The 60,948-nt window shown below is 39.0% G+C and overlaps 5 protein-coding genes across 9 annotated transcripts; 4 read left to right on the forward strand and 1 right to left on the reverse strand.

Annotated features, from left to right (window-relative positions):
- Positions 1-3,165: 3,165 nt before the first annotated feature.
- Positions 3,166-16,597, forward strand: susd5 (sushi domain containing 5). Its single transcript, XM_053493183.1, has 5 exons — positions 3,166-3,324; positions 9,238-9,412; positions 13,206-13,315; positions 13,431-13,619; positions 14,820-16,597. Exons 1-5 carry the CDS (start codon positions 3,237-3,239, stop codon positions 16,379-16,381), a joined length of 2,124 nt encoding a protein of 707 aa, XP_053349158.1. The 5' UTR covers positions 3,166-3,236; the 3' UTR covers positions 16,382-16,597.
- A 4,304-nt stretch (positions 16,598-20,901) lies between these two features.
- crtap (cartilage associated protein) lies at positions 20,902-26,265 on the reverse strand. The gene is made up of 7 exons (XM_053492650.1): positions 25,734-26,265; positions 23,951-24,100; positions 23,503-23,674; positions 22,522-22,650; positions 22,261-22,406; positions 22,054-22,137; positions 20,902-21,189 (listed from the first exon to the last, which is right to left on the reverse strand). Exons 1-7 carry the CDS (start codon positions 26,187-26,189, stop codon positions 21,142-21,144), a joined length of 1,185 nt encoding a protein of 394 aa, XP_053348625.1. The 5' UTR covers positions 26,190-26,265; the 3' UTR covers positions 20,902-21,141.
- Positions 26,266-28,178: 1,913 nt separating this feature from the next.
- Positions 28,179-37,707, forward strand: fkbp9 (FKBP prolyl isomerase 9). Its single transcript, XM_053493361.1, has 10 exons — positions 28,179-28,538; positions 29,220-29,365; positions 30,226-30,415; positions 30,505-30,650; positions 31,942-32,131; positions 32,456-32,601; positions 33,809-33,995; positions 34,164-34,309; positions 34,407-34,570; positions 37,268-37,707. The coding sequence occupies exons 1-10, from the start codon at positions 28,336-28,338 to the stop codon at positions 37,445-37,447; spliced, it is 1,698 nt and encodes a 565-aa protein (XP_053349336.1). The 5' UTR covers positions 28,179-28,335; the 3' UTR covers positions 37,448-37,707.
- A 4,198-nt stretch (positions 37,708-41,905) lies between these two features.
- sytl1 (synaptotagmin-like 1) lies at positions 41,906-51,202 on the forward strand. Of its 5 annotated transcripts, XM_053491421.1 has the most exons (15): positions 42,001-42,421; positions 44,176-44,436; positions 44,732-44,871; positions 44,981-45,123; positions 45,276-45,426; positions 45,538-45,592; positions 46,145-46,351; positions 46,486-46,575; positions 48,246-48,412; positions 48,495-48,597; positions 48,992-49,153; positions 49,223-49,301; positions 49,425-49,524; positions 49,616-49,809; positions 50,193-51,202. In XM_053491421.1, exons 3-15 carry the CDS (start codon positions 44,756-44,758, stop codon positions 50,327-50,329), a joined length of 1,704 nt encoding a protein of 567 aa, XP_053347396.1. In that variant the 5' UTR covers positions 42,001-42,421; positions 44,176-44,436; positions 44,732-44,755; the 3' UTR covers positions 50,330-51,202. The 5 variants fall into 5 exon arrangements, with proteins under 5 accessions (XP_053347397.1, XP_053347396.1, XP_053347395.1 ...); XM_053491422.1 differs by lacking the exons at positions 42,001-42,421; positions 44,176-44,436 and adding an exon at positions 41,906-41,986; XM_053491420.1 differs by lacking the exon at positions 44,176-44,436.
- Positions 51,203-53,467: 2,265 nt separating this feature from the next.
- LOC128518656 (digestive cysteine proteinase 1-like) lies at positions 53,468-60,107 on the forward strand. Its single transcript, XM_053491876.1, has 11 exons — positions 53,468-53,634; positions 54,449-54,505; positions 54,588-54,680; positions 55,855-56,027; positions 56,229-56,478; positions 56,589-56,784; positions 57,218-57,408; positions 57,475-57,566; positions 57,663-57,824; positions 58,714-58,903; positions 59,669-60,107. Exons 1-11 carry the CDS (start codon positions 53,589-53,591, stop codon positions 59,854-59,856), a joined length of 1,638 nt encoding a protein of 545 aa, XP_053347851.1. The 5' UTR covers positions 53,468-53,588; the 3' UTR covers positions 59,857-60,107.
- Positions 60,108-60,948: the final 841 nt, after the last annotated feature.

A 60,948-nucleotide genomic window follows, 5' to 3' on the forward strand; every position in this document is an offset into this window, starting at 1 on the left:
CAGCTTCACAAAAATGAAAGAAATTCATTAAAAATAATAATAAACAAAAATAATAATAAAAAAAAATAATAATAAAAATAATAATAATAATAAATTGTGTATGTGTGAGAAAAATGTGTCTAGATAATAATGAGATAAATGAATGAAATGTCTTGTGACGGCGGTGACGGCGACAGTGGCAAGGAAAAACTCCCTGAGATGGCAATAGGAAGAAACCTTGAGAGGAACCAGACTCAACAGGGAATCCATCCTCATTTGGGTGATAACAGATAGAGATGATATAACACCATGTGTGTTATGCAGCTGAAAGAACAATATAACAGAAACTAAAATTAACATGAAGTCCAGTTCAGCATAGGGATGAGTCAGTAGGTGCAGAGGGCAGATGGGGTCTGGGTCACTGGGAGCACAGGAGCAGGATGTGTAGCTCCAACCATCATGAAGCAGAATCCAGCTGGAGCTGGTCCTTCTCTGGATGCCTCAGGATCCTCGCAGGTTTGGCCTTTATCTACTGAAGCTGGCACAATCTCCAGATGCCTCAGGATGGGTAGAAAAGTTCAGAACAGATAGAGAGAATTAGCATAGTTGCCATTCAGGATAGGTGTACTGGAGTATGAGGTTATGGGATGAGTTACGTGTATGCCAGATTAAAGAGATTCGTCTTGAGTCTACTTTTAAACTGGGAAACTGTGTCTGAGCCCCGAACCCTGTCTGGAAGGCTAATTCAAAGCTTTGGAGCTAAATATAAAAAAGCCCTACCCCCTTTTGTAGATTTTGAAATTCTGGGAACTACCGGAGTCGGTAATTTTGTGATCTTAAGGAGCGTGGTGGATTGTAGCGTATCAGAAGACTGGTTAGGTATGGTGGAGCTAAACCATTTAAAGCCTTGTATGTAAGTAATTTCGTAATTAATTCTAAACTGAACAGATAGCCAGTGCAGGGAAGATATTATTGGGGTTATATGATCATATTTTCTGGATCTAGTGAGAACCCTGGCGGCTGCACTTTGGACTAACTGAAGCTTGTTTATTGAGGATGCAGGACAACCACCTAGTAATGCATTACAGTAGTCCAGTCTGGAGGTCATGAATGCATAAACTAGCTTTTCTGCATCAGATACGGATAAGATGCTCCTAAGTTTGGCAATATTTCTAAGATGGAAATATCACTGTTTTTGTGATATTGGAAATATGATTTTCAAGGGACAAGTTACTGTCTAATATTACGCCCAGGTCTTTTACTGTTTTGTCTAAGTTTAGTAAAAGAAAGTTATTGGTCATCCAATCTTTTATGTCCTGGACACACTCGGTTAATTTAGACAATTTAGGTATTTCGTCTGGTTTTGTTGAGATATATAATTGGGTATCATCAGCATAACAATGAAAACTAATTCCATGTCTTCTAATGATGTTACCTAAGGGAAGCATGTATATCGAGAACTTAACAGCAGATACAGAGAGCTTTGTAAGCGACATCTGGCACACAGGGTTTGCTGATTGGAAGAGAATAATCTATAATGCCGTCCTACCCACAGACAACACCAGGGGGCAGAAAGAGAGGGCCATTCTACTGTACACCTGCCAAAAGTAATACTGTATCTCTTAATTATGACACTACTGGTATAGCCTTGTTCACCTTAAATTAGATTTGCTAATAATTCCTTATTATTAGTGGTTAATTTGTAATGTCATATAGTGTGTGTGTGTGTGTGAGTGAGTGAGTGAGTGAGTGTGTGTGTGTGTGTGTGTGTGTGTGTTACAGAGGCAGATGAACATACTGTGTGTTTATAGGTAATGAATAGGCTGTAGGACGGTAGGTTTAGCATGTAGACCCAAGTGGCATGACCTGCATGTAAGTAAGTGTCTGTTAGCTTTGATAATATGACAAACCTCTACTTCATTCCAGTGCACACACGCACGCACACAGATCTTTAAGCAAATATTATCTGAAACCATTCAGACAGACCCTACTTGTGTTGGCCTCTCTCCTGCCACTTACTCACTAAAACACATTCTTTGTACTCTCAAGCCTTCCACTACCACCAACACATACTTCTATTTTATCGGAGGTATTTCCTTTAACATGTAAACTACTTGAAATAAATAAATAAATGATACTTAAATTTATAACTAACCTTAACCTCAGCCGTGTCTTACTTTTCAGTCAAAAAAGATCTTCAGACATACAACAAAATTGACAAAATTAAACTCCCTGGCTATAGCGCCGCTTTAACCTGCAGGGTCAGTGACGGGCATGGAACCCATCCCAGGAGAGTTGGGTTGAAAGGAGAGGTCCACCCTGGATGGGGTGCCAATCACCTCCGGACACACACACACACACACACACACACAATATGGGCAATTTGGGACCACAAATTAGCCTAATCTGCATGTCTTTGGACTGTGGGAGGAAACCAAAGTACCCGGAGGAAACCCACCAGGCACAGTGAACGCCATGTATACAGACCAGATGTGGGAATCTGCCACAAGATCAATCTTTGTTGCATAATTCTAGAATCGTGGGTATAACTTCTCCCCACCCCAGCATATATGCAGCCATGCGCATAGTTTTTTTTTTTTAAGAAACACAATTTTTAGACCTTAGGGTAGGTTAGGATAGGTGTATGCATGGGCGTGGGTTAATGCTAGAGTTATAGTATAGACGCTGCAATATTTAGCTACAGGGAAACTAATTTAAAAGGTCTTTGTGTGTAGGATTTGGTGTATTGATGGGAGTGCAACCGCTGTGGGAGAACTGGCATGGTGATGTGCCACATTTTCTCCTGCCACTTTTAGCTGTATAACAACTGGGCATGGGCACAGTTTAGAGTTTAGGCGCGCCCTGGTGCGAGGCAAAGCACCTAAATATGTATGCTAGGGCAAAAACTCACATGCTGACTAAACATGGCCAAAAGGGCTTCAGGTTCCCAGTGCAGCGCACCGGCCCACGGTGTGAGTGAGTGAGTGAGTGAACGAGTTCCCCCCTCCGTCCCTCCCTCTCTCTCTCTTTCTCTCTCTCTCTCAGTGTCTCTGTTATCCTGCGCTCTCACTCATGACGTATTTACTGACAGCACTGTGAGAGTTTTCACACAAGTCCTCCAGCAGCTCGGTAATGCACCTCTGGTCGGATAAACCGCCTTTCCGCCTTACTGCGCATTACCTCCTCTCCTCCTCTCCTCGCCTCCTCTGCTGAGCCTTTCCTTTGCCCTGCTCTAAGGACTAGTGAGAGTCTGCGCTATGGAACAAGTGTGTGTCCGAGGGCTGGTGCTTTGGTCTCTCCTTGCATGCTTGGCTTGGTTGAGTGTTGGCCTCGCTGGCGCAGATGGTGAGTGAGTTTGTCCGCTTTTACGCGCCCAAACAATGTGCGCAGCATGAAGACAATAACTGTGTGCTACTGTATGTCTCTGTGTATAAGTGTGTGTATGTGAAAGAGAGGTGATTATGTCCATTTCAGTAGTCAGATATATAGTTTAACGAACGATTCATAAATTGCAATACAATATACAGTATAATATTGTATATATATATTTTTTTCATTAAATTATTATGTCATTATTTAATTATTAAAAAGTATGTTTCGAATGTAATTATGATCATTTATTTATTTATTCATGTATTCATTTTTCATTACATCTAAGCTACAATAAAATAATAACTAGAGAGCGAAAATTTCTGAAGAACTTTTAAGTGTGCCTATGCGACTGCCAGGTCACTTCCACTGGTAGTATCCACAGCGTGGATATTGTCCAGGGCGTGGTAGAGCCTTCGGTTGCATCATAGTCACAGCCGTGATGTCATAGCAGAGGCCGGGCTCAATGGTCAGTCTATGGCACTTTTTGGGGCGGTTTTTCGGGGATTTATTGTCAAGTTTCGGGTGTCTGGGTTTATGTGGCATGAATGCAGGAGGCAGAGTGGACAATTCAAGATGTTATTTTAATGAAAATCAACACGAAGAAACATAAATAAACTTCTTTTAGAGCACTTTACTTGCAGAAACACCCAAATCGTAACTAAACAACCATAACAAATGCTACACGCCAAACAGAACTAAAACAGGCTATTTATAAGAGTCCAACTAATCAGTCACCTCGGTTGAGGTGAGTGCTCTCTTCACCTGACCGAGGTGCCTTATGGGAAATGAAGTTCACATTCAAACAAACTACAACTTAAATATAAACGTAGTCCTTGGGCGTTAGGCACCCTCTGGGGGTTAACTCTTACATTTAGGGAGAACCGCGCGACGACCCCCACCGAAAGTCATAGCACACCATTCCCAATCAAGCCACACGAAACGGTGCAACATATGTGAGGGTGTGTTTACAACTGCGTGGCGAGAAACGCTGCAAAGTTTTAGGCGGAAGAATAATAAATGGATTTCTGGGGGAAAAGTAATAAGTGCACCTAGGCACGCTTAATAAACCCAGACGAAATTTGAAAAATTTGTTTTTTTGAGAATTTTGGAAAAGCCGTGCCACGGATCCCTACCAAAATTCATAGCACACCAGGCCCGATCGAGGCGCACGAAACGGTGTAACATATGTGGGGGTTGTCTTAAAGCTGTGGGGTGTGGATCGGTCCAACTTGTTTAATAATAAGTGTGCTACTGAATAGACAGACTTAATAATAAGCCTGTGAGATAACAATAGTAGTGCTTCGCTTCGCAAGCACCACTAAAAAGATTTATCTTAAGGAATAAATCTTAATGGTAAAAGTAAGAACTGGCTTATATTCAAACTATCAAATAATATTTAATTTGGAAGCCCAAAACTTGTACTCAGTGTTCTCTGTTGTTCCTCACAAGCATAATTAGGCTTAAATCACTTTTGGAAAAGAAATTAAAATTGCTATAAATTGCAGTGTCCAAAGTGCAATCTTATACAGCCAGTTATAATACCAATATCAATAATCATTTATTAGTGCAAATCAAATCTTTTCCCCTCTTCTCTAGCACAAAATGGCAATTACTGGAGTTTGTAAGATAAATATATAAATATACATAAATAATATTTGACAAACCTTGAAGTACTGAACACTCCTACATTTTGCAAAAATAATAGCTATTCACCGCACACACCTGCTCCTGTTTGGTATGTATTAAACTTTTGTCCGAGTAAAAGGAAAAAACTGGGTTTGAGACATTATGTTTGAGAACGTCTCATATACATAAGGCGAGGCACGTTGGTGCAATTGCAGTGTAGTTAATAAAAGATGAAAAAAAAAACTCAAAAGAAAGTTCCAGTCAAAAATTCCATCTACTTTGCTATGAACAGTCAGAGTCAAATCCCAAAATAACAAGACAATCAGCTTAAAAATGTGAGCAAACAGAAAGAAGAAGAAGAAGAAGAAGAAGAAGAAGAAATAGGCAGACGTCTATTTATAGTGCTGTCAGTGAGTTGAAGGTTAGATCCAACACCACTACAGTCCACCATCTCGTTCCACTACAGAATATCGACTTCCTGTATAGTGAAAGGAGTTTAAGAAGAAGGTTTAGGTGGGAGGTCTGTTCAGGGATTCAGTGATTGTGTTGCAACGGTTGATGACCTGTAAAGTCCTAAATAGTCAGTCTGGCAACAATGGGGTTTCGATTTTGGCGGGACAGGTGTACTTCGACATGTGACAAACACTGGAAAGGTGTGTGAAGCATTAGATTGACACAGGACCATGACTGTAAGAAGAGCTGTTCAGTGGACTCCTGGGGTTGTATGATCTAATTTTGGGAGTTAATAAGGGATCGTGTGTTGTTTTTCCACCCCTGGAGGACAGGTGCCAAAATAATGGGTTCTCTTATTTACCAAGATAGATCATGGTATCTACTTCTCACTTCACTGTTGTGACAATATATAAAAGTGGACACACCGAGCCAGGATTGATAATCCACCTTTCCATTTCTGTATCCTGAACAAGATGACTTGAAGCTAGTTCAAAACTTCATTTGAAGAAATTCTGTATATGTTCCACCTGCCTTGTCATGAGTTCAGCCTATTGTTCATCTTTTCCGTCCAGACAGTTTTGCCATTTCTTGGCTGGGTTGATGGGTAGCAATCCCCCTAGATTGTAATTATGTTCTGTAAGAGTCAATGTTCTTGAGAATAAGGAACTTTTTTTTTGGCCAGCTTACCATGCTGTAAAGACAGGACTGATCCTACTTGTACTTTACTTTTACAATGATAGGTTTAGGATTCTTGGATAGAGGTGCACTTATGGTGAACTTGGGCTCCTTTTTTTTCTATCCTTCCAAGAGACCTTCATGGTCTCACATACAAAATGGGATGTAAGAGGGGCTGCCACTGTACTAAACTCTCATATGAATTCACCTGTATAATATACAGAATATATATTCGTTCTTTACCCATACATCCTTAAGGCCGATATTTCTTTGCCACATTAATAAAACATAATCCGTTAAAGAAAGTTGATAGGACAGGCAGTTTTTTAGATTTTACAAGTCTGTGTAACACTTTTACGTTACATGCCCCTGTAGGGATGTTAAATAAATTACAGTGTCGTCTATGTAGGCTACCAAGCTTGCCAGTTATGCCCCCTGAGAACCTCATTAACGAATGCTTTTAAGACAGGGCATTAGAGAGCCCACGCAGCATGGCCAGATGTGGTGGAAAATTCTGTTTTCCATTTTTCTTTTTCCTTTATACTCACCAGATTGTAGACATTGCATCGATTCAGTCTGGTTAAATAGATACACACAGCTGAAGCAGGGCAGGTGAGAAGTGATTGTCCATATTTTGCAGAAAGATAGAAATGTGTCACAGCTAAAGTTTGGGAATGCTGATGAGTAGAAAGGGTGTGGACTGTTCTGCATTGTACTGTGCTGTTCTGTTCGGGTTCTGTTCTCTTCTTGCATGTCTTTCGTCTTATGTTTGCATCAAGGCAAAAGTAATTCACAATGCACTCCATGACATTAAACAGCGACCACCGTGTCATCCTCTCCAGAAACAGTTCCTCACTCCGAACATACAGTATAATATGGTCACATCAGTGTAACAGACATTAAATCACTGCAGCATTGAACAGCAAAGAAAAACTCATGACGAATCATTTATGGTGTGTCAGCTGAGGATTGCTCAGTGGTGTGATTGTTGGAATTAACCACATGATTGAAATGTTATCATCATCCCCATCATCATCATCATTCTTTCATGTATTTTGCTTATTATGCATATTATTTTGGCCAATCCCCAAATGAATAAATGTCCAAAAAAAGTAAATTTGAAATGAAAAATTTAATTAAGATACTGTTTTGGGGTCGTACTTTTCAGGGCTCTCTACAATGACTGGCCACTACTGTTATTTTAACCCTATGTGTGAAACTGTGACTAAATGTGAAAGTCATATCGAAGTCTAGAGGAAGACATAAAAAGAACTCTACTGCTGAACAGTTTGTCTGTGCATGAGTGTGTGTTTGTGTGTGTGTGTGTGTGTGTGTGTGTGTGTTGATTGGGGTGGGGCTATGGAATGGTGCTGACTGTGGTGTTTGTGTGTATATGTGAATTCATATTTTCACTCTGGAGTCATACATCCTGTTTGGAGCTCAGCTTCGCTCTTCATTTTGTACTTACCTTTTGTTGAGAAGCTCTTTAAGTTAGTGTCCATGTGGCACACCCTATTACTAAAAATAAAACCTAATCCCTCCCAGTCACAAACACAGCTACCCTCGTTTAACCTTAGTTTACCATCATGATGAATCCTTTTTATCTTAGTTAAATATATGTACGTACTTGTGCATGTGTTAAAGTATTGTTGTTTGTGTAAAAAGTATTTCTCTCTCTATCCCAGCATTTCACTAGTGCTTGGATACTATCAAGGTAGAGTGTTTTCTCAGTATACCATAGCCATGATCAGAGCTACATACTTTTACATCTGAACTCCTTAAATGGTCCAAACAAGGTGGAAATCACTTGGACCTACAGTAGGTCAGGAATGTACGCAGTATGTGGCAGCCGAGTTCCTGTAATGTGCAAGTGGTGCAAAATTTCCCAGCACCCACTAACCTCTCAGCTCTAATTACACCACGCACCACACCACGTTCTCTCCGATTCCCCAGCATTGTTTGTCTGGTCCCACCATCTCTCAGGGATCAAGGGGGACATTCATCCAGACTCTTTTCTGTTCTGGCACATACGTGGTGGAATGAACTTCCTCTAGATGTCTGTAGAGCTGAGTCTCTGACTATCTTTAAACGACAACTCAAGACGTATTTGTTTCTCCAGTACTTGGACTAATTCCCCCCAATTAAAGAATTAAAAAATAAAATAAAAAAACCTTTTTCAACTGTGTCTGATTGATGGTACTTAGTTAGTAACCTAGAACCCTGTGTAAGTATCTATTCAATGATGGAAACTTTAATGCACTTTTTGTAAATCGCTCTGGATAAGAGCTTCTAACAAAAGCCTAAATGTACAGTTAATGTGTTCATAAATGATTGTGTGTATAGTTCCTGCAGACAGATGTGTCTCGTCCGCAAGTTGGTGACAAGTCAAGGATGACCAAGGATCAGGGGTTCGGCTCACTGAAAGTTTTATTGAAATTATATGGCCTTACATTTACATTTAGGCATTTGGCAGACGCTCTTATCCGGTTCGACTTCTAAAAAGTGCTTTGAAGTTTCTATTGATAGAGGTTTTATTATTATTATTATTATTATTATTATTAATAATAATAATAATAATAATAATAATAATAATAATAAAATAATTAATTAATTACCCAAATATCCCAGAAGCAGATAGGTCTTTAGTCATTGCTTAAAGGATATACACCCATCTTCAAAAACGTTTGCACCATTCCAGAGTGTCGTCACTGTACTGTGCTTCATTCGCAAGAGATTTCATCACCCAGTATGACTTGACCATGCCTTGTCTTGGGATGTGTACACTCACTCACTCCTTGTCTATACCGCTTTATCCTGTATTCAGGGTCGCGGGGAGCCTATCCCAGGAGCTTAGGGCATGAGGCAGGGTAGACCCTGGACAGGATGCCAATCCATCGCAGGGCACAACCACACACACTACGGGCAATTTAAGAACACCAATTAACTCAACCTACATGTCTTTGGACCGTGGGAGGAAACCAGAGTACTCGAAGGAAAACCCACCAAGCACGGGGAGAATATGCAAACTCCATGCACACAGAGACGGGAATCGAGCCTGGCCGGGAATCGAACCCGGACCCTGGAGGTGCAAGGCGACAGTAAACATTAATTCTCTCTCTCTTTCTTTTTCAGGTCGGGTCTTCCTGCTAGAGTTGAGAAATGGTTCAGATATAGGTTTCCATGCAGCTTCTCGTGCATGTGAGGATCAGGGTGCTCGGATGGCCTCAGCGATGGAGCTTCGTCATGCTGTCGTTGAGTGTGCATTCTCCGCTTGTGCACGTGGTTGGCTTACCGGTCCCAGCATCGGGTATGAGCCCCACTCCACATTTGCACTTTTTTGTCATTATGATATGATTGTTTACAATTAAAAATAGCAATCCACTTTTGGTGGAAGTGTGCTTTTGCACACATTTAGAAGGGACACAATATGTTTTGCAGAAAGTTTCGATTTGCACCTTCACGCATTCGGTCCCCCGAGAGCACTGGAACTGCGGCATTGTCACAAAATACATTAGCACTTTCCTGGTGTTCGCTGTCTGTGCAATTCCACAGTTAATGTATAATGTTCGACATGAAAGCTTAAATCCCAGAGTAATTATCACGTTGTGAATTTAATGCAATGTCTATTTCTTCTTTTGATGCATCACCAAAAAAGGTCAAACATTTGAATCTTTGAATACACAAATCACAAATCCGCAGCTTCTTAATTTCCCAATGTGTGATTTAAACCTTTAAAATAATCTATGGTGTTTAATATTTTGTTTTTCTTACTATTAAAACGGCTATGGAACCACTCTATTACTGTAGAACGAAGAATACAGAATTTAGATTAAAATATATTGTTTATAGAATGCTATAAATAAGCATAAATGTTCAAATATGTAATGGCTCATGGTTGCTAACACTCCCAGTCTTTTCAATTGCAAACTCTGCTATTGCTTGCAAACTGTTGCAGTACTGCATCATTATATGTACAAATAAATGTTAAAATTGCTTCTTTTTTTTTTACCAGGACATACTGTAGTTTTCCAAAATGCAAAAAGTTATATAATGCGCTACCATACAATGATCTTTGGCATCCTTTATATTACATTCGGGCATATCACAGATATCACAGAAAGTATGAGGGGTGTTCATGTTGCAATGGAAAATTGTAAAAGCTTGATACTATGTGCCTTGAACTCTGACTGAGCTTCTTGTTTGTAATGATTATGTTTGTTTTTTTAGTCTATAAACTGAAACTTTAGAGACAAAAAGAGAAAAGGGCACTGCGTGTAATCATTTACCTTATCCCAGTATTTCCCTAGTGCTTGTTTACCATCAAGGTAGAAAGTTTCCTCAGTCCACCAGAGCCATGATCGTATTGCCTGCTTTATGTCTGTAACACTGGCCTCTCAGGAACTCCTGAAATGGTCCAAATATGGGGAAATGCTTTAAAGCGAAGGCCTTCTTTAAAATGTTTGCACAGTTCAAATGTTTTGTGGTGAAGTCACTTGAAGTCTTCTGTAAATGTCAATCGGATTTACACCATTATTCATGGGAACTTTCTCCTGATTTGACTTGAATCCCTCCCCCACCCCCCTTAATTTGGAATATATGACTTTTTTCTTTCGTTTTTTTATATTGTAGCTGCTCCAGATGCTCCTATTGAATTTTTTTAAACATTTTTAATAATGAAAAAAAAATAACACAAACAGGGTTTTAACTAAAAAGACATTTACACAAGTACTCAAAACCTCTGCAATACTTTGTCTTCAGTATAAGCTTATTGAGGGTTGTTTTGTCTATTATTACAAAATCTCCCAAACTCTTCCAGTTTGGATGGGAAATGGTGCTTCGTCATTAATAAATAACTCAACTCTAGGCCCTTTCTGAACCCCCCAAGAATGATCACATACTCGTACTGAAGCCACGTTTGCATTGTCTTGGTTGTTTTTTTTTTTTTTTTTGTGTGTTTTAATTATGAAAAGTGAATCTGGGGCTCTAAGTGCTCTGGTGCAAGTTTTCCTTCAAGGGTTATGTTAATCATCTCCTTAACCCTAACAAATGCTTCAGTCCCTGCTGCTGAAAAACATCATCATCATTCTGCCACTGTAAGAATTAAACTGTCCAGGTGATGAATTATACAGTACATGGTTTTCTAAAGACTTTCTGGCAGTCATGCCATAATGTTCAGTTTAGTTTAATGTAGTGCTACAAAAATACAGTAAATTGCATAAAAATGTTTTTTTACAATATGGACTTGTGCACTTATTTATTCGAAAAAGGTTGCAATTTATTACAGGTAATAAAGGCATAAATGGGAATAAATATATAGAGTTTGTTAATAATTTACTTCCTTTTTTGTTAGTTGATCAATGAATATTGGCAAAGCTAAACATTGTCTTAATTACTTAATTTGTCTAATTATTAGCTGTCAGCTATGGTTGAAAACAAAACAGCACATTTATTAGTAGCTTAAATTGCCATCGCAGTATGTGTCATTTTTCCATTTCTTCCATGTTTCCAATATGTGTCAGGTCTCCATATGTGTGATTTTTTTGATCTGGTCCAGAGAATCTTGTTTCTCATGTGTTTATGCAATCACCAGGTAAGGCATGATGTACCTTTTACTGAGAGGCTTCTATCTGCCCACTCTAGTGTTAAGTCATAATTAGTGGAGTGCTGCAGAGATGCTTGCGCTTCTGGCAGTATCTGACATTTTCACACAGGACCTCCGGAGTTCATCAGAGTGACCTTCAGATTCTTAGTCACTTTCCTGACCGGGAGACGTTCTTAGCGATTTGCTGAGATGACCTGTAAAGCAGATCGCAAATGAGTTTTTGTCGTTCAATCTTCCTGTAAATGTGGAATTTCACTTTTGTTTTTTGTTTTTATTTAACGCTTATCCAGACCCTTTTATATTGAGGATTATCTTTGCATATTTATAAGGAAAAAAATGAGTGTAATCAATTTTATTTCGAGGCTGTAATGTACCTTGGCAGTCCTCGGTTCCAGTTTGGCGATAACCTATAATAAGGGAAATCAGTAATGGGACATTTTCAAGGTAACTTTACACTGTATTAATGTTTTCCCAAAGTAAAATCTTGACACCCCCCCATGCACACCAACACCAAAACACTTCTCTTTCTCTCTCTCTCTCTCTCTTACTCTCTATTTCTGAGTCACATTCTACAAGTGAATGTTACAATGTGGGACAAGGAACCAATTTCTTGTTAAGTTCATGCACTGAGGAAATTTCCAGTAAGAAAGCAGCAGTAAAGGCTACGTTTCATCTATGGTAAATTATCTATAATGATCTATTATTGGTATTATCTACAAAATTTTGACTCTTTTCAATAACACTTCGAAAACAAATTATTATTATTATTATTATTGAGTCATTATTCAATTATTATTGAATATAGTCATATGTTATACCGTAATTATAATAATAATAATTAGTGTTATTATTGAGTCATTTAAAAATTCATTACCTTTCCCCAAATGTGCATTATGTGTTATTTAATAATATGCTACTATGCCCGTGTTTTGCCAAATAATCATTTATCTTATCTTCATTATTTATTTACATTTTCCAACCAACTTCTGGTTTGTGCATTGGTTTATTGGTTTGTCGGTTTCTGCAATGCTTCTAACCTCAGCCACTTCATTACAGGCTCTCTAGCCTCACTTAATTGTAAAGGAAGCAGTGGTTGCAGTGGTTGCCCAAGTGTGGAAACGTTTTTTTCTTGACCCATTGTTGAAGACCAAAATGAAGGACCCAGAAGATAAGAAACAAGACACAATGCTGGTGGTCTGGATGCGTATCTGTTATTCTGTTACAGATACATTTCTGGTTTCAATAAAGGTCTGGTTATAATGCCAGCTCTGTGCCACAACAGGCTTTATGCTGCACAAAAGTTCAGATCACATTCAGATTGTGAGTTTTGAACCAACATTGGTCATTGTGACCACAAGGAAATCGTGACTATACTTCAGACTGAAGACACGGTGCAGAGAATAGAGGAAAAAATTTCAACCGCAGTGTCATTTAATGTCAATTGTGATTCATTTCCACCAATGAGTGGTAAACATTTTTCTCATTTGGTTGCCTACAGGACAACAGTATGCAGGAGCGTCTCTGGAAGCTTACGGGCCGTGGACATGCAGGTGGAGAATGCAACCGAGATGTACGAGCGACTGGCTGTGTTCTGTGTCAAAGACACTGGTCAGTTCAAAATCTTTTTACTTTGAAAATATTCATAGTCAGTAATGTAAGCTTAAAAGTTTAAAAGCAGAAGTTTATTCTTAAACCTATTCCTATTTCTACCTATGTGCATCAGGGGCTCCTTGTGGAAATGCACCTATCTTTCCGAATACACATCTACAGGGACATACAGGCCTGGAGCTGGGTGACGAGCTTCTGTATGCTTGCAACCCAGGATACGTTCTGCCCAATGGAGAGACAGCTTTTAGCCTGTTGTGTGACAGCTGTGGAGAGTGGTATGGTCTGGTGCAGCTCTGCGCAAAAGGTAAGCGGATGTACAGGTCTGAGATTTAAGCAACTGATATAAACACATATAAGTGATAACTGTTGGAGAATATCATGAGAAAATGTTTTGTTTTATTAGTAGGTTGGTGGAATGGTTTATAAACAACAATTATGGTGGCACAGTGGCTTAGAGGTTAGCATCGTTGTCTCCATGTTCTGGGTTTGATTCCTGCCTAAAAGTCCCAGAAGTGGAGTTTCCATGTTCTCCTCTTGCTTGGTGGGATTCCTCCGAGTCCTCCGGTTTCCTTCCACAGTCCAAAGACATGCAGATTAGGTTAATTGGCTTTCCCAAATTGCCCCTAGTGTAAATGCATGTGTGAACGTTGACCAGAGATCCTACCAAAAAATGGGGAAAAAAAAACAATGGTCACTGTACGGTGGAAAACAGTGGAAAGTATAATTGTTGTTCCATCCATCCATCCATCCATCCATCCATTCATCCATCCATCCATCCATCTTGGAACCTCTGTAGTCCAAGGACTGTGGAGGCCAATAGTGACCATTGAAAGCTAACGGTGACTGTTGGCCTCCAATGGTGACTGTTGGTCTCCAATGTTGACTGTTGGTCTCCAATGGTGACTGTTGGCCTCAAATGGTGACTGTTGGCTTTCAGTGATGACTGTTGGCCCCCAATGGTGACTGTTGGCTTTCAATGGTGACTGTTGGCTTACAGTGGTGACTTTTGGCCTCCAATGGTCACCAGTAGCCTACAATGGTCACTATTGGCCTCCACAGTCTTTAGTTGGACTACAGATGCTCCTAGATCAATGGATGGATGGATGGATGGATGGATGGAACCACAATTATACTTTCAATTTAAACAAATGAATCACTGTATGATTAACCAGCATTCAAGTTAAGAGTCTTCAGTCTTATCCACAAAGTGCAGGTGTGGATGTATGCTTTCACTCAAGCCAAACTGGACACATATAATTTCACTTTTTTTAATCGTTCTTAGCTTTCATTCAAATATAAAGTATGCCTCCAATTTGAGCGTAAAAAACACACCCACCTTTGTGGATAAGATTCAGACCCAGTTATTTTGTTACTCCTGCACTTATTGTTTCTTTAAAATTCCTAAGAGTATTAATATTTTCCGATGACTAAAATAAATATAGCTAAATAACTATTGTGAGTTTTAACAAGAATTGTTAGCCTTGGTGAATTTGATGTATTACAGATAAAGACGAGGCCTTCATTGACTATGAGGACAAGCTCCCAGTTGATCACCATCTCTATGACGGTCTGGACGAGGTGCATCATATGAGGATGACCACTAGACCAACTGATCATGGAGAAGAGGAAGAGTCTACACCTGAACCGGACCATTTAGATCCAGTCATGGTAGTTGAAGCAGGGGACAGGATCGAGAAAAACTCTGCAGTATCTGTAACAGAGCCTCCAGTCTCTCAACTCAGTCAGAAACACATGTTCTGGTTCCCCTCAGAGGCCTTCCAGGAAGAGGAGCATAATTTTATGACCACAGGCACACCTGTTGAAGTTCACACCCAAGATGAGGACTATATCTCAGCCAAGACAGGTGAAGAAATGTCAGAGATAACTACAGAGGATAATGACAGTGGGCATACAAGTCAGCGTCCAACTGAAAAGCCTGCCAGTCGTGGTGTAGGCAGCACAGTGGAATCATGGCTTGATGGATATCCCATTGCTCAAGAGGAGGAGAGAGTAGGTGGAGGGTCTACGGGGGAGACAGCAGAGACAGTTCCAGGGCAGGCGGTGGATATGGGAAGGGGGAAAGACACTATAGAGGTAGAGGATATTAAAAGTGTGACTGATGCCCCAGAAGAGGCAGGTCTGGGAGGTGGTGTCCACAGCCACCTGGAGGAAGCATCTGAAGGTGTGTCTGAGGTACCTGAAGAGCAAGAGATTAGTACAGTGACTAATTGTGAAGATCTGGCACGTAAGAATATAACTGAAAGCTCTGGAGAAAAGAGTTATGGAGAAGTCATTTACAACCAAGAGGAGGGGCCCGACAGTGTGACTGACTCGACTCAATCAGAGGTTTCCGATGTAGTATCTGTTATATCAGAAGAAAGACATTATGTTACACAGACTCCAGTATTGAAGGAGATAGAAGGAGGAGCTAAAGGACCAGTGGAGTTGGAACATGAGAAAGTGGATAATGGTTTAAAAGATGGACAGTTTCATGGTGGCGCAAATGATGTTGAGTTGAGCCATCACAGCCAGACTCAGATCACATCTGGAGTAGATGAGACAACTCTGAAAAACACACCCAGCACTTCTCCGGAGAACGTCAGCACCAGTCAAGGGGGCATGGAGTTCAAACGCACTGCCACACCTTCAGGCATGGCGACAACAGAAACCACACCTTCTTCACCAGTCCATGTCATTCGCGATGTGGCTACACCGACAGTGAGTGTCTCCCGGGATTCCGGAGATTTTGGCCATTTTGTGGATCAGAATCCGACTGTTGATGATCGCACAGTTGTAGAAACACATGAAAATCAAAGTGTGATGGAAGGAGATGTGAACCATAGCCTGGATCAACCTGAAGATGATGGCTCTTGCACTGTACGCCCTTGCCACATGGCTGGCCATGGACCAACTTTGGCTGCTATAATTGTCGCCATTGTAGCAGCGATTGTTGGCGTGGCCTTGGGTGCATGGTGTTACAAAAGAAGGCAACAGAAGACCTCTCACTATCAGCTGAATGGAACTAACAGACAAACACAATGCATCGAACTCCAGCAGACTGTGTAACGTAACACGCGGCTTACGTGAACACCATAGATGTTTGAACATTATGAAGTACAGTACATGCACCTAAATACATACTAATATACACAGAAAGTTTTTGTTGTTGTTTTGGTGAGAGGATTGCTCATGTCCGTTAAAGTAACAATCTTGTTATTGAGCAAGGAGAGAATTGATTTTGTGCTTCGTTAAAAACGTATTTTTTTGTTGCTTGTTTTCATATTTGCAGTGCAGTGTGTGTGTGTGTGTGTGTGTGTGTGTGTGTTATTTCTTGTGTTATACCTGCTTAAATATGATGCTTACATTTTTAATTGTGGATTTCCTTTCACTGTATGGAATGCATTTGAAAGGCTATTGATGTTTGCGTTTGAGACGCTAGAGGGTTATTATTAATATTAATATTTGAATTTTACAGGATAGTATTGTTTTTTTTCAAATTGTGAATTTGTGTCAGCCTTAGCAGTGTGAATAAAATGTGACCAGTACAGTGTTTAAACCTTGAATATAAATATGCGGAAAATTGGCTTTTAGAAAAATAGAATCTTAATTTTAGTGTTCAATATTTCAGTACTCGTCAGTGGAGAACATGCTTATTGAGATTATATTATATACAAAGGGCCCAAAAAAATGTATACACACTTCAACATGAAAAATATATGGCCCTCTATTGACGGTCACATGATAGCATTAACGATGGCGGGACTACTGACATCTTTAGAGGAAACATAACAATTACAAAACAAACACATTACAATTCAAGTTTTAAATAAACAGCATAAATAACAACTGCATAAACATGTTGTGTGTATACATTTTTTGGGGCCCCTTTGTATATTATATATTTGATTTTATAATTACATTCACTCTACAGTTCTCATTGTGTAATATAGGTTGATATCACCCCTAGCAAGCATCAATCACATACATGAGAGCAATAACCTCATTATCTCACATAGTACTAATATTATATTATATAAAAACTCAAGAAATAGTAATGATTTAGTAAATATTTAAAATGTTATTATAATGTGCTAAAGTCAGGCAGGTTTTGTCTGAAAAGCATTATTTTCTGATCAGTATTAGAAAAGAGTCACAAAGACACATAGCCAGCGAGTAAGCTGGTTAAGAAATGCTCCATACATTTGCAGTATGTATTGAATCTTAATGATGATGTATTTTTATGGACGCTGCAAATGTGGTGGAGAATAATTTAATAAATAGTGTTTTAGCACTTTTACTGCTCCCAGCAGATGACAAAGACTGATTTCCTCATTCGTTCTTTGTACTCAATCAGATTTAGATATTTTCTAGGAGGGAAGGGAGGACAAAAACGATTCGGTGATGTATTGTGATTCTTTTGTGCCGCGATTCATGTATCGTCACACTGACTCCAAAGTGGATTTCATTTGGAATTTATACTGTATATACTGTATGTTTGCATTTGGGGCTGTGAAATGTTGCAGTTCCTCTATAATCCCACAGGTGGTGCACTCTAAACTATTCACACATTGGTAGGATGGTGTCCCATGTGCTAGGCATGAATTATGTTTTAAGTTTGTTTAAAATTGTAACACCATTAACCAAAAAAAACAAAACAATATTAAACTGGGATGTTTAAAAAAAATTGTGATGGCAATACAGATTGAATCGGCACCTCTTATCACAGGTATATACATGATAATATTGTATCGGTGGTCCAGGGTGATTCCCGTGCCTATTTTCTACAGCTTTTGACATTTTGTGATAATTACTGAAGTTGAAGTGTTTATGTAAGCTAGATGTCTCCTTAATTCTGCTTTTACAAAAGGTCCGATTTTTCAAACTTAAAAATTCTTGTGCATCTATTTAATAAGTAAAAGAAGCCACACATACATTTTCATAGATTTGGTATTAAAAGTATTACGTGATACAAAATGTTATAAGGAATCTATCCAGTGGAGCTGAGGTTAAAAAACAACAAAAACAAACCGTATTGAATACTGTGACTGTAGTGAGTTGGTTGAAGCAGGAAACTAATGTTTCTTTCTATAAAAAAAAAAAGTTTTGATTTTTCTTTGATTTAAAAGCGTAATGCTCAATTTTATTGGCTGGACGGCTATTAACTGCATACTTATGAATTTAAATGTCTTTCATTTTAAAGGGTCTCTATAAAAAGTTTAATTAACCATTGGAATCATTTAACAAATGATTCTACTGCATCCAGAATATCGAATATTCCCATATGTTTTCCTAATAGGTATGATTGTAGGGCAATCTTACTTAATACTCTTTGGTTTACCGTCCCTGTAATTCAGAAGCACATAATGGTTCGCATATTTTAGAGGAAATTTTATTGCAGCATTTTTATGATTGTGGGTAAAACAACTATAAATTCTTATAAATCCTCAAAAATGGATTACCAAAGCCTAAAGTTGGTATGTGTGCGGAATACCAGTATGATCTTCTATAACACATTTTCTTTATTAGGAGAATGATCAGGGTAGGTGCTGTAATTTAACTCATGTGTTAATGATATCATCGTGAACTTGTGAATATCTTCAGTGTTCTGTACAGTACCATTTGTAATGAGGCTCTTTCATTGCACACCAGCTCCACTGATACACTAAGTATCTGCGCACCTGACACTCTCCTGTGAGGGTTCTTTAATTGAGTACATGCGCATGTTATATTCGTCAGAAAGAGATATCATTGTATAAGCCTTTAAACTGAAATTGATAGTCTACAGTTATAACAGGTTTGCCCCAATTTGGTCAATTTCCTGCTGTTTTCATCTTATATATGAAATGATGTGCTGTTTCTTTTAAGGTTTTTGTTATGTACCAAAATATTACACTTTCATAAATGGTTAATGCATCTTCTGAGAGAAGCTCTAAGCTTTATTGTGCCATCTGACTTCTGCACATTTGTGTGAAAAACTAACTCAACAATTACAAATAAAATTCACTTTATTCATTTTAAGTATATTCGTTCTTATTTGAAATGTTTGTGTATACTGTACGTGTGAGTTTGTGTATGCAGCTTGGTAAGAAAATTACATAGGAGAAAAATATCCATAGTTAAAGTCATGCAAACATGGACCCAAAGTAACCAGGAACAGAGGCTCATTTTGAAGTGTTTGAACATGGAGCATCTGTGCAGTTTATCACACCAATGTAAGAAACATTCACAGAGAGAGAGAGAGAGAGAGAGAGAGAGAGAGAGAGAGATAGAAGGAAACGATGGGTCAGCATTTCTGGCAGAAATAAGCTCTTATGTGTGAGTGTATGAGTCTAAGTACACACTCAGGTCTAAAATTTAAAGGATTGAACGTGAGCGTCGGTGTTTAGTCTTTTGCTGTTAAATTTAGTTGAGGTTATTTTAGGATCAGCCCTCTTCATTTTGTGCTGGAGCCTAGGAATTTTGTGCCTTAGTGTGCACTTCCAATTCTGTCACTGGCATTTTCCAACAAGGCAACTTAACAGACATCTACTGATTTTAGCAGTTCTATACTATATACATAGTAAAAGATAAATAAATTGTGCATTGGTCAATTTGTATACAGCCAAAACACAGTATTGGTGCTGATTTAATTATTTTTTATTTTATACATATAAAACAGAAAATGTGTGTGTGTCAAAGATACTACTTCTGTCGTTTATGCAACATGGAAGGGACCAATCTTGCTTATGTAAAATTTCAAGTTGCTCAACTTAAGCTATTTTAGAGAGATTATTGTATATATGGCATAAAAAATTGCCATTTTTCAGCGTTTTACAGTCTCGCTTTAAGCAATAATCATTTAAAAAGCTAATTATTTATATTTCTTTATGAGTATTGATACTAAAATCGGTGTAAGCTTCTACAAGCATATGACCTGTAAAAATTGTTGCTTAAATTGTCTGTAGTGCCCGATACCATGTCAAATTCTTGTTGGCAATATTGTAACAATTTTGCATTTTAGAATAGTACACTTTTTCAGGTTCATGTGTTTTCATGAGAAATCTAAATTGGCCAAGTTTCATCTGAATGACAGTTAAGATCATTGAAAGATTTTAATTAAAAAAAGTTACGGACACTACAAAAAGGGCATAAACATTATTCATTAAGCAGTCGAAAAGTATTAAGCAAAATGTTTCTTTTAATCTGATATAAATATAAATGTGTATGCATATTTACAAAAAACTAAGCATGAATCGGGAGATAAGAACCATCAAGTGTTGTGAAAATATATGATAATATGATAATATCATCATGTCTGAAAATTCACTTTTTCATCTAGGTGGGACACTTTTTAGCACCGACAACAAACAAAAAGTGTAAATGTGTATTCTTTAACTTAATGACAAGTCCCAGATCTTGACTCATAATGTAATATTGCAGTTATAAAAGTAGAGGCCTAGTGTTGTTACCATAATGTGTAGCTGAGAGCTGTGAATTCTGCACTGAATTACACTAAAATATGTACGTTTGTATGCTGTAAAAACAAACAAACAAAAAAACAACAAATAACAGCAACACAAAAAGATTCATTTATATTGATATTTATTTTAAAAAAACAACAACAACAACAACGAAAAGAACTTTATTTATCCTTCTGAATTACAGTAATTGTACTATAAAACATCACAGAACAAATATCAAGTTGTTTATATTAACCACGTGTTTGGTACCGATAGAATACAAAAGAACCCCACTGCCAGAAATAAATACAAACAAATGCTCGAAAAAGATCACTGTTCACAAAACTGTTTTGTTCCTCTTTTCAGTGCATAAAATAATCTGTTATACTACTCTTCGGCATCAAGATACTCGTCTAAATACTCCAGAACTTCTCCCTGGAAAAGAGAAAGAACAAAGCAAAGCAGACTTTAATAGTGGTGGGTTCAAGGTGAGCCACTAGAGGGCAGTGTAAATGAATGTGCTGCTCTTATCCAAACATGACACAAGCTTACACTGCACCCTAATGGCTAAATGGATGTTGTGAATGTAGAGTAGAGCTCTACTAATATCAATTTATGGAAATATAACTTATAGCATATAATAATAATAATAATAATAATAATAATAATTAGTGATGTAATACAGGATTTCAGACTGTAAAGCTTTTTGTATTGTAAAATCTTTTAGACATGTCAGTTTTTAACTGTCCTTTTAGCCGATAAGCATATACGATTACAAAGCTAAAACTTTCAAGGAGTCGCCACCGCAGACCTTCCCATCCGCACACAACTTGGCACAGGTTTTATACCAGATCCCGTTCCTAGTGCAACCCTATTCTCTAACTGGGCTTAGGACTGGTACATGCCCTGCACATGTTCTCATAAGGACAACTTATTTAACTAATCAGCTAATTAACAGCCTTTAATGTACAGGATCCCGGGCTGAATCCCAAAACCCTTTGTAACCTCTAATACAGGCCACACTTGGTGTGTGGGACAAGTGGGTTGTACTCTCTAGCGCACTAACTTTCCAAATATTTAGGATTAGGATTTAGGAACCCTATTTAGGATTTAACCCCAGAAACCCGAAAGTTAATAGAGCTGTTATTCTGAAGTGGAAAAAGTGGAAATACAAATCAGAAACAGATTTACAGGACTTTCCACCGCCTCCATGGTTTATTCATTTATATGAAAGAAACACTTTTATGAAGTATTGATAACTAAATATAATTACAAAACTTTTGATTCTACTCGGCTCACCTCGTCATCCTGAATTAGGTTTTCCTTGGCAAAATTTAACATGTTCAACTGTATTGTTGTCTGATTGTGGTATCGTATTGCCTCCTGTGAACAGCACAGAGAAAATGATGAGATGGAACATTATTCCTGTCAAGTGTTATGCAAATATCATTATTAACATAAAGTTTGTATGCATGCTTTATATTTATACAGATAGCAAACACTGACTGTTCTGGGTAAGAAGTCTTCGTCATCAAGACCCAACTTCTTTTTGTGATATTGGTAATAATCCACATTATTCTTCATCACCTTGTCATCAGGGTCAAAGAGCATGTAGCTTGCAACACATGGTACAGCATTTTTCAAATCTTTCACTGTAGGAAAAAAATGACAAAAAAGCACAAACCTTTTACTGTATACGCCCCATTATAATCACTTTTCCTTCCATTGAATGTTAAGGTATATTGGGTAAATGGCACTTTGTCTTACGTTTATAATAGGCAAACTGAAGATAGTGATACATGGTTGCCACAAACTTCTCCACAACATATCCACCAACAACTGGAGTCAGATCGCTCTCACAACGAACCTTCCGCTCAAGAACCTCAGTGTAGTGATCTAAAAAAAAAAAAGCAAGAGAAAAAGATTACACTGCTGTTACTTAGTCAGATGAAGTAGCTAGATACAGTAAGTCCCCAACATACGAACGAGTTCCAATCCGATAGCTCGTTCGTCAAGTCCAACAAACATTGTCTAGGATACACTAGAATACTAACACAATTGGCTATACACAGTACAAAACTAATACGTTCCATGATCGTGTACTACCATCTTTTGACCTTGCTCCATTCCTTTAATTATTTTCACTTTTATGTGGTTATTGTTTGGCACTTCTTAGCAGTACCAGCTTCATCACTGCTGCTTTTACGCTTGCTTCCGGACATCCTGGAATGAGCGCTGAACGCACCTGTCAATGTACGCTGGACATGTGATCCAACTTCAATCTATATGGCTTTTGCAATTTATCAATTTCAACCCAGCTGAACACCTAATTGAGATCCTAGACTTATATCACACTGGTTCTCAACTCGGTCCTGGAGGACCACCTGCCCTGCACTTTTTAGTGTTTTCTCAGCTCCCAGCAAACCTTATTTAACTAATAAAGTAATTAACAGCCCTTTATTAATTGAAGTGAGTGTGGTAGAATAGGAAAAACACTAAAATATGAAGGGCAGTAGTCCTCCAGGAACAAGGTTGTGAGCCATTGATCTAAAACGTTTCACGTTCCATAACCAAAACACCGACTTGAAGACTTGAAATGCATGATGAGGCATGCAACTGATCTAGCACACCTTACTGTGAAATTTTATGGGGTTTTTTACCTTTAATTTCATTGGTCATAGCCTGTGTGTTTGTACAAGGATTTTTGTCTCTTTGTCCAAACAAGGAGAGAGTGATATGGTAACCAACCTGCAATTGAGGGGTAAAAATCTTTAAAGTCTTTGATTTCCCTGGGACCTTCCGAGGCAGCAATACATTCATCATAAGCCTTGAGGAAGTCTTGGAGTGCCAGCTCCATATCAGACACAGAGGTGCGATAATTATCGCCGTTATATGCCCGCACTGCTCGAACAAACAAAGTCTGCAACAGTGAGAAAAAAACAACAATACACAAAAATTTGTTATATAGTGAAAATCATTAAAAATTTCCTTGAGGAAGTACGCCATGTTGCATCGATTGTCTTCCAATTTAAATGGAATTATTGACATACTTGACATACAGACATGTTGTCTGTCTCATTTTCATACAACACGGCAAAACAGTGCATGTGTAAATGTTTTTTATTTAATAGCGAGAAGAGTAACTGTTCACACTTGTTGAAATGATATAAATACGAAATGTGAGTGTGTGTCTTGCCTCATACGACTTGGTCTCCAGGTCTTTAATGTGCTCATCAGCTCCCGGTATACTCTGGTAGTAGTTCATATTTCTTTGCATCATCTCATCACCTGGATGCTTCACCATAAAGGTGTGCGCAGCGGACACAGCTTTTGCCACGTTGTTGCTCTGAAACACACACAATCACCTCACGCTGATTTCATTCCAAAAAACAGACTTGTTTCTCAAGTCTAATCATCTTCAGTGCATAGAAAGACCTGGCCTTGTGAATTAAATATACATAATTGTGTTTGATTCTGTACCTTTCATCGTAAAGTAACAACTTTGGGTTACTTCTGTTATGGAATTAAACAAGTTATGAAACAGAAAACTACAGTGGCTTCTAAACGTATAAAAATTGTCTTAATGTACTTAAGTGAATAATTGGGTTTCGTTGATAAATTGACTGAGTTATGTGCTTTTTTAAAGCATACAAGACCTTAGTTGCTTAAAATGTGCCCAATAGATGATTATAGATACCATACAACATTATATTCAAATACATATACGTCAATATGGAGTTGGTCCGCCTTTTGCAGCTATAACAGCTTCCACTCCTCTTGAAACGCTGTCCACAAGATTTTGTTTCTGTGGGAATTTGTGCTCATTCATTCTGTAGAGCATTTATGAAGTCAGGCACTGATTAGACAAGAAGACCTGGCTCGCAATCTCCAGTTCCAGTATATCCCAAAGTTGTCCAAAGGCGTTGAGGTCAGGGCTCTGTGTTTGGGCCAGTCAAGTTCTTCCACACCCTGGAACTTATCAAACCATGACTTGCTTTGTGCACTGGGGCACACTCATGTTGGAATAGAAAAGACCATTCCCCAAACTGTTGCCACAAATGTGGAAGCATAGCATTGTCCAAGGTTTCTTGTTATGCTGAATCATTAAGTTTGCTCTTCACTGGGGATTGATTGAAACACATGAATTCACTAATTAACAGGTTTGGCAAAATACTTTTGTCCATATAGTGTATGTTTGTTGGTTTTCTTCAAATCCATTTGCTTTGTTTCTGGAATTTTAAAGGTTCCTACACATGTTCCTGAGGTCTCTTCCTGATATGAACATTGTTTAAGCGCAGTTCAATGGATCCAACTGGATAAAAACTCCATGTTGAATTTTTATATTCCAACATAACTGAAACAAGGTCTATAAAGACACAGTTTGATGAGTTTGATGTGTAAGAACTTGACTGACCCGCACAGAGCCCTGACCTCATCCCACTTTTGGGATAAACTGGAACTGAAGATTGCGAGCCAGGCCATCTCATCCCACATCAGGGGTAGCTCTGTTGTTAAGGCATTGGACTATGTTACAGATAGTTCCAGGTTCAAACCCCACTCTAGGGCCCTTGAGCAAGGCCCTTAACCCTTCAACTGCTTACATGTATAATGAGATATAAATGTAAGTTGCTCTGAATAAGGGTGTCTAAATGTACAAATCCAGGTCTGATTCCATAAATAAGCACAGTTTCTCATAAAAACACTCCCACCTTTTCAGCTTACTTAATTAGGATGTGTCAATAGTTTTGATCCCTAGCTGGCAAAAACCAAAAAGGTCTGTCTTTTGGTTTTGATAGCTGGTTAGACCAAGTGCTATTTTATTATTTTTTTCTTTTAGCATATGTGTGACCCACAGTGATTGGATTAAACACAAGTGGGCTCTTGGTAAACCTGGATCACTTTCCATATAATGATGTGAACTTCAATTATTAAGTTTATTTGGAGTCAGACGACTCATTTGAATCCTGAGTTAGTCTCACCTTAAAGTAAGCAAACTGCAGGTATTTGTAAGGCTCTCGTCTCTCGAACTCGTCCAGGGTTTCTCTGCTGGGAAGAGTCTGTCGGAAGGCTGGGAGGCCCTGCTTGCAGCGCTTGAGGCACTGAGCGCGCTTCATTACGTTCCCGAAAGCGCGCAGCTCGGGGAAGTCGGAGAAGCGCTCCTCCGTGTCCAGGCGCGCCGAGCTGCAGTTCAGGTTACAGAAAGCCTCGCTGTCGCGGAGCAGCCGGTACAGCCGGAGACTCACCTCCATGTACTCCACCGTCTCGGGCCACTTCTCCGTAGTGTACTGGTCCAGTGCGTGTCTGTACGCCGAGTCCAGGGGCATGAGCTCATGACGCGGGAAGCTGCGGAAGCTGTACTTCTCATACTGAGCGCTCACTAACGGGACGAACCCGAAAAACAGGGAGAAGGTTACACACAGGGACAACGAGGCCATTTTTTGGGTCTGATGTGGCCGAAATACGGAACGGGTTTGCGTTTGAGCAAGTTGAGAAAAAGCCCTTGGGTTGTGGTTGCCAGATTGGGTGATGTCGCACGAATCCTGCATCACCCAAATCATCCAGTCTGTCCTACATAAAACCTATAAAACCTAAAAATCCTAATTGGATCCAAAATCATAGTGGGATCCAAAACTAAACCAAAACACTGGAAATGAGGGACACTTTTAAAGATCCCCAATATGTCATTTTAGATACATGGATCGTTCCCTGTATTGTACTGAAAAGTGATAATGTGGTCTTTTGAATTGGAAAGGTAAAGTAGGACATTTAGGCACTCCTGTCCAGAGCCTATATATATTAGGCTTCCGCCAATGGATAGAGAAGGTTTTTTTTTTGTTTTCGTTTTTTGTGAGGGTGGATTTACTGAAGAAACAGATATGTTTTAATTCGTCGTTGAAAGATTGCCAGAGACTCAGCTGTACAGACATCTAGAGAAAGTTCTAGGTGCCAGAACAGAAAAGAACCTAGAGTGCATGTAGGATCCAGATGTTACTCACTCACTCATTATTTATACCGCTTTATTCTGTATAGAGGGTCACAGAGGGCCTGGAGCCTATCGTGGGAGACTTAGGGCACGAGGCAGGGTAAATTGAAAGTAAATTGGATTTCCCAGAGGAAACCCTCTAAGCATGGGGAAAATACACAAACTCGAGGTGGGAATCGAACCCAAACCTAGAGGTGCGAGGCAACACTGTTAACCACTAAGCCACAGTGCCACCCCAGATGTTACTATAAAATAAAAAACCTGAGACAACATTGTACATAGTAATGTAAATCATTTACAAAAAATGACTGCATACATTCCTGTATTGTCTATACATAAACTCTGTCTTTTAAACTGCTTGTGTGAAAAAAAATGCTTCAATCTGGCAACCCAGGGCAAACCTCCCTCTCTCTCTCTCTCTCCACGTCTACACGGACTGGGCTGCACCTCCCCCCTTCACTGTAGGAATTCAGATTGCAGCGCTTTGATTTATTTATTAAAGCGACATCAAACATTATTAAACACTAACAGCTTACAACCTGGCTAAAGTAAATGACATGGGACATCAAAAGTGCATTAGTGCATTATATAGTGATAATAATACTCACTTTAGCTTTGTTGAGAGCTTATCTATCTATCTATCTATCTATCTATCTATCTATCTATCTATCTATCTATTATACCCGGGTTTGAAAGCTCAGAGTGGGTTAAGCAAGTGCACTGATACCAGAAGTGTGCTGAAGTACAGCAAGCTTGCTATAAATCACTGGATCTACATAAATGAGAACTTTTTTTTTAATCCTTTATAATTAAAGCCCCACTACGACCCCCCATTAGAGAAGCGCCCTTGTTGCACCTCCCCACTCTGTGCCACGTTGGAAGCGCTGTACTGTTTACACGTTTCCGCTACACAAACTCAACCCCCATGTAAACTGAGACCAGAGACAGTGGACATTTTGGAAAGCTTCTTTTCAGCGGGCTGGGCGTTAAATCGAGCGAACCGAGTCATTTCGAACAACTATTTTCGACGAATCGACTCACAAAGCGAGCAACGAGGAGATTTTCAAAAAACGTATATTTACCTCAAAAGACACATACACACAATAAATGTACGATCATTTTAATGGCATATGTTTAAATGATTATTTATATATTTAACTAGTTAATTTTTTTTATAGATAAATGCCTTAAAAACATTTACATTTTTCACAAAGGTTTCACGTTATATACTATGTGAGGAAGAAACGTGTCGTTAAAAAGAAAAAGGAAGATGAAGCGCGTGACGCGGCACTACCCAAACACTTTGTTACAATGTTGCAGTAAAACACTTTGATGATGTTGAATCAAACGAATCCAAGCTCGACTCACTTAAAAGGAATCGATTCGCTAAGAAATGACTCGTAAATCCCGCCCGTGTTCTTCCCCCTCTCTCTCTCTGGTCCGAGGGCTGGCCTGCCTTACCACGTCTACAAATCTGCCCTAAGTGCCTCCTCCACGTCCCCTTTATCTATTCCCAATCACACAGACCCACGGTTTTGAGACAGTGGGCCTGTTTGGGGAACAGATTTTGCAACAACAACAAAAAAACGAACAGGAAAATGACCCGCTTCATAGTGAAAATGATTCTCCTCGCGTTTCTGGTTACTTTTGTGGCGTGTAATGCTCCTCCAGTCCCGTTAGACGACATCATCATAGAGAAGACGTTTACCCCCGAGAGCTGCGATCGAACCGTGAAGTCAGACGACTTCGTCCGGTATCATTACAACGGCATGTTTCCCGACGGCAAGAAGTTTGATTCCAGGTCAGTAAACCCTCGGAAACGCTCTGATTGATGCTGCATGTTTAAAGTTTTGGTGAAGCTCAGACACGCACGAGCACATGAGTTTGTTCAAATTGAAGAATGATGTGCATCAACGAAAAGCATATACAGTACAAGACGAGCCGATGAAATAAGTGATAGAATGCATTAAAGAATGAATGACCTAAGCAACCAGTAGTAAGTTTTTCAACACACATCTGATGGATGCAATGTCACAGTCTCCTTCCTCAACTGCAGAAATGATGTTCCTATTTAATTTTCTTTTTACATATGCAGAAAACTAGGACTTTATTCATCCTAAAGGTGATTTTCACATATCCCAGTTAGAAAGCTGGGGTCAGAGCGCAAGGTCAGCTAGCCCCTGGCACAGATAGGGTTAAGGGCCTTGCTCAAGGGCTTAACAGTGGCAACTTGGCGATGCTGGGACTCGGGGCTTAAACCTTCAAGCTCTCAATCAGAAACCCAATAATCTACAGCCTTAACCTTTTTGCCACCACTGCCCCCGCAGTATTGCACTGGTATTGTGTATTGTATGGTTAAGGTTTTGTGTTAGTCTTTTGCAGAAACGGTGCTGAGTGACAGGTTATATCAAGTAATAGCTATAACCCACTTGAACTAATCTACTAAGAAAATCTGTTTGTCTGTATGTTTGTATATTTGCAGTTATGATCGTGGCAGCACTTACAATGTGTATGTTGGCCGAAAGCAGCTGATTGCTGGGATGGACAAAGCCTTGCTGGGCATGTGCGTGAACGAAAGACGCCTGGTTAAAATCCCTCCACAGCTTGCCTACGGGAAAGACGGATACGGTAACTTCATATACCTACTCATGTCCCTGGTCACACTTATAGCTCTTGTGTTGTCTTTGTGTTATAAATCTCTGTCTTTAATATAATAGCATGTCATAGCTTCCATTACCACTTATCTGGTTCAGTCCTACAATACCATGACCATTGCTCATGGAGCGTGTACTGTGTGTGAGAGTGTGTGTAAGAAGGGATGTTCAAAGTGGGAAGGTGTTCTTGTAAACCTGGGAAAAGGACAAATGTTGGGGGTGGGGAAAAGTGAACAGATGGGGTGTGGACTGCTGAAGGTGGTGGCTTTGTGAAGGTATTTTAAAAGACATGTCCACATGTTAGTACAAGTTCTGAAGAAAACAATTTACCATACCTAGATAATCTATTCATGTAGTTGGGTGACGTCTTTATTATGGTGGAAATACGGTGTAATGTGATCTAGAAATGACCGAGAGATGCCAGGGCAGGTGGTAGAGCTGGGCAGAGGATTTTAATCAAAATAACCTGTAATTGAGACAGGATACAATCAAGATGATCGCTCCATGCTAGTTATTGTTCAAAATATATTTTCAAAATGATTGATTTTTAAAATATTTCAAGTATCAGTTGTAAAGTTACATTATTTCTAATAAAGTTCTGATCCACACACCAGAAAACATGGTTGAGATGGCAACATATACACTTCTATACCAAGTTAACTATTTAAAAATCTTGATGTGTATGTTGGAATGGGCATACAGACTTCTTACAGGCTTTTATGGTGCAGCTGCAAACCTGTTACAACTCATTTACTGGCGAGTTACAGTTTCCTGTTGTTAACTAAATGAACGTAACCAAGAATGTGCAGCACTGACTGTATACTTCCTCCCCAGGTGACATCATCCCCCCTGATTCTATCCTGCACTTTGATGTACTTTTACTGGATATCTGGAACACAGAAGACAAAGTGCAGATTAAGACTTACCACACGCCAGAGAAGTGTAGCCGAACCGTGCAGGTCTCTGATTTTGTGCGCTACCACTACAACGGCACGCTGCTGGACGGAACACTTTTCGACTCTAGGTGAGCAAAACAGTCCGATTAGGAGCCTGCTGTGCAGCTATGTTGTGTGCAGAAAAGTGTGCTTAGTATGCTTTATTTTACTGTTATAGTCACACACGCATGAGGACCTATGACACATATGTGGGAATTGGCTGGCTGATTGCTGGTATGGACCAAGGACTTCTGGGAATGTGCGTGGGAGAAAAACGCATCGTCACTATGCCGCCATTCCTCGGTTATGGAGAACATGGAGATGGTAAATATCATTCTGTAAAATGCTGTAAACACATCTTAAAATTTGAAAGAATGACAAATGTCAATAATATAGTGTTGATCAGGAAAAATTAAATTAGAGTATTTAGAGAAAGCACTTCTCCGAGTAGCGCAGTGGTAAAGCGCTCGCCCTATCATCCTGTATTGCTGTAAACACATCTTAAAATTTGAAAGAATGACAAATGTCGATAATATAGTGTTGATCAGGAAAAATTAAATTAGAGTATTTAGAGAAAGCACTTCTCCGAGTAGCGCAGTGGTAAAGCGCTCGCCCTATCATCCTGTATTGCTGTAAACACATCTTAAAATTTAAAAGAATGACAAATGTCGATAATATAGTGTTGATCAGGAAAAATTAAATTAGAGTATTTAGAGAAAGCACTTCTCCGAGTAGCGCAGTGATAAAGCGCTCGCCCTATCATCCGGGGAGCGCTGGTTCGAACCCCGGGTGATGCTGTAACCTCTCACAGCCGGAGGCCCTCAGGGGGGAGGGATGAGAGGTACTTGCGTTCCCATATTAATCACGGCTCTACAGCCAATCAGGGGCGTCTGTGAGCTCGCGCACGCGGAAGGAGCGGCTAGTGCTTTCCTTCAAGTGTGTTACTCTGCCCCTAATGGTGCGTGAGCAAGCAGTTCGAAAAGATGCGTTCGGCTGACGTCACGCAGTTCGGAGGAAACGCGTGATAGTCTTCGGCCCTCCCGGCTGAGTGGTAGTAGTAGCTTAATGTGGGAGCCCCTAGTGATGGGGAGGAATTGGCTATGACTAAATTAGGGGAAAAAAGTGGACTAACTGAAAGCAAATAGGGTCACAACCCAGCAGGAACCCCTTTGCAACACATCCAATCACATTACATTCATGGCCCCTTAAATATGTTTATAGCAGTTCAGAAATCCAAATTAACGAAACTGTTTCCCACTGTATCTTGAATGATTGAGTTGAGTGATGAGTGAATGAAATTGCTTATGATTTACGCATGTCACACTCCTACATGACAGCTACAGTGCAGTATCATATATAAGAAAAAAATCCTATGAAGAAATGTATGGCATAGAAATCTATACTATTTTGGTACTATGTAAATTTTTTGCAGCATATTTGCAACATTTTATTGGAGTAATTTGTTCAACGTTTAGCCAATCATTATGCATTCAAGGTCATTTCATCAAAGTATTTATAAAGCCAACATTCACACTTTTGGCTATGAACATTGTGTTATAGAATAGCCAATGTCACAATAGCAAACAGATCTCTCTCACTCTTAAACACTCTGCAGGAAGTGACATCCCCGGCCAGGCTTCCCTAGTATTCGATGTGGTTCTGTTGGATCTTCATAACCCCAAAGATGAGATTACAGTTGAGGTCGAGAGTACGCCAGAATCATGTCAGCGCAAGAGTAAGGAGGGAGATTTCATGCGCTATCACTATAACGGGACACTGCTGGATGGAACTCCCTTTGACTCAAGGTAATTAAAAAACAATTGAAATTTATATCATGTAAATGCTAATCGATAGCTAATTCAAAATACATCTTCAGAGCATGTATATACACACCATATTTGTATGATTTGCAATGTAAATAATATTGAAGTTTTTTATAATGAACTGTACAGGATTACCTAAAATATTAAATGACAAATATAATAATAATAATTTTAAAAATCTATGAATATTTAATAAAGTTAAACAAATAGAACAAATAAATAAAATAATTCAAATAATTTTAAAATAAATAAATATTAAATAAAAGTGAAAACATTTTATTTCATATTTGTGTGTATGTGTTGCAGCTACTCAAGGAATCACACATATGATACATACATTGGGAAAGGCTACGTGATTACTGGGATGGACCAGGGACTTATGGGTGTGTGTGTCGGAGAGCGCAGAAGGATAATTATCCCACCACATCTGGCATATGGTGAAGAAGGAACAGGTGAGAATTGCTTTACTGTGAATCAGGAGGACATGTTTTTGGGTATTCTGTAGTAAAAATGGCTTCATACAGGGTATAACCTGTATCAGCCATACTCATTTTAGAAGCATAATCATCATCAGGATTTTTATACACTATTAAAATAGTGATATTAAAAGATATTAGAAAAGGTATTAAAAGTCACAGATTGGTTTGTCCTTTGGATCGGATGTCACAGTGCAGCACATTTTCTGTACAGTAAAGTGAAAAAGGTAAATTTCTCTTTAGGTTATTATTTTAAAAGGCACATAATAAATAATATACTGTAATAATAATAAATAATATATAAATAATATACTGTAGATGTGCCTGTAGAGGGCAGTGTCTAACACAGATTGGTCATTCTTCTGCTCCAACACTGCTCATTCAGCTAATCTGTTAATCACTAGGTTGAGTGGGTGTGTTCAGGTTAAGGTGAAATACAAAGACTAACATACAAAGCATTACAATATTCCAAGCTAGAACTAATGAACACATGTATAGACATTTCTAGGTCTGACAAGGACAGGAAAGGATTTACTTTAGCCAACAATCTGAGCTGAAAAAGCTATTCTTGTTCAGAGAATTTATCTGATTCTCAAAGCTTTCAAATAAAACACCCAAGTTCTTTTTCCCAGCTCAAGCATAATTATATTAATATCAGTTGAATCTAAGGAGCCAAAAATAACTACCTCAGCTGTGTTTTTATTTAGGCAAAGTTGACATCAGCCAAGAGTTCATCTTCGCCAAACACTTCAGCAGGACCTAAATAGATAAAATTTAAAAAATCATTAATCGATAAAATCGGTAAAATTTGTAACTCAATGGTATAGCAAAGAAACGAGAGACTGTATTTTTTGTCAAGATTATTTTTAAGAGATAGAAATAAAAGAAAAAAGAGTCGGACCTAAAATAGGTCCCTGAGGCACACCACAAGTAATCTGAGGAGAAGGAGATGAGTATCCATCAAAGTTGAGGTTAAAAAAACATATCAATGTGCGCATGTTTGCTATTTCAGAGGACAGATTTGTTAACATTAGAGTCAAATAAAGGTCACTTACACTTATGAATGTGAATCATTATTACATGCAAATCCGATCTTGAGCAACATGGCTTAAAATGTGAACATGGCCTCACTTTTTCTACCCTTCTCCCTTTCTAAGGATAATTTTTGTTGTCTCTGTGTCAGGCACTAAGATCCCTGGCTCTGCTGTGCTGGTGTTTGACGTCCACATCATTGACTTCCACAACCCATCTGATACAGTGCAGATCACCAGCCAGAAGCCAGAGAATTGCAATTACACCACCAAACGTGGTGACTTTGTAAAATACCACTACAACGCTTCACTTATGGATGGCACTTACATTGATGCTTCGTAAGTAACACGCAATGTGTCAACATGTAGTTTGTTTGAGCTTTAAAGATTTACCCTGCACTCATTGATATTAAATAATACATTCTGAAGCTGGCTTATTAGATGTACCATTGTTTAATTCTTCACATTCATAGATATGTTTGTATGTATGTATGTATGTATGTGTAGTTACAGCTACGGGAAGACGTATGATGTGGTTCTGGGAGCAGGACAGGTGATTCTGGGTATGGAGGAGGCTTTGCTGGAAATGTGTGTAGGGGAGAAACGCAACGTAGTTGTACCTCCTCACCTGGGCTATGGAGAAAGGGGAGTGGGTAAGTGTGTGTGTTTTCTGGTTTTATAAGTAAGAAAAACACAACTATTTGTAAAGGAAGGTACAGTAATGTTGCAACAATCTATCAATGTGTGTAGAAGGAGAAGTCCCTGGCAGTGCTGTGCTGGTGTTTGATATCGAGTTAGTAGGTGTTGAGGAGGGTCTTCCAGAGGGTTATATGTTTATATGGAATGATGAAGTGTCACCCAACCTCTTCAGTGAAATGGACAAAAACAAGGACCTCCAAGTGGACAAAACTGAGGTATTGACTGTGTGTATACAATATATTGTAAACTGTGCCTTTCAGACTTGGGCTTTTAGTGAGCTTTAAAACAGTGAGCTTACTCAAAACAAACCAACCATGCAAGTAAACCACTATTAGACATTAAGTTCTACATTTGCAGTGTATGTAGGCTCTGAAACATATTATTCACAATAACGCATTATTAAGTATTAATTATTAATTGTAATGTTTTTTAAAATGGTAACTAATAAAATTAGGAGGCAGCGAAAACAATGTATTTTTTTCAAATAAAAAAGTAATAGCAATAAAAAACACTATAGGTGTTAAAAGTCCTACGATAACCATACACATGCAACATACACCTATGCACTCTGGTACCAACAAATAACACTACACCGTACACACTGATTATAATCCAAATAACAAAAATATTATTACTGTGCCTGGAGCCTAACCATGGGCAATTTGGAACACCAATTCAAGATTCAAAAAACTTTATTAATCCCAGAGGGAAATTGCTAACTACTAAAACAACTAAAAAAATTATATATATATATATAGTCCTAAAACAGTAAGTACCATATTGCATAGAGTTCTAAAACTATACCATATTTCACACTAAACTTTTGAATATCTTAAATGAATACACTAAATATGCTATATGACATTATTGCACACTAAATATGACCCAAAAGCATTTATTGCATTATTGCACAGTTATTTAATATATGTATGTAATATTTTATTATATATTTTATTGAGATCTAATATTATCAATTATTATATTATTAATACATCTCTCATTGGGAAAAAAAGATCTCCTGTGGCGCTCTGTGGAACACTTTGTGGTGCTCAGTCTCTGGCTGAAATAGCTCCTCTGGTCAGCGAAAACACTGTATATCGGGTAAAAAAAGATTGTTCAAAATGGACTGTACTTTGGACAGAATCCTCCTCTTCGCTACTACATCCACAAAGTCAAGCTCTATGCCTAGCGCAGATCCGGCCTTTTCAATTGCCTTGGCCTGTCTGTTTTTCTATCAGCCACCTTCATGTTACAGCCCCAACAGACCACAGCGTAAAAATGACACTCACCACAACGTTTTTATAAAACATGTGTAGAATGGTGTTACAGACGTTAAAAGACCTGAGCCTTCGAAGAAAGTACAACCGGCTCTGTTCTTTCTTGTAGAGTGCCGTTTTGTTGAGTGACAAGTTGAATTTGTTATCAAGAAGAACTTCCAGATCATGACCATGATCCCAGATCATAATAGAGACCATGTTCACTATATTCCACTTGACAGATATAGGAGCCACAGGGGTCTTGCTTTTCCTTAAGTCTACCACCATCTCCTTTGTTTTTCTGATGTTGAGTTGTAGGTGATTACGCTCACACCAGAAAACGAAGTCGTCCGCTACAGACAGGTACTCATGGTGTGTCACCATCCTTTATACATCCAACAACCACAGAGTCGTCAAAGAACTTCTGCAGATGGCATGACTCTGAGTTATATCTAAAGTCGAATGTATAGAGGGTGAAAAGAAACGGAGACAGTACATCCCCTGGGGAGTGCCGGTGTTGCAGAACACAGTCTCGGACACACAGTTCTGTAGTCGGACATACTGGGGACGGCAGGTCAGATAGTCCATTATCCAGGAAACCCAGCGGGTATCAGTGCTTATGTTAATTAGTTTCTCCCCTAGTACTGCCGGTTGGATGGTGTTAAAGGCACTGGAGAAGCCAAAAAACATCATCCTTATGGTGGTCCCAGACTTGTCGGGGTGAGAGTAGGTTCGATGAAGCAGGTGTATTATAATGGCGTCCTCTATTCCCATGAAAGGCTGATAGGCAAACTGAAGAGGGTCCAGAGAAGACTTCACCAGGGGACCAAGTGTATCCAGGTTCAGTCTCTCGAACACCTTCATAATGTGTGGTGTCAAAGCAACAGGCCATTAGCTTAATCTGCATGTCCTTGGGCTGTGGAAGGGTAATGGAGTCCCCGGAGGAAACCCACCAAGCACGGGGAGAACATGCAAACTCCATGCACAAAGACTCTGAGGTGGGAATCGAAACTGGACCCTGGAGGTGCAAGACGGCAATGCTAACCACAAAGCCACTATGCTGACCAATGGCAAAATAATTACACATTAATTTAAGCAAAGAAACAACAGCACTAAAACAAAGTAAATAAAGTCATTGTTGGTGTTTCCTGAAGGATAAGGGCTCACAACAGTTCATTAACTACAAAACTCCTACATTTCAACTGTAATATCATGATATTTCCAACTAAACATTAAATTATATTATATTTATTGGTAAAAGAATATTCCCACCCACACTAAAATCCGATTAAATAATTAGTTAAGCAATCTCAATTTGTGCCTCCATTGAGTTACATGGCAGGAGCTTACATGGGAAAGCCCCAGAACGCTTCAATGCCTCTATTGTTCGGTAACCACATAGCAACAGCATAGAAAGAAAAAAGTCTAATTGACTAAATTGCTTCTCGCTTCCCTGGATCTTAAAAATAAACATTGCATCTGAATAGAGTTTGTAAGTATAGAAACGGTTGTAAATAATACAAGAATTTATGTTACAAAAATATGTATATTTTTGAGAAATATAATGCCCTCGCTGAAATCCGAGAAAGCCTTACATGTCAAACTTGATATTTGCACATGCCTGTAGTTGTGTCTGAATGTTCTCTATCTCCCTAGTTCTCAGAGTACATTCTGCTTCAAGTGGAAGAAGGCAAAGGTCGCCTGGCTCCTGGCTTCGACTCTCAGCGTATTATTGAGAACATGTATAACAACCAGGATCGCAATAAGGATGGACGGATCACAGAGGAAGAGTTTAAACTGAAGGCAGACGAAGCAGCGGCTCATGATGAGTTATGATATACACATTCAGGGATAAAAGGAATGGGATTGGATTTGTGTCTGTATAGTACAGTAGGGGTATGGGTGGGAGTGGGGTAAATAAAATAATACACTGCACTGGGATTAGTCAGTGCTGTTCAGAATGAGTGTTTGTGTATGTGAGAGATGTTTGAATGGGTGTGACCTTGTGTGATTCTTTTTTTAAAGACAAGTCAGAGTACCAAAAATGTGTGATTTTTTTAAACAACCTCTCTTTAATAAATACATTAAAAACCAAAGTGTTTCTTGGATTTTTTTGGACTCTCTTTCCATTTTTAGTCAGCAGCTCCCTGGTAACAACGTACAGGAGTACCCGATGATAAAAAAGTTGATCATACAGCAGGTGGACTGTACTCCCAAGCTACACCAACACTATGTGATTTAGTTCCTAAATTCCTAGGTATGTTCATGACAATGCTTGAAACCGAGACACATGGCTAGAGCCCCAGATATTTGCAGTACAAGATTTCCCACAAGCCCCTACAGGATATTCCCCATTTAAATTATTGTATGGGTGCATGTACAAGCCTTGCAGCATCCTAAATGTCAATAAGGAAAATTTGAAAGGGGGACTATCTTCTAATACCAATTTAATTCAGTACATTCTTGATCTGTAAGCACAATTCCACACACTACATTTAGGCATTTTGGCAGACGCTCTTATCCAGAGCGACTTACATTTTTATCTCATTTCACATCTGAGCAGTTGAGGGTTAAGAGCCTTGCTCAAGGGCCCAACAGTGGCAACTTGGCGGTTGTGGGGTTTGAACCTGGGATCTTCTGAACCGTAGTCCAATGCCTTAACCACTGAGCTACCCCTGGCCAAATTAAGGGAATTTAGTCCAGGAGAAAATGTACTTGTATTTATACCAAGTTGAGTTCCAAATTACTTACAAGGTGGCAATGGGTTGCAGAAGTCAACTTTAAGGTTAAGTGAACAGACAAATTACTACAAATTTACCATTTTTATCTCCTGAAAATATGGATAGACTAGGTGTCTCTAGAGATAGTAGACCAGACCTGGGATTGGAATTTTCTGATGTGTTTTCATTTTCATCATTGCCCGGCCATACTAACCTCATAGAGCACCAAATCAAGACTCCTGGTGCCCAAGTCCAAAGAGTCAGTCTTGTGGACTAGTGAAAAGTCAGTGCAGATGACTTTACATATACAGATACAGATACATATACATACTGTATACATATAATCTGTTGTCTAAGTCATGATGCAGATGACACATCTACAAATCCTTATATTTCTAAAGGAGCTGCTTAATGCAACATTTTTCTCACTTAAATCTGTTCGATCATTGCACTCCCTTTGTGTCTCACAGAACAGCTTCCCCAGCTTCCCCACTTCACCAAAAGTGTATTTATCTGGTCCATCAGGTCAGACTTCCTGCCTTTAGCTGAGCAAAGGATTCTACAGCCCAGCACCCACTTACCTCTCTGCGCTAATTACACCACGCACTGCACCACGTTCCCTCCGATCCTCCAGCACTGCTCGCCTCATCCCACCATCTCTCAGGGATCGAGGGCGGCATTCATCCAGGATCTTTTCTGTTCTGGCACCTAGGTGGTGGAATGAACTTCCTCTAGATGTCCGTACATCAGAGACTTTGACTATCTTTAAACGACGACTCAAGACGCATCTGTTTCTCCAGTACTTGGACTAACTCCCCCCCCCCCCCGGGAAAAAAAAAAAAAAAAAAAACCTCTTCTCAGATGTGTTGGACTAATGGTACTTAGTTATTAACCTAGTTAACCCAGTGTAAGTATGTATCCAATGTTGTAAACATTAAAGCACTTTTTGTAAGTCGCTCTGGATAAGAGCGTCTGCCAAATGCCTAAATGTAAATGTAAATGTACAGCCACCTATTGTTTCTCGTCAGATTCTGCGACAGAGCTGTGAAAGTACAAAGAGTAATGCATAATAGCTTCATTGATTGCTAAACACATTTAGGTGCTTTTAAAAACAAGCAACTTATTAATGAGAAAAGCCTAAAATGTATTGGGGGGAAAATGCAAATTTTCATGAAATTTTGAGTTATTATACACACATACGGACACAGCAGTCATAGTTTTACAAAAAGCAAAGTATACCTTCAGTAACTTGTAGTTGTGCAATAGAGACTTCTCCAACTCAACTCTGTCTGCCTGGAGGATGCAGTTAGTCTCCTACTTATGCTCACACTCCTAAAACACACACATGGGGAAAAATAGATTTAAATTTGTGTGCTGAATGTTTAACTATGCAGTGGGACACTTAAATTCAGGAAAAACAACTTTAAAATATACCTTTCATTTTGTCCTTGTATTACAAAAGAGGCTGCTTTTTTTTTTACTTTAATTTTTTTCATTGTCAAATTGCCATTTGTTTTTTTTTTTTATTGTCATTGACCTATGCTGTGTTGCCGGCACAGATCTGTCCTGCTTGAGTTTTAATTTGGCCTGTGAGGTCAGACTTTTCCTTCCGGCTGATAAATAGACTTCACTGACCTTTTATGCTTCTTAGCACCCGCTAGGGAGACCTAAAATACAACAGTTAGGTTCATTGGCTTCAGCATGTACACACATATTAGATACTTAAAAAAGTCAAATCCTATTTTGCATAATTAATGACGTACTTTTGTCAGATCATGACTCAAAGCTCACAATACTGGATCTGCATTTAGCATCTGGCAGTACAGGCTATTATTATTTTAATTAGACTTAAAAGGTGGGTGGGCATTTTCTTTATATGATTGTACCACCATGGAGAAGTCCAGCGAAGGCCTTAATAAAAATGCGGGTCAAATTCTGATGACAGCTTAAGGTAGCTTTTTTAAAAATGCAAACAAATAAAGCTTTTTTTCTTCAAAATACTCACCAAAAACACACCTCCAAAAAGGCTAAATCTGATTGGTTGAGCGTTGGTAGTTCACACCTGCTGTTGTTTTCTTTTCCTTTTATAGAGACAAGGCCCAACAGATATACTTTTAGATTAAATTTATGGAACAATGCCAGGGAAAAGTGACTTAATCTTGCTGACCACACCTGTAATTAGAAGGTTTAAATCTGTCCAGTCCATTTTAAAGGTGGATATTTTAATGTTAACTTTATTATCTGTAAAATACTGATATTGTAATGAATTGTTTATATAATACCCCATAAACAAATTTATTACAAAATCTATCTATCTACAGTACATACAGTAACGCAAACTATCTTTATACACAGATCTACAAAGATTTATACTAAATCTACTATTGAAAAGTCAAAAATAAATAATAGATAGATTCCTAAACCAGAAAAACATGATGAAATCATGATGAGCAAATTTTCCTGCCAACAAACCTACCTTGCTTGTCTTACCTATTTCATTCTGGAATGACCTAGAAACCTATAAATAATAAACCATATAAACATTTAATAAATGTTGGAAACAAAAGAAAATGAGACAATGACACCATATTAAAATAACTGATCAGCAAACCAAAGGGTTGAAATATTCCTAAAGAATGCATGTATATTATATGGACCCAGGGATTCTAACCCTTTTGTTTTCCTTTCCTGTAAGGTTACTTCTAGTTAGGTTTTACAGTATAATATAACATAATGTAAAGTAATGTAATATAATATAGGCAGGCAGCATGGGGGCTTAATGGATAGCATTGTCGCCTTGCACCTCCAGGGTTAAGGTTTGATTCCCACCTCGAGCCTGTGGGTATAGAGTTCGGATGTTCTCCCTGTATGGGTTTCCTATGGGTACTCTGTTTACCTCCCACAGTCCAAAGACATGCAGAGTATGCTAATTGGCATTCCCGAAATGCCTGTAGTATGTGAATGAGTGTGTGTGTGTGTGTGTGTGTATGCTCTACGATGGATTGGCACCCTGTTCCGGTAGGGATGTACAGGATAAAGCACTATACACGATGAGCGAGTCAGTGAGAGAGATAATAATGTAGGCAGGACAGTGGCTTAGTGGTTAGCACCTCCAGGGTTCGAGTTCAATTCCCACCTCGAGGTCTGTGTGCATGGAGTTTGCATGTTCTCTCCGTGCTGAGTGAGTTTCCTCCAACAGTCTAAAGACATGCAGATCAGGTTAATTGGCGTTCCCAAATTGCTCGTTGTGTGCGTGTATGCATGTGTGCCTGACCTGTGAAAGATTGGTCCAGGGATAGGCTCCAGGCTTCCTGTGACTCTGTATACAGGATAAAGCAGTATAGACAATAAGGATAACATCATACTGTACATTTATTCTGATTACTATGATAATGATGTTGATGATCATTCTTCTTCTTCCTCTTCATCTTATAATTATTTAGGTGGAGAATTTCAGCCATGTAGTGACGCATATACACGCCCACTCAAATGATTGCAAAATGATTGCATGGTTTTTTTTTTTCTGTGTATTTAATGGGTGTACTTAGGCAAGAGTTAGTGTGTATTTTACAGGTGTGGACTAATAGCTCTTGGGACAGCTAGATGACAGCAAGGCCACACAAAACAGCAGCGTCGTGCTAATTTACATCTGCTGGTGAGTGCGTGTGTTAGAGAGCGAGAACAAAAGAGAAAAGATCAAAAACATAGAACCGATTTGATCCCTAAAGTGGGTTCCCGCGCTTTTTCTCCTTCTCATGAATGGGATCCCGTGGTCTCAGAGGCGAGAGAGAGACCGTGGGAGAGATACATGAGGTGAATTGATGAGTGTGTGTGTGTGTGAGAGAGAGAGACTAACTAACTGTGTGTGCACAAGTGCGTGTACGCGCAAGTGCGCGCTCTCGAATCCGGTTCGCGTTTTGCTCGGAGCCTGCAGGGCGGAATCGGACGCGTTCAGGAGACTCATTCCGAACCTGGAGTCTAACTGAGCTTTGATATCAACCCCGAGTTGGAGATTTAAAAGTCTGGATTGTTTGTTCTGCTCGTTTCCGCTCCAGATATCCTGAGCTGAAAGAGAGAGAAACAGAAACAGGTGCGTCGATACACCATCCTCCTCTGTCACACCTGCTACTTGTACTACCTGGTAGACTCGATTAGTTATAATGAGTTTTATCCTATTAGACTGTTTGTTTGTTTTTTAAATGAATGGATTTTTTTTTTTTATTCAAATCTACTTATTCATTTGGAATATTATTCAAATTTCTAACCACTTAGACATCTTCCAGGAATGTCAAAATGGTCTTCAACTAGTTCCAACTGAAATTTTTTTCTTTTTTTTTTTAAGGTCTTTGCTAGTTTTTTTGGGGCTTGTTTTACTGCGCATGCGCACTGATATTTGGCAAGTTCCCCCTCAGCAGCAGCTTATCTCAGGCAATGCTTTACCTGACTGTCTCTCTCTCTCTCTCTCTCTCTCTCTCCGTCTGACATCTGCAGAGGACTACAGTACAACTTCCTCTTCAACGGTTTATTGCCCCATGTTTAACAGTACTATTGACTTTGATTAATGATATTGTGCGACACTTTTTTGGAGCAGTAAGAATATTTTTTGTTGTGTGTAGTGGTCAGCGCTATCGCCTTACACCTCCCGGCTCTGTGTGCATGGAGTTTGCATGTTCTCCCCGTGCTTGATGGGTTTCCTCCGGGTACTCCGGTTTCCTCCCACAGGCCAAAGATATGCAGATTAGGCTAATTGGTGTTCCCAAATTGCCCATAGTGTGTGTATGTGTGTGTCCTGCGATGGATTGGCACCCTGTCCAGGGTGTACCCTGCCTCATGCCCTAATCCTCCTGGGATAGGCTCCAGGTCCCCGCGACCCTGAATACAGGATAAAGCCTGTATAGAAGATGAGATGAGATGAGATGAAGTATCCTAAATACAATGGATTTACATTGTGCCCTAATTAAATATAGGTAATTATATATTTAGGTGGGAAATCTGTGAAATCTAAAACAGTGATACCATAATGTATTTCCTGATTAAAATTGTGCCTAATATTGATTAGGTCGCCCTGTGTTTTGACACCTTTCTATCACAACCAGCTTTAACCTTTTCAGGAATTTGAGCTACACTACACTGGCACATCTATAGGATCAGTCAACACAGGCCATCCATCACTCCCCATGTCTATCGGTAAGTCTTGGCCACCCATGACCCTGTTACCAGTTTATCGGTTTTACTTTCTTGGATCACTTTTGGTATGTTCTGACTTCTGAATCCTTATGCTTTCCCATTTTTTCTGCTTCCAACATCAACTTTCAAATTCCAGTCGCAATTATAACAATTGTAGCTACTGTGAGAAAGGACAAATTGTGATGGCTGGACAACTGGGTACAACAGAGCAACTTCAAAACTGCAGCTCTTGTGGGATGTTTTTAGGCTGCAGCGGTCATGACATACCAAAAATGATCCATGAAATGAAAACTGGTGAACTGAAAACAGGGTCATGGGTGGCCCAGGCTGACTCATGCACATGGGGAGTGAAGGCTGGCCCGTGTACTCTGGTCCAATAGAATGCTGGAATACATTATAATATCACTGCTTTGGATTGATAAATATGTTATTATGGATCCCCCGGTGTGCCTTCTGCACCAGCCTGGGAAAAGCCATCAAATTATGGAAAACATGGCATTACTGCAAACATCTACTATAAACAATGTTTATAGTAGAAAATACTGATTGTAAGTTTAAGCATCAGCATCATACACATCACGCACATTCTGGCTCAACACCTGAGGTAAAAACGATTTATATCACCCAGGCATAACCCAGTCTGGTTCGATCCCACAGAAAATCAAGTGCAGCACAACTCGCCAAAAAGTCAATGCTGGCCACGATAGACAGGCACCGGAACACCGAGTGCACCCTGCCACACACACGGCCCAGCAGGCAAAGAGCTTAATGCCGCTGACCTGGACTCCAGTCTTCCCAGATCCTAATCCGATTGAGGTCCCATTGGAAGTGCCGGACAAACAAGCCCGGTCCATGGAGGGCCCAGTCCGGAACCAAAAGGGGAAATGATCACTGATTAATTCAGTCAACTCTATTGTGGTGATAAAATTTATCTCTTTTTATTAAGTTGTTTAATCATTTAAAACCTTGTTTGCTGTCATCTCTAAGTGCTTCTCTCTGTTTTTGTTGATATTGTCATGATGCAGCACTATTATGGACATTTTGACAGCCAGTGTCTCTTTACAAAACTGATTTTATTAGGCTTCTGCCCATTTTGCTCTGTCATGTAGCCGTTCAAATTTTCAAAAACATTGCCCTAAAATAGCTTTTTACCCAACATGTTCTTGGAAGGCAGACTTCAAGAAAAATTATAAGTAGCCAAATTTTTTTCCAGTTTTTGGCCTGAAGTCAGTCTGCTATGGAGGAAGAAAATCTTTTGGACCTGGGTCATCTGACTGAAGCGGAACAAACCATCATTTTAAATGTGTTGCTGAGAGATAGTGAATTACACAACCTCGACGAGGGCCGAATCAGGTGAGTTAATATGCTGTAATAGATTGAGATAGATGGAGGAAGTAATGCTATTTATTGTGTATTTATGTTATCATGGCTTCTTGTAATGCGTGTGTGTTTGTGTGCCTAGCAAACTCAAACAAGTGGAGTCCGACCCTGCGCGCCTTCACTTCCTCACCGGCGCATGGTTCAGCGAGCAACGATCCAAGCGCTATCATAAACGAGGGGTCGATGTCGTCCAAACATCTATACGCCGCAAAAAGAAGGATAAAGGTCTTTTAATCGCTCATATCATAGAATGTATCGAGACGTGCTCTCGTGTGTATGCCGAACCTTAGTCCTGCATGTGTACATTTGTGTATGCTTTGTTTAACCTTGTCCTTATTTACCATTTGGTCAAATTCACACTATTTGTCATTGTGTAGATTTGCCTGTGATGTCAGTGTTTACAGAACAGAAAGAACAAAAAAATTCAGCCCAGAAGCAGGATAAGACCACGGATGTGAACACTGCAGTCCTGGAGGATGGAGAAGTCGTAGAAAAAGAATCTAAAACAGGGGAAGAGAAAAAAGAGAGGTTATTGAAAGCCTCATTCAATTTTTTTTAAATACTCAAAAAATTTTTTTTTGGAATGTTTTTATTTCAAGCATTCCAGGACCTGAGCTAATATCAAAAAATCTTCCACAGTGCCAACCACAGCAAGGCCCCCGAACCCCGACCAAGGATCAAGCGAAGCACAAAGGTTAGTTTTAGTAAATAAGTGGTGTTTGTGAAAGCCCTTGTTAGTTTTGAAAATAGGTTTGCATATTTGTCTTATTACTGTATGGCCGAAAGTATTTGGACACACATCCAAATGTGGAACTTCACCAAACGTCGGAAGCACACGATTGTATAGGATGAAATGTAACATTATAATTGCTCTTCATTGAAGCCCAAACTTATTTTCCTTTCGGCCATGCCTCTGTCTTCAAAGCACCGTTGTCCATAAGGACATGGTTTACCAAGTCTAGATTGAAAGAACTTGGAGCCTAGGATTGACTTCAACCCCAGTGCAAACTGGGACACCAATTGTGCATCAGGCTTGTGTGTCTGACTTCATTATTGCTCTGTGTTAATGTTTGTGGTTTTTTGAATGATGGACCATGCCTTACAGTATACTATAGACTCCCATTAGGATCCACTTAATGTAGATTGTATTTTTTTTAATGTATTTGAGAATTCGATTGAACATGTTTCTGTAAAGCCTAAACCATCCCTATGCCAGTTTTGCCATTTTTATTTTCCGTCTTTCTAGACGTATACCGAAACGAGAGACGACACTTCAGAAATTGAGCCAAGGGAGGTTACAGAAGGCAAGTCCTTATTTAAACTAAATGACCCAACAGGAAATTGCAGACTTATCTCTGTCCTTTATCTGTCTTTTCTTTATGTTTCAGGAAGTGTTGCAGATTCAGAGGCCCTAGAGGACAGATCACTGCAGAACACAACCTCGTCACTACAGGTATATACTGTACACCGCATGTATCTACAGTATTAAGATGTCTAGCCATAGCGTTTGTACATTACACATCACTGCACAATCATTTCAAATAGTGAAGTCGACAACGGAACTGTTTGTGGTCTGTTTATCCATAGGCTGACTCTGATGGAGATATCGATTCTGGCAGCACTGAACTGGAATACAAAAGATTCGGCTCGGCTAACAACTTGTACTCTAATCATACGGTAGAAGCAAACACTCCTGCACACAGCTATACACTCTACTGCTGAAATACAGCCATTTAACCCCATTTCAGACATCATAGTGCTTCGACACATTGTCATCTGTTCAGTCCTACATCTTTTAGCCAACGACGCAGAACTTGACCTCAATCTAATTCAGTCTGCAATGATGCGTTATGCACTGAGGGGTTGTTTCTTTATTCAGGGATATAGACGTTACGCAGGAGTCTTTATTATGTATTTATTTGCACATTCACCTTGACTTAATCGTAAAATGTTCGCAGAGTACAGACAGCTGGGCACCAGAGTCGGGAAAGTATAAACATTTATCATAAATACTGTATATCAAGGCAACAATAAAAAGGATGCATGCGTAGATGCTTTTAGAATAACCAAAATGGTAGTTTATAAGGTAAACCTATTAAATAAACCTCCTATTTTTATAAAATATTTGAAATATATAAAAAATAAGGACTGGGGCCTCACCATACTAGGGTGCAGGGTCCAAATCTGACCTTGGGCTGCAAGTACTTTTACATGTTCCCCCTATGTTTCTATTGGTTACTCTAGTTTAACTTGTTATATGCGTAGTTAACTGCGCCAGCATTATTACATTTTTGGACTGTTCATGATTAGTTTGCATTTACACCGTAAGAAATGGCATTAAACAGCTGGTAAAAAAAAACATGCATTATGCACAATATCAACTTGGTACTAAACAATCTACTGTACACTGCAAACGCACAATTGTATTTGAAGTAGATGCACAGAATATTGGATATCAAAAAGTGATGTCTAGTGCAGGAAAAGCAAGATGGGCATCAAATTGGAAGATAAATTGGAATAACTATGGTTTACTCAAAAGAATAGCACAAGGTCTATATGGCTTTTATATTTATATGACAGAAAATGATTATAGGTCCCTGTGCCTGTTTCTTTCGGGTACTCTGGTTTCCTCCCACAGACCAAAGACATACAGGTTAGGGTAATCGGCGTTCCCAAACAGCCCGTGGAGTGTGATTTAGCGAATGTGTGCACGCCCTGTGATGAATTGAGTCCCCATCCAGGGTGTACCCTGGCTCATGCCCTAAGTCATCTGGGATGGGCACAAAATTAAAGGTAGTGCGCCGTCTGGTGGCCTCTTGGAGGACTGTCCATAAGAGTCCATAACAGTGAAAATTGAGTAGGTAATATTTAATGCCAATAGAACTGGTATTATCACTAGAAGCATGATGAAAACTCTCTAAACAGACGATAGTAACTAGGATTTTATATTTTGCACGCAATAGTACAAGCTAAGACGCGCAGCACGTTATGAAGTGTGAATTTCCATTGTTCTTGTCTCAGTGAACGACGCAAAAAGAAGTTGATATATAAAGATTTGCTTGCATTTTCCTATGTAATAAAGTATATGTACAATTAGTTTTAATAAATTCGTATTAAAAATATGGACTTTATTACCATTTTTTAATGCCTAGTTCAGTTTCACCCACCCTGTATATTTGCATATACTGTACACTAGGTATATTTGCATATACAGTACGGTACCCTGTGTATATGCAAATACAGTATGTTATGTCCAGCACTGCTAGGCAACACATCTAACTGGACAGACAATGAAACAAACAAACTAGCAAACAAACAAAAAAACCCATCCTTGGTGTGTGTCATAGCTGAGTGGCAGTATGATGAGCCTATACAGCGTCGGGGATTTTGGAAGTGTTACTGTGACTGGCCGGATCCAGTTTGCCCTGCAGTACGACTCCAAAAGAGAGGAGCTTCTTGTGCGAGTGTGTCGATGTCAGGATTTGGCTCCAGCACGTAACAAGCACTCTGACCCGTAAGTGTTGGGTCAATGTTAAGGTGCCATCTCACAAATATATATGTACATCCATATATTTATTATAATTTATTTTTTGCAGGTATGTGAAACTGTACCTCCTTCCAGATAACTCAGCTCGTAGTAAAAGGAAAACCTCAGTAAAGAGGAAAACTCTAAATCCCGTATACGATGAAACACTTAAGGTAAAAATTTCAGCTTCATTTGTACTCTTTCGAGAGTATGTACACTACGAAAACTGAATTGTGCGCTATAAATGAAATCAAAATGGTGAGTAAAATGGAAGTTATGAGCAGTTCTATGCCAGATGATCAGCTTCAACTGTTTTTACAAATCTTTACCCGTCAACGCCGGTTACTAACGCTAGTTCTCTATAACAGAGCCAAATGACTTTTTAATGATTATTAATGTTTGTTTATATATGTTTTTTAAATGTATTTAAACTGGCATCTTCTTTAAATTACATTAAGTAAACACCATACAGACATTTTTACATATTATTAATATATTGTAAAATTAATACAACTCATATTTAACCATTATGTGCAATTATGAGAACGATCCCAATTTTTATTCCAGTATAAAGTACGTAAATCAGACCTGCTGGCTCGTGTCCTCAGTGTGTCGGTGTGGCATATGGAGCGTGTACGGAGGAACCTGTTCTTGGGAGAGGTGGAGGTGCCGCTCAGCCAGTGTGACTGGACCCAGAGTAAGCTTTCCTGGTACCCACTTCAACCCAGGGTGAGTAAAATACAGCCTGCACCCAAAGCAGAGAAATTATTTTGTTTAAACCATAACTTTCTGTCTCAGGTACAAATGAACCCTGAAACTGTCCTCAGCAGGGGAACCGTCTTACTAACGCTTAAATTCATACCGCCTGGCTCTGAAGGTGACCAAACACACATAGAAACGGAGAGATATATGATAATCAATTATATGTTATGCATGTAATTATAACTATCTTTGTATATGTGATATGTAAATGTATATCTTTGCATATTTGTGGATACAGACGGAGGGTTCCCTCTCACTGGAGAGCTACATATTTGGCTGAAGGAGGTTGTTGGACTCCTTCCCCCAAAACGCGGCACTCCAAGTATCTTTGTTAAAAGGTAAAACTACATACATTTACAAACATCTGCAGAATGATCAATATCTCTGTTGGTAAAAAAGTATATGTGAGTGTGTATGGTGTGTTTGCAGTGTGGTTTTGCCAGATGAGAGCGGTGTTAGTGGTCAGCAGACACGCGTTGTCTGTGGCTCGGTCAGTCCTGTATTCAATCACACAATGGTGTATGATGGACTGCAGTTTAATGACCTCATACAGGCATGTGCTGAAATTACCGTGTGGAACTCATCCAAGTGTCTTGGTGGCGTGCGCCTCAGCACAGGCTCAGGTATACAGATGCATACATGGATGGACACAAATACTCTATAGTTTTCTTGTTTTCACTTTCAAAACATTAGCATGATAATGTATAGAATAGAAATACAAATAGAATGTATCTTCAAATAGAATGTTACCAGATGTGTTCTGTTACACAAACTGTGGCCTATAACAATTGGTGAATGCAGTGGTTTGTATTACCTTCCAATTCTTTCTACTTGTATAACATTCACGGGGTCCTTGTCACATTTTGCAGAATATTCTACCATTCATCTGTTTTATTCCGTTTTTGTTTAATTTATGAATCACTCCAGATATTTTTATAATTGTAATAATTATGTTAATTGTGTGTGTATTTCATGTATAAAGTTTGTGTGTGCATGTTTTTTTTAGGTGTGAGTTACGGTCAGAAGGTTTTCTGGATGGACTCCACTGAAGAAGAAATCAGTGTATGGGATACAGTCATCCAGAAATCCAACAACTGGGTGGATGTCGCTCTCCCGATCAGAACCAACCTACAGCAGCGCTGAGATTAAAACATATTTGGCCCTTTCTATTCAATGCATTGGTCCAGTAATTTCCTCTTTTGATCTTTCATGATCTTTCACACTATGACATTCTAAGTGTCACTGAGGCCTGGACCATATGCATACAGTATTTTTAAAAATGTTTGTTTTTTTTTGCTTTGTTTACAAAAACAGTTGATGTCCACATGAAAAAAGGCTAACTTCAATGTCATGCTGGCCAATCAGAGACCTGAAAAAGGTTTCATCTGAATGACAATTAATTTTGTCATTTAGTCACAGTCTAACATAAAACACAGGAGATACAGTGCATGGGACGTGCACACTTACTGTATGTCCACACCTCAACACTGAAAACTGAGTTTCTAACCTTCCAGGTGTTGTCCAGACAGACAGTTTCCAGTTATGTTAAACACAAAACGCCCGGAAAACAAAATGCCAAGATACAAAAAAAATCCTAAAAATACCCGTATATATGTGGCCCAGGCCTTAAACGGTGTACTATAATATGATGGTGTGTCCATTCTCAGATTTTGTAAGAATATATTTGTAAAAGATATATTTTCATATGTATAATCTTAAAAGTAGCAATATCTAAATACAGGGGATTTGGAAATCTCTCTGGACTTTAATGCTGCATCCTCAGAAAATTATAGTGGTGGGGATCTGGAGTTATCTGCTACATTAAACCTTGTCTCATAAAGTTTTTGGTCTCCTTACAATTGACCCTCTTTTGTGCTCAGGGTTGGTGTGTAAAACATATGATAAATCTAAGTTGAAATTATGAACTTAAAATGTGCGAAAAAAAATCAGCTCTTGTTCTTTTAAACTTCTAAAGGCTTATTCTCACCTTTAAACAATAAAAAACAACATAACTCACCTTCTTTAGTTTTTTTTTTTTTGAAAAATTTACCATTAACCAAAAAATTCACATATTTATAGTACATGTCTATTTAGTAATATAATTTTAAGCCACCCCTCATTTCTTTATATTTAATTAAAGTACATTAAATGGAAAAAAAATGCTAAATTGGTTGTTTGTGTACCAGCTCAAGTCTCTTGAACAGTAATGTATCCTAATATGTACATGTGTACTCTCTGCAGTGGGAGCACCTGGTCTGAAAGCTGTAGCTTCAGGTTATCAAGGTTGCAATGCCACAGGGTTTCTAAGCATACATACAGTACAGCTTGGCAGAATCATGTTACAAGGAAGTAATATTGTTCCACTTCTATTGTGAATTGCACTGGCAAGTTTGTTCCATTTAAAGTGGGAATATAAAAATAATTATTAAGAATATACACTAATTAGCCATAATAGTATGACAACTGACAGGTGAACTGATCAACCATCCAAGAACAATCTAGGAACCTCTGTAGTCAAAATACGGACCAAGAAGGCCAGTGGTGACCATTGTATTATTCCAACCTGAGCACCCTTTGTCAACAACTCTACACCAGCAAACAGGTGACATGTTCATAGATATCCAAAACTCAACCATGTCCAGAACACCCATATACAGTGCACCACAGCCTGTCATATACAAGGACCAGCCCAAGGCTGCAATCCCAGCCTCCAAACATCTAATGGGGTGCACCGGACAAATGTGGTGACCATGTCCTGCACTCAAAGGATCTGGTGCCAACATCCAGTCGCAGCACACCCCTAGAGGCCCTGCAGATTCTTGCTCCCCGGTGCACAAGGAGAACCCAAAACCTGTTTTTAATGATATGGCTGATCAGTGTTTTTGTTCTGAAGCTTTTAGAACGTGTGCTAATGTGCTAATCTAATCTGCTAATCAAATAAATTAATAAAATGATCAAATGTTATACTTCATTGTCTGTGGCTGTGATATATATATATATATATATATATATATATATATATATATATATATATATAATTTCTATTTCATTCTTCCATTCATCATCTTTTCATTCAGCCAAATAAAGATTCTTTCAACGTTTCTTCCAATTGCCATCTCAGGGAGTTTTTACTTGCCACCATCACTTTTGGGTTGCTCATCAAGGACAACTTGATCACTTGATTTACACATATTTTCTCACACGTTTCATACTCATTTCACAAATTTTCTTTTGATTATATGAAGCTGCTTTGCGATATAGACCATTGTTAATGCTTTTTTTTTTCCTAATCAAAACATAAGTTATTTTTCAAATAGGATCATATAACAATTTTTCATAAAACTTTATGCTTCCTATCTTTTTTTTTTTTAATTATGCATACCCATTAAGATTTTTTCAGATAAAAAGAAACACGTTTGCTAAATACAATTTCATGTCCTTTTATGTAGTGTCCATAACTTTAAAAAAAAATAATAATTCAAATCTTTCAAGGATCTTAATTGTCATTCAGATAAAACTTGGTCAATTTAGATTTCAAATGAAAACACGTCAACCTGAAAAGTGTATTATTCTAAAATGCAAAACTGTTACGATATTGCAACATGAATTTGACATGGTTACGGACACTACAATTTTAAGCTTTTACCCAAAACTATTTAAGCAACAAATTTAACAGTTTTTGCGTTTTTGCTTTTTTTTTTTTTTGGCATGAGTACTTGTTTCTTTACATTTGATTTACTCCATTAACAGCTTGTTTAGCTCTTAGAGCTTAGAGCTTAGCTCTTTAACAGATAAACATATAAAAGAGTTTGAGTTAACTCCTACTCAGAGTAACAAAAAAAAAAAAAAAATATATATTAAGCAGGGTGTCAGTATCTACTGTATAATATTTAGTTACAGGTTTTGCTTTTCATCTTAGATTTCACTTAGTCTTGTTAGGACTTGATTTACTCAGCATGTTTTGCATCTTGTCACATTTGTCAAGTTAATCTTTCATTTTATTTAAGTTACACAATAACAGGATACCCGGGTCCCGTTCTCACATATTCTCCTGACTCTGGCTAAATACTAAATAACACTGTTTTTGATATGTAGTGCACCATCTAGGGGGTGAGTTATCATCTTAACACCTTTTATTTCATCAATCAAGTGCACTTGTATAAGGGAATATGAAGGTATTAAACAGTGCGCGAGCGGAACTGGCGCGAGTCAGCTGCAGCTGACTATGATCATGTGACAGCGAGTCGCTTTAGGTCATGTGACTTCACTGCGCTGCGAATTGATTGGCGCGCGCCGTAGCTCGTTGCTTTGATAAGCAAGAGCTGTTAATAGCGCTCAGGTTTTTCATGTTGTTTAAGATCTTGTGTGTTTTGTATGCGTTTTATTAACACACAGCTTAATCATGTGGCCTTTTTTAGCTGTAGCCGTGTTGCTCGGCTGTGCTACAGGTAAGACTGCTTTTCAGAAATCGTGTTTATCCCCTCCTAAGTGCTCGTAAAGCGTTATTCTGTAACCGGATATAGAATATCTGTTATTAGAAAAGATAAAAAAAAAAAAAAAACAGAAGGTGGCGTGTTGATTTAGAAAATTAATCTCCAGTTAAAGTATTTTGTTACATTTGAAACAAAAGCTGCAACTTTTCTCACAACTAAGTGTTCTGTCACAAGGCTTGCCAAGACAAGCCTTTTATACAGGAGACTTTGATGTGATAATCGTTTGCCTTTTGTCTCAATGTTACAAAGTACTGGAATTAAAGACTCCTTCTACAAAGCGAGTTAATTGATGTTTTCGCTTGACATGTTAACTTCAAAGCTTTTTTGTCAGAAGACTTTGATGTGAGAAAGTTTAGAGCTTTTGTCTCAATGTTACAAAGACCTGAAACTGTAGACTCCTTCCACCATGAACAAAATAAATGATTTCAAGGGATTATTTGCTTTATAGTATTATAATTTACCTTGTCATATTACTGAGAAATATTAAAGCCTTTTATTAGCTGATTTTGATGTGAGAGATGTTACAAAGTACTGAAACTGGAGACTCCTTCCAACATTTCACAAAATTAAGAATTGCGCTTTTTATGTGCATGTGTTCAGTGTCTCCCATATAGTCAGTAGGCTTTTTTTTTAAACACTGTATCGTGCATTAAACTAAAGTCTGAGCTGCTGTTTTAGGAAATTGTTCAACACCATTTGCCCAATCAGATATGAGTTTAAATGGTATAATATTAAACTTGCATGTTCCTCTGTGTCTACATTTTTCAAGCTTCACCTCTCGCAGGACGGACTCTTCCTGATTTTGGATTAATGTACCATGTAAAAGGTAGTCAAAACTTAAATTTTTTTTTCTTTGTCTTTCCAATGGCTTTTAAGATTGGAACTTATTCTGTCGCTCTTTTTTAAAGGTGTGATCTCATTACCTTATGCTGAAATCAAGGAACCGTTTGAAGGCTGGTTTGATCTACTGGGGAAGAAAAGCAGAATTGACTATTATCATGGTAAGTTTGATATTACGATAATGTCTTTAGGTCTCGTTTACCAATCATGGTGCTGACTCATAGTGTTAAGTGTAGTGTCGGATATTTTTAAGTATCAGCTGTGATGATAACCAGCACAACAGCATGACCTCAAATGCAATATTGCTTTTATACAACAGTTTCTGTTATTCTGTTAACAAATTAACATGTATATTAATAGAACATACAATTTGTTTTTCTTCTTTTTTTGGTGTTTTTTCATTCTTATTTCATAAGTTCCACGTATTCAGCTTTAGAATATCAGTTCTGTTAAATTCCGGGTTCCAGGATCAAATCCCACATTGCATTAAATGGAAAGCTAGTGCACTAGGGTGTACAGTTACTTGTTCAACACACAAGGTAGGGACCTTGATTAGGGGTTACAGAGGGTTTGGGGATTTTGGGATTCAGTCCCCCCAGGGCAGGGGTCGCTCAGTTAAGGCATTGGGCTACTGATTGTCCCAGGTTCAAACCCAAGCACCACCAAGTTGCTTTCTCTCTCCCTACTTTCACCCATGCTGTGACCAAAGTTTAGTGTACCTAAAGATTGTAAAACACATGGCATGCTGAGTTATACACGCACAGTTAAACATCCCAGTAATTACCATCCTTTATCACCACTCCTGGAATGCCTCTCGTCTAATCAGATTGCTCAGCTGGAACTTACTGTTTTATAATATTGTTTCTAGGTGTGTTTGATTTAAACATTACATGTAGATTTACATGAGTATGATGATTTGACCATAAATTTTTATCAGAAACAAGAATTTTTGTTCTTTATTGAAAGCTTGACACTGTTGCAGGAGTACGTATAGTTTGTATGTTTCCGGTGACCTGCTCCTTGTGATAATGTGTAAATTATAAAACAGCAACACAAACTACAAGAAGAAAATGTAAAACAGGAACTTACTGACCTTTTTCAGGATTTCCTGGACTTTGTTGTTCTTTAAAATCAACAGGAACCTTCAGGGAAAGATGTTGTGTAATATAATATAATATAAAGTGATGTAACTAAGTACAGTGGTACTTTTTTTGCGGTTTGTGTGTCTGCACAAGGTAATTTCCAAGCTGCTGAACCTACTGTTTCTGCTTGCACATTTTGTTTGTGTAGGCATATTTAGTGTCTTACGTATGCTTTGTGGTTACTCATTGGCAGGACAAGTCTCCACTTTTCAGCTTGGTGCAGCAGGAGATCAGGGGGTCAGCTACAAAATCACACCTGTGACAACTGAGTCAGAAACCAATGCCATGAAATGCTTCCAAGTCAATGGCACTAAGGAGGATCCAGTTCTGCCACAGGCTGTATTGCCAGACCTACAGGGTTTTCAGGTATCGGTTTGGTTTTAAGAGGCTAACTGTAGCTGTACAAATACCCTGTAGCAATGTTTTGTCTGTGCCTTTGAATCATACCTCATGAAAGTACAGTGGTTCATATAACTTAATGCATAAATTTGGGACAGTCATTTAATTGTGAATTACAGTTTTGTGGGTTTGATCATTTCCTCTTGACTTGTCTGCGTTTGTGTCCAGTTTGAACAAGTTGAGTACTTTGCGGGCTACTTGTGTGAGGTGTGGCAGAACGTCACTGTCTTTGGACACAAAAAGAACACTTACCGCCTGTGGGTGGCCCGATCAGAGGATGAGGCATCATGGGCCAAACCTGTGCATTATGAAATGATGGGCTACAACACACTTTTGGGTTCCCACTATGACAAATACCTGGTTGACTACAGTGACTTCAGCTCTCGAATCGATCCTAAAGACTTCGACCTGCCAGAAGGTTAACTGCTCATTCTCATTTTCTCACTTATGCTGGCACAGCTATATAACTACATATGACTACAACTCTTAATATTAAAATATTCTACCTAACGTTTGTTTTCTTATTAGGTATGAGCTGTGGTCCTTTTCCTGGTCCAGGAGTGGCGCACAGAATACTAGCCAATCCCATTCAGGACTTGATTCGTACGTCTCCTGTGGGCCACGCCCACCGGTTATTTGGGCACTTTAAGGAAGAATACGAGCGTAACTATGAAGATGAGGTGGAACATGAAAAGCGAGAGCACAACTTTGTACATAATGTTCGGTAAGGAAATAAATTCAGAGCCCTGTTTTTGCCGGTAGGTGATGGAGACGTTATTGTTTTGGGTTGTGACGGTCTTGTCTGATATTTACTTGTTCTTGAGATTTGTAGGGTTTATATGGAATTCTCGTTGTAACCTGTAGATAATGTAATTTGATTATTATTTTGAATTTTTTCTTTTATTAGAATTAAAAGAAAAAATCAGTTTCTCCTAAATGAAATTAAATGGACCAATTGATGAATGAAATAATAAAAAAAAAAATGATCTGCAGTCTGTATGGAAAATTACTGTTTACAATTCACCTAAAATGCCTAGTTTTGATTGCCACTAATTGCACAGCTGTTATTAATTAAAAAAATATAAATAAAAAAAATAAAGCCCGCTTAGATTTAATCTGATCAAGATTTGCTAACACTTGTGCTTCCCCTGTGCCAGGTACATTCACTCCAAGAACAGAGCGGGCCTGTCATATACCCTCTCTGTGAACCACCTGGCTGATCGCACAAAGGAAGAACTGGCAATGATGAGAGGAGGGAAAGGAAGGAAGACCCCTAACCACGCCCAACCTTTCCCCGATGAACTCCGCTTCCTTACTCTGCCCGACTCTCTGGACTGGAGGCTATACGGTAAATTTTGTACATTGTATTGACCTCTCAAAGTCCTGGGTTCTCTTAGCGTCTGTACTGTTGTAGGTGCTGTGACCCCGGTAAAGGACCAAGCAGTATGTGGTTCCTGCTGGAGCTTTGCAGCAACCGGAGCACTAGAAGGAGCATTGTTTCTAAAGGTAAATGCATGAAGTGTATACACGGTATGTATACTTCCTTTTATCAGTTTTTAACACCTGCATTACCTTGTCTTTTCTATTTCTTTTCTGTAACAGACAGGGGAGCGTGTGGTGTTGTCTCAGCAGATGCTGGTGGACTGTACATGGGGCTTTGGAAACAATGGCTGTGATGGAGGGGAGGAGTGGAGAGCTTTTGAATGGATCATGAAACATGGCGGCATCTCCACCGCAGAGAGTTATGGTGCATACACTGGCATGGTGTGTAGAACACTGTCTTACATTTTATCCTTTTTTTTGTTTTTGTTTTTTTGTTTTTGTTTTTACTCATAAATTTTTTATAGGTCTTTGGATTTGTGAACAGATTTCCAACTTTAGTTCCTGTTTGCTGTTGTAATAACCCTGGGGTTAGCCTAATTCTAATCCTGTAGTATTTGGAGTGTGGTTACAGAGCAATCACAAGAGCGTTAGGTAGTGTTATGGGGTGAGGAGGCGTTGGAAAAGTGTTTTGTCATAAAAGAAGTGTGTACGAACAGAGGATGACGCTGCTGTGTATGGTCTGCCGACCTTCTCTATTGTGTTTTTCGTTTGTCTCTTACAAACAAGGGCTTGACCTATAAACAATATGTAATCATACTGTTGGACTTTGTTAAAATATGCTCGCTCTATCATCCAGAGATCACGAGTTTAATTCCTGGGTGATGCTGTAACCTCTCGCAGCCGGAGGTCTAGAAAGAGCTGATTGGCAATCAGCTCTCTCTAGACCTCCGTCCGTACTTTGTGCTACCACATTAATTACGGCTCTACAGCCAATCAGGGGCGTCTGTGAGCTCGCGGCAGCGTAAGGCTCGGATAGCGCTGTCCTCGGAGTGTGTTACTCTGCCTTAGCGAGCAGTTCGAAAAAAATGCGGTCGGCTGGCGTCACACGGTTCGAAGAAACCATGTGATGGTCTTCGGCCCTCCCGACTGAGTTGTAGTAGTAGTAGCTTTAATGTGGGAGCCCCCTAGTGGCAGGGAGGAATTGGACAAGGTATGCAAAGGACAAAATGCAATATTCCAAAGTCGTACATGTCAATGAGTCACCTGTATTGTACACCTTGGTTTCTTTTATTCATCTTTGTATGATGCCGCTTCTTTGGATTTGTTTCAGAATGGCCTGTGTCATTATAATTCATCTGTTCTAACTGCCCATGTAAAATGCTACACCAACGTCACCAGTGGAGATTTGGACGCTCTGAAGGCTGCGCTGTACAAACATGGCCCTACTGCGGTCAGCATTGACGCTGCTCACCGCTCCTTCAGCTTCTACAGTAATGGCGTGTATTATGAACCAGACTGCAGTAAGTTATTCATTTACAAACTTTTTATATGTAACGAGACTTGCATTGATAATAACAATGCCAGATATGCAAAGGTAGTCTCCGACTTACGAACAAGTTCTGTCCCGGAAGCATGTCCAATTAGTTCTTGAGTCCGACAAAGTGAGTCTTGTGCGCTTTTAACACAAATTTATAATATATAAAGCATACCAATCCACTTGACTAAATCTGTCACCTTTCCAAACTCTAAGGAAATGAATCTTGCGTGAAATATAAATTTTTGTCTCTGTGCCTATAAATCACAAGGGGAATCCTGGATGCCGTTTTGTCTCAGAGCTGTTTTGGACTGGAAACTGTTTTATTGAGGATTTTCTGCCATTAGGATTATTCATCATCAGTACAGCTTTACGGGACAGACATTTTCTATCATTGTTTTCCATCTCCCAGCCTGATTCACCGTCTAAGTCGACTGAGGCCGAATCATTTCTCCCGCACAGCCACACTTTAAACATTTTATATATTCACTTATACACTAAAATATTGTATATAATTCTAAATTTTGGTATCTGGTGCACCACATTGTCTATTTTTTACACGTGATCAACTTTTGTGCTTGAACCGGAAATAGAAACGCGGTCTGTTCGTAACTCGAATGTCCATAAGTTGCGGACTACCTGTATAACGGGTTTTACTTATCTCCTGGGCTCAGTACAGAAAACGTATGGTTCTACCACACGTGGTAGACAATGTATTGATATTTTTGTTGTTGTTTTCCCTGTGATGTAGAGAATGGGACAGATGACTTGGACCATGCTGTTCTGGCAGTGGGTTATGGGGTACTAGATGGACAGCCTTACTGGCTGGTGAAGAACTCCTGGTCCACTTACTGGGGTAATGATGGTTACGTCCTCATGTCCATGAAGGACAATAACTGTGGAGTGGCAACCGGGGCCACATACGTCACGCTGTCCTAATGAACATTAAATCTGAGCACATTTCTTTAAGTAATTATCAACTGTAGTTGGTTTATGAGCTACAAAGAAAACACCAGTATTTGCCCCAGACATATTTCTTCCTCTTAAAACCGAAGAATAACCACACGATGTCACTGAAGGTAAACATTTCAGCATGCATCTGCAGTCTGCCTGATGCATTTTTGTCACAGTTGTACTGCTGTCTTTTAAACCATTTGCATTAAAATAAAAATGTTCGTTTTTCACACTAATGTGTTTTGGTTTGGAATGCAGCCTTTTTGTACATGAGATGGCAGTGCATAAGGGTTACTGCTGGAAATGCTGGATTAAAAAAAAAAAAACCTTTTTTTTTTGCTTGTGTTTTCAGGTGTAACAAATTTATCTTTATGCTTTGGGAAATCATAATGTTTGTTCTTTTAAAAAATTAAGTATAGTTTTATACCTTTTTAGTTTTCTTTTTGAAAATTGTACTCCAAGATACTCAATCCAAAAAAAGGAATTTTTAACCACATTCACATTTGAGGTTTTGCTTCCTTTTTGACAAATTCAATCGCAAACAGCATTAAGAAAATTCTTTTTAAAATCAAGCTAAGGGGGACTATTCAATCAAATGGCTAAATGGATCGCAAGACCTCTTTCAGAACTATTGTGAGCCGAGACCTCAGGAATACCCTGGGTTGCATCCCAATCTAATAGACAACTTTCTCTCTCATTCTGTATACCTCTTATCCTGTACTAGGTCACAGTATGCATGGAGCCGATCTCAAGGTACGAGGCAGGGTATACCCCGGATGGGGTTACAATCCATCACAGGGTACACAAGCACAGTTTAGATTCCTGTATTTGGGAAAGTTAATTAATCCTTTAAGGTCATACAATTTGATTTCCTGTGTCAATTATGCAAAAAAAGGTCTGCATGCTTTTTGTGAAGGTGAAGAAAAAAAAAACATAGACAGGCCATAAATTCCTTCTTGTCCTTAAACAACCAACATGACCAACTGCACAAGAGCAATTAGGTTGGACAGCCTGTCAACATTCAATGCCATAGTTGCTAAAACACCAAAGAACGTGGTTTAGTAAATTTATCACCCT

The sequence above is a fragment of the Clarias gariepinus genome, chromosome 3, assembly GCF_024256425.1.
Source record: "Clarias gariepinus isolate MV-2021 ecotype Netherlands chromosome 3, CGAR_prim_01v2, whole genome shotgun sequence".
Taxonomy (NCBI): Eukaryota; Metazoa; Chordata; class Actinopteri; order Siluriformes; family Clariidae; genus Clarias; species Clarias gariepinus.

Bases quoted from the DNA above. Each gene is read 5' to 3' on its own strand.
- fkbp9 (XM_053493361.1), top strand. From the start codon at position 28,336: ATGACCCGCTTCATAGTGAAAATGATTCTCCTCGCGTTTCTGGTTACT. The intron at 28,539-29,219 runs GTCAGTAAACCC...GTATATTTGCAG, and splicing joins GGCAAGAAGTTTGATTCCAG to TTATGATCGTGGCAGCACTT. The intron at 33,996-34,163 runs GTAAGTAACACG...ATGTATGTGTAG, and splicing joins GGCACTTACATTGATGCTTC to TTACAGCTACGGGAAGACGT.
- sytl1 (XM_053491422.1), top strand. From the start codon at position 44,756: ATGGAGGAAGAAAATCTTTTGGACCTGGGTCATCTGACTGAAGCGGAA. The intron at 44,872-44,980 runs GTGAGTTAATAT...TTGTGTGCCTAG, and splicing joins CTCGACGAGGGCCGAATCAG to CAAACTCAAACAAGTGGAGT. The intron at 46,576-48,245 runs GTAGAAGCAAAC...TGTGTGTCATAG, and splicing joins ACTTGTACTCTAATCATACG to CTGAGTGGCAGTATGATGAG.
- LOC128518656 (XM_053491876.1), top strand. From the start codon at position 53,589: ATGTGGCCTTTTTTAGCTGTAGCCGTGTTGCTCGGCTGTGCTACAG. The intron at 56,479-56,588 runs GTTAACTGCTCA...TTTTCTTATTAG, and splicing joins AGACTTCGACCTGCCAGAAG to GTATGAGCTGTGGTCCTTTT. The intron at 57,825-58,713 runs GTGTGTAGAACA...GATTTGTTTCAG, and splicing joins ATGGTGCATACACTGGCATG to AATGGCCTGTGTCATTATAA.
- crtap (XM_053492650.1), bottom strand. From the start codon at position 26,189: ATGGCCTCGTTGTCCCTGTGTGTAACCTTCTCCCTGTTTTTCGGGTTC. The intron at 23,675-23,950 runs GCAAGACACACA...TCACTGTTGCAG, and splicing joins TGGAGACCAAGTCGTATGAG to ACTTTGTTTGTTCGAGCAGT. The intron at 22,651-23,502 runs GTTGGTTACCAT...TTTTTTTTTTAG, and splicing joins TTTTTACCCCTCAATTGCAG to ATCACTACACTGAGGTTCTT.
- susd5 (XM_053493183.1), top strand. From the start codon at position 3,237: ATGGAACAAGTGTGTGTCCGAGGGCTGGTGCTTTGGTCTCTCCTTGCA. The intron at 9,413-13,205 runs GTATGAGCCCCA...GGTTGCCTACAG, and splicing joins CTTACCGGTCCCAGCATCGG to GACAACAGTATGCAGGAGCG. The intron at 13,316-13,430 runs GTCAGTTCAAAA...TATGTGCATCAG, and splicing joins GTTCTGTGTCAAAGACACTG to GGGCTCCTTGTGGAAATGCA.